We start from the raw sequence: 71,502 nt of genomic DNA on the forward strand, positions 1-71,502 counted from the left end.
TTAATCTTTAATATTTATTGTAGTCACACGTCTATAGTTCTGAGAGGGCTGCTGCCATTGTATGACAGGGACTTCAGTTTCACCCACATGGGTTTGAGGTTTGTTAGAAGCTGAGGAAGCTGGAGCAATTCATTTAATGAAGTGCAGGCATCTATAAAAACACTACAGTAAAACTCCATGTGTCTAAAGAAATAGAGTTACGGATACTTTAGATGATAGAAAGCAGAAGTGGCTTTGACATGGGCCTTGATACAACATATAATAAAGCTGCTGTAAATTCCCAGTTCCAGACACTGTTCAAATACACAAATGAGGAATTGAAGAATGTTTGTTTCACTGCTTTAACTGTAGCTTGTCATATAAAAATCTAAACAAAAACACAGGCTTCAAAAGGTCAATCCGAAACGTATGGGGTTTCCCTGTGATTGTAACACGAGTGATGTCTACACTAAATCTAAAGAGGCTGTAAACACCAGTTGGCTGCGACACTCCTGTCAACTGTTTACTATCAGACCTCAAAGCCACCTTCGTCTCTGGACTGACTTCACAGATATTGTCAATGTATGACCACGGCTGTGACCTTTTAATCTGGCACATTCCCAGGAATGTCCCTTTACTCATAAATTATAAACAGGAGGGCGACAGGAACATGTTGGTCTGTGCTAACACTAATCCGTCTCCATCTACTTACCACAGAACCGGTAAGGCTTGCAGCTCGCTTTGAAATCCCTGCGTCATATAGTACTTCATAGGATCAAGGCTGAAGAAATTATGTCCTAGTCTAGCATATGTTTGCATTTCTGAGTACTTCCAGAAGAAAATCCAACCTGTTTCAGACTGTGCAACATATTGCTTAAAGGCACTAGAGAAATTTTAATTAGAGCCTGGAGCTAGGAAGCTGGACACAGCAGGAGCTCCAGACAGGATCTACTGACTTTGAGTCTCAACCGCCTTTAGGAAACATTAACAAATTTGTTTGAATCCCTTACTAACATCTAACACCAGGCCACATGTACAGCAAAACCTTCTAGGAGAAAGCTCCCAGGGAGGAGCTGTTCAAAGCATCATCGTGTTTCATCCAAACCCCAGCCTTCAAAAAGCTGATAATGATTGATCATTTTGTGGGGATAATATATATATCATCATTTCTGCTGAGTCAACTTAGATGCTGAGTACTAGAAACGAAAAATCAAGATAAGACTCAAGGCCCCCCCTTTCACTTAACTTAGAGACATAAATTTATTTATTTCTAGACAGAAATCACATGAAGTAATTGCCCAAAACATTAAAAGCTATGACTGGATGAATAAAGGGTAAAACCAGTTTTCATCATTTTAATATATATGTTTATTGAAAACAGACAGGACAGGGACATTACTGAGATGTTTTTAGACGGAGGTGATGTAAAAAAAATAATGACAGCACGGAAGCAAGTGATCATATAGAGTTCTGAATTTTCTGTGATGAAGAGGCTGTAAAACAAGCGATACAAGAGAACAGGGGGTGACTTTTACAAAGTCAGAGGGATCAGCTGGATCAGAGTCGTCTCAAACGTTGTTCTTTTTTTGGGAGAGGTTGATCTTGTCTCCGAGGCTCAAGGCCATCCCCTGTGGAAGAAAGGTGGGGGGGATTTATATTTCAACAGATTGGATATGTACTGGTTATCACATCTAACAGGTTATGTCATATATCAACTTTCCTTATAAATTAAGCCCTATTCTTTGAAAGAGGGATCACTTTAAATTGTTATCCTTCCGTAAGACAAACTGGTCGCAATGCCTAAGTTGAGAGCAAATCAATTCAACCGAGCCTTTATTTTGCAGTGCAGCAGCTGTGACCCACCTGGCTTTTGGCTCTAATGCGTATGTGTCCGTTGACAGGTGCATCAGGCCCCAGGTGGATTGGCTTCTCGATGCTGACATTAGCCAGAGCATCTTCTCCAAAGATAGAACGAGCATAAAGGTTGGCAGCCATGAAGCCACAGAAGCCAGACAGCGCCTGGTTAGAAAGACAAAAAGAAAAGAATGACTTTTATTATCACAACCAAGTCTTTGCAGTAATTCAGCTGATATGATGAATTGAGGATGACTGTTTTAATTGCACCACTACAACGGCAACATTTGATATTTTCCCAACATGAACCTGCTCCAAACGTATTAATTGCTGGCCTTAAGTATTTTCATAAGTTCCACCAGCTTTAAAACATAGCTTGCCATCGTTGCTGTGGTAAATGTAAGATCTCACACCAACCTTCTCAGGCGTCAGACACTTCATGTTGGTGGATCTGAGGATATGCTGCAGGTATTCGTTCAGATCAGTGATATTGGTGTTCACCGTCACCTACAACAAACAAAGAACAATCATGTACCGTCATCAATGTTTTTTTTTGACTTCCCCCAAAGTAAATCAAGGTTTTCCCTTTTGTAAAGCCAGTTATTAGAGTAGATGAAATGAGTACACCGTACCTTGTTTTCCCATTCAAACTCTGCCCACATCTGTCTGAACTCTGCATCAGTGCAGGAGGCAGGCTGGATGTAGTCCATTATGTCAATGTGGATGTCACTGAGGACGACGCAGTTTCTGTCGCTAGCAGCTCCTGACACATCATAGACTGCAAAGAACAAATTAAATATATTAAAATAAGAAATGCTCTGTTTACACAATGCTAAACATGAACAACTTGAATGATGATCCTTAACAAACACAAAATATGTCTCTCACCAATGTTGCCGAATATAATTCCGTTCTCAGTAGAGGCCACTTTGACATTGGCCTTGATGTTCGCAAAATCGTGGGGAGCCAGAGTTAGAGGTGAGGGTTTCTCAACCAACTTGAGATCACCTATGGAAATATAAAGCATAGCTAAGTGGTGCAGATGCTTCTGTCTCCAATCAGCATTACAGAAGAGAACCAGTACATTTCTCCACAGCAGCAAAAACTAAACAACACTAACCTAAAGTCGCCAACTCAAGGGTGCAATTCTGGAGAGTGTCGCTGGTTTGGTTGACCACCAGCACGTCCAACACAATGTCATACTGGTTGACGTGCACATAGGCTTCAGCATACACTGGGTCTGAGAAGCCCGTCAACTGAGTCACCTAGATGGGACAAAAACGAAAAGACATTTAATAATTTGATTATAGTAACAAAACCAAATGCAAATGATTACTGTTGAAGAGTATGATCCAGTTGTCTTGTATACTGAGATCTGTGCAGAGCTGGGGCTGCACCTTGTTAAGCTTTGAAGCCAGGGGATCAGTAGCCTCCTTCCTCTGAGTGTTGCCCATAGCAGCCAGCAGACTCAGCTGGAACTGGTCCTCCTTAGAAGTCATCTCGTTTTTGGCGGTGAGCTGCATGAAGGAGATGGGGTCGTCTGCCTGCACCGTGACGTTACGTTTCTCAGACTCCTTCTGTGGTTAGAAAAAAAAACACAGGGTCAGTTTTAGCAGAATAATTTAAGTAACCATTAATTAACCAAACAGCAGAATTAACACAAAAAATGCACTGACAAAGCTTCTGTCAAGAGAAACCCTGCTTCTCATTTATTAATTCTGGATTGTAGGGTCATACATTTTATAAACTTAAGTTTCCCGGTTTATAAAAAATAATGAACTGTGATAATAAATAGCGATAATGTTTCAACTGTGCAAGATCGTCAAGATGTCATATATTGAATTCAAGCCACTAAGTCATTACCTTCTGTGACAGCTTCTCTTCCTCCAGTCTGACAGTCAGCATGTGTGACAGGGATTTGCGGCACTCCTTGTTGAAAATGTCATTCATAAGTGGTGAGCACTCTGAAAGGACCTTCAGGCAAAGCGAGATGCGGTCCACATCATCGTCGGTAATTGGTTTCTTGGGCAGAGAAGACTTGCCCAGGTGCAGCACAGTGACCATGATCAGCATGGCCTCCGCAACGAATGACTAAGGGGGACAGGTGGGTGAGAGCAGAGGTTAGAGGAATGTGGCACTTGAGTAAATAATTGGGAACGTGAAGAGGGGACATCTTACATTGTGTTTCTTTTTGTCTTGGACAATAATAACATAGCGCAAGGCCACTTTGGTTAGTGTGGTGGCCAGGGAAGCTGCCACATAGAAGTCTCCGTCCATCAGGAAGCCTCTGAGTGGCGGTCTGGAACAAAACAAATCAGTGTTGTTTACTGAGCTGGACGGTTTAACTCCATTTAGTCAATGGACTATTTTGGGCTACTTATGCTACTCCTCCACAATGTGTAATGTTTACCTGTCTTCCTCTTTCTTCGAAGGCCTGGAGGAGCTGAGGGCACTCTGTGTCACATAGGTGCCCATCTCTGTCACCAGCTTCTGGGCTGGAGCTGCACTCACTTCATCCTCTGTCTTCATCTCTCCCGTCTCTCTCTTTATCTCATTCTCTACAATTGGGATCTGTCCAAGTTCAGACACATATATCAGACATTTGTTACAATTCTAATGAAGTTAATGAAACTGACTGGTCACCTTTTTGTTACATGACAACAATGGACAAACATACCTCTCCTAAGGACCTGCGTATTTCTGTCATCACATTCTGGATGTCTTCTTTGGTGCTGCAGTATTCTCCCAAGATCCACAGCGCTCCCCTGTAAATCCTGAAATACCAAAATGGTGAAAAAATGTCACACACATACATACTAATGACAAAACTCAGACCAATTTATTAAACGCTTGACAAATGTGACAATTATCTATTACGACATGAGACTTAAATGACCAAAATCCAACCATCTCCATTACTCGAATAATGGAACCTACTGATCAAATTAAAGAGTTAGCATGTTTTGTACATTTCATATGTTTTTGCTTCATCATCAAGGTAGGCAAACAATTACCAATTGTAAATAGCAGTTTATAGGTAGAGCCTTAAGGAACTCCAAAATTAAAATGAGCAACAAAGGAGGCATACACTATTTATCCAAATTCAACAGGCAAACCAAAATGTGACATGTCACCTGGAAAGAAACAAAAATATTAACAGAGGCTTTGGATAGTATCCCCCTGCATGTACTCATAAAGGCTTACTTGACAGTTCTGATGGCGTGAAAGACTTCCAGCATCTTCTCGATGATGAGGGGTCTCAAGTTTTCAAATCTCTGAATTGCCTCCCGTACAAACTCCAGTACATCAGCAGCAGCTGCCTCATTTGTGTCGCTTAAAAATTCCATCAGCTGTAAATCAAATCAACACACAGAACAGTCAATATATATCGAAAACCAACATTTGGGTATCTCAAACCACGCACAGCTTTTTTTTCAATGTGAATAAATAATGGGAAGCTCACCACAGGTATCACATTGGCCGCCATATCAGGGAAACGCACACTGCAAGAGTGAAGAGTGCGCACCAACAGCTGCCTGTACTTATCAGTGTCTTCATGTTCCGTCACGTTGTTCGTCTTGATCACTTCTTTCTTCAAAACAATCACCAACTGGAAAACATAGAAATGTCATGACATTTGCTTGGATTTCCTATTTTCTCTGTGTATATTCTAGGATATGAAACAATAGCAAAAGTGTGGAGGCACTGTGCATGCTGCTGACCTCTTCTACATTGCGTGAGGAAACAAGGTCCAGTGCCAGCTGCAAGGTCTTCTTTCTGACTTCCAGGTCAGGAGTGCTGAGGACACGCAGGATGTCCATCACTAGGTCCTGGACACAACCAACGTAAGTCAACAGAGGTGATACACTGTAGGTGCAGAGAACTGGTAATTCTTAAATAAATTATATATATATTTCAAATACATTTTATTGTGGCTATATTAATTTAAATGATATTAGTTTTCAGTAGGGCTCAAATCTTGGTTGATGTTCTCAGGAATATGATTTTTTCTTGATATCAAGGGGAAATGGTCTTTGCAGTTAATCAGGCAGAAAAGTTTAGCAGTAACACAAACATAGCCATAATTCTAAATCTTCATAGTACCTGGAGTACACGCTCGTGAGTGGGATGCTCCTTCAGTTCAATCAGGCGGTCGAGAACAATCAGCTTCACATTGTTGTCGCTCTCCTTGATAATCAAATCAATGTAGCACTGGGCAGCGGCCTGGAGTCCATCAAAAGAATGTGTCAGAGACTGTACTTAAACAAAAACATTTCTACTATTGGGTCAAACATAGTACAATATCAGTGCTGAATAACTGAGGTCTATGACCTGCACAATACTATGAATACTTTGGTGGTGTACCTTAACGGCTGTGGGAGCACTGGAGAGGGTTACAAGAGTGCCAGCAGCCTCATACTTCACAGCCGGGCTGGAAGACTGCAACAGGTTATAGATGCAGCGGATGAACCGGGCACGCTCAGAGGGGTTGGCATGGCAAACCTAACAGACAGATGAAAAACAGCAGGAGTTCAGACAATAAAACAGCTATTCTTCTTCTTATAGTACTCTGTTGGGCTAAAGAATTTCAATCAGACTAATAAAGGTCTTGACTCACTTTGTAAATCAGCTCCACAATGACCAGCTGGAGAATGTCACCAAAAGTGTGCACTTGGTCAATACATGTGCTGAGGTAATCCAGAGCTCGGTCCTGTAAAAATGTGAATATTAAAGTAACATAGTTTAAGGAAAGCCTCTGAAATAAACATTGTGGTCCTAGTGACACAAAATAGTAGAAATAGTGAGAAAAGGATAATGTGCCACAAACCTGATCTGCATGAATCAGCATCATGAAAGCGTTTCTCTTGCAGCTGGCATCTTTCTCATTAACAAGAAAATCATGGATCAGCTCTGGGGCATCAGGGATGAGATGTTCAAAGTTCCTAAAACAAATGAATATCATCAGTTGGAGGCAGTTCGCTAATACATGAAGTACAAGATACCTCGTAGAAAAGGTGACTGAGCTGTTTTTACCTGTAAATGGTGTAAATGGCCAGGACAGCATTGCGGCGCACGTAGCTGTGACGGTGCTCCAGACAGGCCCGGATCGCCGGCATCAGAGGCTCAAGCAGTTCAGACTCCTTCAGCTTGCAAAGGAAGCGCAGAGTGGAGCCACGGATAAACTCATTGGGATGCTGCAAGTCCTGAAATTGAAAAAAAAAGATTTCACACGATGATTGCTGTGCCAAAATAGCCAAGTAAATATTTCAGCAGTTATACTATTATTACATTCTAGATAAAGGAAACACGGAATTCAGCTTTTGGACCATAAATCAGATGAGGTTTATTGGAATCCTTATTTTGGCTCCTTAACTTTTATATCCCTTCTTGAAACAATTTAAAATTCACTCTTAACTTTATATTGTTATTTTCATCCTTTTGTGAAGCACGTTTTTAACTTTTCTAAGAGAAATGCCACACAAAAAGTAATATTATCATTATAACATTATTATTATAAAGAAGAGATGTATAGATAGAGTTGATCACTCATTTCAGTTGATCGCAACTATTAGTTATCTTACCTTTCTGTAGGCGTCACAGACCAGGATCATCTCCTGAAGCAGCTTGCCGTCTGGAGTTGTTTTGGGGACAATCTCCCAGAAAACCAGCAGCAGCTTCTTAATGGTGTGGTCCTGAAGTGGCAGCACGAAGCGGATGATTGTCATCAGAAGCCCTGGCAACTTCTCACCATTCAAGATCATGATGATGACCTTCTTCAGGGCTTCAGTCTTTGCCTTGATCTCCCCCTTTTCTGTAGAGAGATGATAACTATTATTATGATGAACAAGGTCAGCTCAGCCATAAGCATGCATTATAGTTTTTACAGATTAGAACAGAGGGGAGTTGTAGTTTTGATTAGCGATCACAAATTTTTTGTCATTTAAAAGCAAAACTGGCTACAGCTTTTCTAAACACTGACCTCACAGTCAACAGTTTTCACCAAAACTATTTTCTACTGTTTATTAAAAGTGATGTTTTGGATTCTTTTAAGATTCCTGCTATGAGCACATCACTTCAAATTCCACCCACCTCCGTGATACTGAGGCGGAGCGAGATGTTTTAGAAATAAAAATCTCCCCTCTGCATGCTTTATTGAGGCTTATTAAAAAATCTGTTGAGCATAGCTTTGCATTAAAAATAGTTACCAAGATCCGCTTTGAGGCTGACCTCCGAAGGTGGCTCGGACTCGGATGCGACATTGATGAGAGTGTAACAAACGTTCTCTGCAGCCGTCATTTTGCTGCTGGGTTCTTATTTGTTTAGGATAATTCCAGTGAATGATCCTTACAGGATATAACCTATGAGAAACAGAAAAAGGAGATTTAAGAAATGGTGAAACAAATGTTTACTCATAAGCACAAACATAAATGCAGCAAAGAGATGACTCCAGTGTTCACCATCAAGTGCATTAATCAGAATAAAAACATGCAGGTTTCTTTAATAGCTTAATATTTTAACTCAAGTACACCCGTGTTAAATTTTATGCCTCTATTATGTGTGGTTGTGACACTAGTGTGGTGACAAAAATCAAACTCAGAGACACAAACTTCTGCGAAGGTACTCAAACCAGCTCTGTGGGTGACAACACTAAGTGACTTACGATGAGGCAATCACCTGCCTGCACACACACAAACAATACAGAAAGAAACAATACATACCAGGCTGGCTGCCATGGCTGTTTATAATGATAATAAGCTCTCAATAAAACACAGTCCACATCTTACATACTTCTTAGCTGGGGCTGACTGGCTGCGCAGCTGTGCAGACTCACTACAGATGTAGTTTTTCCTGTGTTACATGGTAATTCTCAGCTGCTACAGGGCAGACTTTGTTTAACTAATACGATACCGATGACACTTCAGTAGTCTGAGTTAGTCAAATCAAGAGAATTTACTAATTCTGTTAAGTAAATAATTTCCCCTTTGTGTCTCTCTTCTCTCCAGAAGAGGACACAACATCACGAAAGGAACTTTATACTTAAGACTGAAACTCACTTTATTTGCCAAAGTCAGCTCAAAACTCATTTTAACTTCAGATATATACTGATGTATACTTTTGATGAATACACCAATAAAAAACACCTCAAATTGCCATATGGGCACCTTGTTTGAGACAGATTCGACAATTTGTCAATCCATCCATTTAAACTAAATATGCTTCTCAAGCACTGGAGTGTAGAGAAACTTACACTTGAACCAAATAAGGCTGTTAAAGTAATGTACATTTTGTATTAATGCCACTGGAACACCTGTTTTAAAAGTATTTTGGTTTTTATGAAAACTTGTGAATACAATCAACAACTAAAAGGCTCATGTTGTATCAGATTACTTTATACCTTTTTTGGCATAAAAGTCAACCTGAATCTTACAATAAGAGGCAAGCTTAATACATGATTCATTTTCCTGAGGAAACAGTATAAAGTGTCACAGTAAAAAACGAGGAGCTTGATCATACTTGAATAGATTCACTATGTGTTTATATTAAGAGAAACTTGTGGAAAGAAAGTAAGTACATTTCAAAGTACTGTCCTTAAGTGCACATTTGACTTATTTAGGTATTTCCACACATCTATACTGCATACTTTTACCATAGAGAAATATTTAAAATGCATGGAGTAAAAGAGTACCCAACGACAACCGTGTATAACATTTGAGCTTATAACCATTAATCAATTGTAATAATTACATTTGTTATAGTGATCCGTTCATTAAATGTTTAATAAATTATCAATATAAGTGTTATGAAAACTGTTTAATTGTGTAAGTCCTTTCACTTTTGATACTACAAGTACATCTTTCTGCTAATACGTGATTTTGCTTCAGCAATACTTTGACATTGGAGTATTTCCAGTTTGGTAGCAATACTAGTTTTACTTTAATACAGACCGGCAGTCATGTTTACACGTCATCTGCATTTCTGTTGCTTCTGATCCGTGAAAACTGAGCTGCTGCCATCAGAGTAACATGTTGTCACTGTGACACCAAACGCAACGCTGGTTTAAAGTTGAATGTTATTTTATCAGGTGAGTAAATAGTGACACGAAGCGTTAAAACCACCGGACACCACAGCAGCTACTGTGAACGACAACGCGTTAATGGCGTCACCTGAGTTAGCAACAGCACCTGTACTGCGAAAAACGTCAATACAACCCAAAGTCCAGTTTGTCTGTCCACCATTCAAACGTTAGGTCAACAAGAATAGGAGATATGATGAGATGCTATCTTGCTAACAGCGGCTAGCTCCATGTTAGCTTCTGCCCAGGCTAGCACTGAAATGGAGGACAGATAACGTTAGCTAGCTGTGGTTATAACAGTTGATACGGCTCAGGAAACAACACGAGTAGATGAATACTAGGACACACAACCCACCTAAGAGCGCGACCTGTATCCTGCGAAGTGGCCTTCAGTGTCCGGGTTTGGATATTTACATCTGTAAAGAGTGAGCTCCTCTCGGCGAGCTGCCTGTCCAACACTTCCTAGTGACGTGGAAGATTACTTGCTGAGCCACATCACTGCTACGGTGCGCCGCGAGGATCACACGTCGGAGGAACGACACAAAACGCATATGATAAAATAATAATAATAATAATACGTTTTATTTACACAGGACCTTTCATAGATAAAATGCAGCTCCAAGTGCTTTACAATAAAATCAAAGACATGAAATATGATAGATTAAAAGAACACGTTAGCAATGAAACAAAGACTTGGGGGAAATGCATAAACCTAGTAAAAGGTATAAAAAGAAGAAAGACAATGTTGTTGTTTTTTTATGGTAAGATTATTATAAGCTGCTTCCACAAACGTTTTGTAGTTCCCTTTTATAAGACCTTAGAAAATGGAACATAACCCAATATACAATCAGATAATGATTTGGGTGCTGTAAGTTATGTGCAATGTGAACCTTACATCAATTAAAACACAAATAAATATTGTAATAGAAAATAATAGATTGTGTAAAATATAGAATATATGTGTAATTCTGTAGGATATATATGTTCATGTCCCATCCTGGGTCCCCACCAGAGAAAATTTGGTTCCCAAAAGATTAATCAAAATATAAATGCTCTTTGATATACACCATGAATAGTAAATCACTGCAGCTGTGTATTTATCTTAGGTATTTTAAGAAAGAGGATACAGAAAATGTGTGTGTTTAAAAATCTGTAAGCAGCCTTAAAGTACAATTCAAGACATGTCCCTAACAACCGCTGGTGGTCACTAACATCAACTGACCTCAATTGGTGGTAGGCATAAATTAGTGTGGTTGAGCATACAAGGGATATTCAGTGTTTAGTTTTAAAAGGAATAGAGGTTATGATGCCTGATCTACTGAGTGGGCCACATGGCTTTCATAGTACTACCATACCCAAAACACGTCATGACGCTAAGGTGGACAATTAAAGTCATGTCCCTAATGACTGACCATGTATTACCAGATTCAGTGTCAGTTGTAAGCAATTGAAGCTTCGGAGAGTGTCCATCATTTCCAAATTTCCACTTCAAAGTGTATTTGTTTATCGGGCCGTGCTGTTGCAGTCGTTTTCAGACTAGGCCCCAGTATCACAAACACAAACAAATCATTTCTTCTTAACTTTCTTTATATATGTATTTTAATTTATTTTATTGAGCATTTTACACGGCAATGGTATTTATACACTAATTTATTTGACCTGCTTTCTTCATGCCCTGATTATTTATTTCCTGTCTGTTTTTAACTTGCTGCCTGTAAAGCATGTTTTGAAAAGTGCCCTATAAATAAAGATTATTATTGTTATTATAATTTAAAATGCATTGTAAAAAAACATATTACTGATATAATTTAAGTTGAATTACATTTTTGCTTGAACAGTCAAACTGATTTGAATGGTATGCAGCACCCTCCAGTGGAAACTTAGCCTTAGTGACACAGTTGATGAATGAACCATGTTCCAAAGTCAATGTTCATTCACTCATGATCTCGCTGTGTACACCAATGCTCCTCTATACACTCATTGACAAAGCCCCCAAAGCAAACACTGTAAATATCACGGAAATACTTGTATTTGTCTACATACTTCACATATTTCACTTACAAAAATAAAAGTGATCATATATGGTAAACCTAAAAAACAGAAAATATATTTTATGTTGTATTATATGTTTTAAAATGCAAATAAAATAAGTCTGTTTTTTTTATCGTTTTATTATGGCTATTAATTAATCCAATAAAAAGACCAAAATACACAATTAATTCATAAAATTGCCCATATGTATCTTCCTGAAAGGATCATAATGAAAAGGCTGTGCACCAGTGTGGTCCTGTTATGTTTGTTATGTTTTCTGATGACCATGGAGAGACATTAGCTACAGGCATTGGCCGTGAAAACAATAAGCATTAGTAGGTTAAGAGATTCAGAAACGCCTGCTTTATTTCATGAATTGTTGATTCAGGGTGATAGTTATTTTTTTGAGTTTAAGAAACCCAACATATACAGTTAATTGTACTGTCTTCCATTGCTACAAAGACCACAACAGATTTGCTTAATCGTACACTGACAAACTTCTGCAAGCATCTCTTTGCATAACCTATTCAAACTGGAGTTGGTGTGATAAGGAGGGTTTATGGTCAGAGTGACGAGGAAATTGTTTGTTTACATCACAGAGAATTGTTAACCAAAGAACAATGGCCAACCTTGTGTTTCTATCTACGCCATATGCTATTAACACAACTGTTTACTGTAGGATTCTTATCTAACTTGGTAATAAGATCTGTTCTGTGGACAAGTGACCCAAGTCACGTGTTTTATATTTGCTTTTAAACTTAGATGCCAATGTCAAATACAAGAACACAATGAATGCTAGTATTAACAGTTGAACTGATGGGGTTTACTTTTGAGAAATATGTTAAACACAGTCTATGGCTGGCACTCATCTTCTGACTTTTTAATTTGAGATAGTACTTTACAAGCTAGCTTTTGCAAAGGAGGCCTTTCATCTGTATACACAGTGTTAATGAGTGAAGGCTGCTCTCAGAGTCCATACCTCCACCTGGCTCATGTCCTATCTCACCACCTGCTAAAAAGTAAGGTAAGGAAATGAATACCTCAAATATATCTAAACAAGTCTAAATACCTTTCCACAAGGATAGGAAGTATTTTTTATAACCAGGGTGAATGGACCGTTTAATGTTTCTTCTTTCATTAAACCGGGTTTTTAAGAGCAAACACCCATCAGCCCACCTGCCTCTGTGAGTCTCACTATCGCTTATCAGTCCACCTCCAGATCATAGAAGTGCTTGATGTCTTAATCATGAAACTCTCTCACACCCCTATATTCAGTAGCAAGCAGCAAAGTGTGCTCTTTAATTCCTCTTCCCCACAAAATAGCAGGGAGCAGAAGTGCAGCTCATTCAAATAATTCATCCAAGTTAAAAATGTAGATGCCTGGAATGAAAATGTATATCTTCATGTGTTACTGCAGAATTGGTTCAACTGAATAATGTTTGGATACATGATATGTACATGTTTGTCTGATCCGTTGACTCGACAATCGACCCTGTGCAGGAGAACTAAACGAACCCAGAGCAACGTGATGCAGAGACACGCAATGGAAACATAACAGAAGCAATTAATATTACGACGCTAAAGCATTACGGCACATACAGTAAACCAAGTTTATTTAGACTGTGTTCGTAGGAAGGAAACTGAGGCACAAGTGGAAAAGAAAACAATTCCAACACTGGAAGTTGAATTAACTTATAAATGTATCTCCACTTCAAGGAAAGTGATATTCAGATTATGTTCAGATAAAATCCTGTAATAAAAGGAAACATTTTTAAACAACAAGAACAACAACAATACTATGATTACTAAATAGGTAAATAAAAGACAATTTTGAATATAAATGTTAATAACAAAGAAGTAATAATTTAAACACGAAGCAATACAACTAAATGATAAAAGTAAAAAAAATATTAAACTATTAATATAATAATAACAATAATAATGAGCTTGAACTATATCTCTATAGCACTTATTTGAATAAGGTTACAAAGTGCGTGACACAATACATGGGAATAAAAACACAAAACATAACAAATATGGCCTATTACATAGAGGAATTTACCTGAAAAACATAGTGACCCTGCTTGTTGTGAGAGTAACTTTTAAACTTTTAAAAATCTACCCTGGTGACCTGCAGCCACATCAAGTATATTGATTGTGTTATAATGCATACAGTATATTTATTGTGATATATTTATATACAGTAAATTTATTGTTTTATATTTATATAATGATTCTTGTATTTACATACAGTATATTGATTGTTATATTATATATAGTATATGATTGTGTTATATGATTATACATTATATTGATTGTTATATTCATATATTGTATATGATTATGTTATATGTATACAGCATAGTGATTGTGTTGTATTTATGTACACTATATGATTGTGTTGTATGTATATACAGTATATGATTATTATATTTATATACAGTGTATAAGTGTGTTATAGTTATGCTGCAGCTCAGGTTCGGTCCCGCGCTCCACACATCATGACAGAGCCCCGGGCTTGTGAGTTGTGGCCTGTAGGCGGCGCCACGGAGGCCGCTCCTGTGTAAAAAAAACAACATCTCACCTTCTTCCTTTAGTCCAAGTGCTGGAGCACGTTAGAGTGACCGCGGAGTGCGTCGGCTGTCATGGAGTTCAGCGTTAATACGGCGTGAATTGCGAAGAAGAGGGGGACTTTCGAGTCGGAGGAGCGGAGCCACGAGTCGAGCCATGGCCGCCCGGGAGGAAGGAGAGGTCCCGCACGGCAAAACAAGGCACCGCGACGGGGCTGGAAGTGTAAACAGCTCGGAGGGCTTCAGGAACGGCTACGTGAAGAGCTGCGTCACCCCCCTCAAACAGGACCGCGAACGGGGCTTTTTGTTCAACGTGTGCAGGTTCTGCAACGAGGATGTGCTCCACTCCACGCTGTTAAAGGTCTCTGCCCTCTACGTGGGCGCCTTTGTGGTCGTCGCGGCGTCGCTCCTCGTCTCCCGGAGCCTGCAAAGTGACTCGCCGTGGGATTTGCGGACTTTCCTGTGGGGCTTCTCGCAGTCCGCCAGCCCGCTGTTCAGCATCGGATGTGCTTTCTTCTTCCTGACGCTGTACCTGCGGAGGAAGAAGCAGGGCAGCAGCAAGTGTTGGCTCGCCTCGCTGCCCGCGTCCTGCTACCTCGGGGATTTTCTGGTGCTGCGGTTCCTGCAATGGGGAGAGGAGCAGCACCAGATGCAAATGGTGGGCAGGTTGTTGTTCGTGCTGGGATGCGTGGGTCTGCTCACGCTCATCCCCACTCTCAAACTCAAACACAGCGTGCTGGTGCTGGTGTTCGCCAGCGTCGTGTGGCTCGTCTCCTTCACAAGTTTGAGCGGACTGCCCGCGCTGCTCCGGCCGCTCTTCGCCTGCCTCGCCGGGGTGTGCGGCTCCCTGACTGGGCTCTGCTTCGACCGTTACTACCCGTCGAGGGAGGCGCCGAGCGGGACCTCCGGTGCGGAGGAGAAGGTCCCAGTGATCCGACCCCGGAGACGGTCCAGCTGTGTGTCGCTGGGGGAGACGTCCACCAGCTATTATGGCAGCTGTAAAATGCCCCGCAGACCCTCTTTGCCCTGTATCTCCAGAGAACAGGTAGGTGTCTCCCCCCCCCCCCAATCCCCTCCTGCAGGACCACGGCTGTTGTTGTTTTTAAGGACAGCAGGCCCACCGACCATCCACAGCTACACATGTGCACGAGATGCGGAAAACACACAAACACACAGAAAGCACAGACCTGCAGGGACACACTGCCCCTTCAACCCAACAGGAGATATCCACAAAGAAACTGCTCAGTTGAGGAGGCATTAAAGACAAGTTTGTATTGTGACTGGCTTCACTTTGCCATTCCAGGCACACACACTTTATATTTTACACTAATATAATGTCCATATTTACTTTTTATTAGTTTAAACTTCACCCAATTATTTAAATATGAAATTTTACTTTCTTCCATTACATTGCTGATAATTGATTAGCGTGTTTATCAGCAAAAGATTGCTTGATATTTATAACACGTAGATTTCACCATACAAACATTTCTTGATGGATATTTGATGTAAAGCTGATGAAATCGCTTTTTCTCTCTTACTAAATATCAGCAATAAACTTTCCTGCATCACATTGCTGATATGACACCAGACCTGCGAATCCTCTCTCACCAGAGCGAAGACATTGCACAACATTATATGCAGTAGCTGATTTGATTACACATACTTTCCTGCAACACTTTCTTGCCATCAGTCGTGTTCCTCTTCGTTCTGCTGATGGAGTGTGAGTATATAAGTCGGACATTAGAATAACAACACCAGCAGCGAACCCAGTGATGTGGCCCGTACACTCCCACATCACTGTAGTCAACAGTCAACAAGACACGATGATGGTGAGCACAGGCAGCCATGATTCACTGTCTTGTTTCTTTTCCCTTTTTCTTTGCTTGTACACATGGACCCGTGCAAGCTTGGATGAAACCAGTGTGTTTACATACAGTAGCTCGCAGGGTCCACCGCAGGGAGATGCTCCTTTCTCCTCCGCATTAGTTTTTGTAAACCAATCCACCTATATCGAGTGATATCCACACCAAATGAAGACTATCGTGTTGCATACTAGTACGTATGCGGGACAAGAAAGAGCTGAAGCAAGCTGCTGCCTTCATTTGTGTGCAGACAAAGTGGACAATTGACAGAAGTTAGTATTTTAAACAATACATTTTAAAACACAAAACCTGCAGGTGCTTAGTGGATGCCAGTCAGCTCACACACATTGTTTGTGTGTCCTTCGTGCATAGTAAGAAATGATAAGAGATCTAAAAATGTAAGTCCAGTTTGTCTCAGTTGTCCTGTTTCCAGCAGTTGTTTTTCCACCTCATTGTTTTAAGGCTGTTAGCAGATTAGCAGTCACTCTGAGTAAGACAATAAACATTGCATTAAATATATATAAATGTAATATCTCTCCTTTTGTTATGCTTAATTAGTTTTTGATGATAGTTATGTAAAACACAAATTTTTTCATTCAACAAACTAAGCGTTTTTTCCATTGCTAATCGGTTTTTAATTGATTTGTTCAGATTCCTAATTATTTTCTTGTCCCAGGTCCCTGAACTGATTGCTAAACCACTTTGATCCTGTTTAAAATTGACAAAATGTTTGGAAAGGACAACAAACACTTGTGCTAGAGTGGTGGATAAGATGTTCTCGACAGTGTGAAGCCGTGAACATCTTATCAGCTAAATACCGTGACATGCATTGTAATCCGTATTGAGTCAAAAGATAAGCAAAGTTCATTGTTATCACCCACGTCGACTTCAAACTGTCCTTAAAAAACACTTGGCAGCCTCACAGTAAACATTTTAAAGTTGTCCTCAGTGACGAAAAGGGACTAACAACATAAATGCACTTTTTTTAAAGTACCTGTGTATCATATGAGAAATGCCAGTCAGGTGCACTGAAGTAAGTGAATTTCCTGATAGTTTGGGGTGAGCCCTATTTTGCAGCTTACTAGCAACCAGTCAGGTGTATTGTGACCACTGCATGCAGGCGATAGATCTTCCTCATCAGGATGGTATTATATCTTTCATAGCCCATAACGATAGGAAAAGCTTTGTTAGATGCTCTTTTAATAAGGTTATTTCTTTTTTTCCCTCTAGCTGATGGGAAACCATGCTTATCAAAGAATCTAGTGCGCGAATGAAGAACTTTAAACTGAGCATAAGAAAAAACAGTTTTTAATATTGCGTCTCCACATATTAATGTTTAATTCTGTACAAAAACAGTCAGTTCCTGCGTCAGAGAACGGCACAAGGAGGCACAAAGGAAGACTTTGAAAGGAGTCATTCAGGGTTCACTGGTGATGTCACGCATGTTCTTTCACTCGCAGAGAAGGGGGAGGACGTATTTTTGGTTGCAGGAGCACGTGGTTTGATATACAGCAAGTTCGTCATCACTGTCGACGCATTGGTTAGGCAACATGATGAAAGACAAGATGTTGGTTTAGGTCTTGATAACAGGCACAAGTGTGTGAATTAAGTCTTAAAACTAGAGGCAGAAAATGTGGTTTTCAAAACAATTTAAACGCTTCATCCTCAAACAGTTTTACCATCAGTCTTTAATTGTGTGGATTACATGTTTAAGTACAGAGATGGTACTTTTCTTGACGCCCTGTAACTCAAACAGATGGGTCTCGCTGCTGAGAAGAAACTCACCAAGACTCATGGCCAACAAACAAAAAAAATGTGTGGTCGTAAACACAGCTTTTCTTTTTAGCCACGGTAAATGACCATGGTATAACTATGAGGTGTCGCTATACATAAAATCCACTGTTCACTTGCACATCATTACAGATGTAGACTCATGTTAAAGTGAAGACACTCAATAATCACTATATCATTTTTTTTTTTTAAATAACTGGTAACTGGAAATAAGCAAATTTGAGATTTCAGGAGCTGTTAAATATTAAAGATGAGGCATTTCTTTTTCTATAATTCACCTTTTCACCACATCGTGAGAATCATTCTGACATTTTATATTCATGTTTGAACCATCTGATGTGTTCAAAACCACTCTGCTAATGTGGATACAGATTTACTGCAAGTCCAAGGCATCATGAATATTCAAGCTAAAAGTGCTGCTTCCGACAAATGTGCCCCATGGCCGGAAAGACTCCAGGGTGAGAGATGTGCCAACAGTGTACGCTTGTATGATCAGAACTTTTATATTTAAAATAGTTGGCTTGTTAGTATAGTATTTGCATGTTGTCTGGGTGTTAGGTTAATCATTTCTCATGTATATGAAGGGATTTAAGAGCGGCAGCAGCACAGATATGAAGTGGTAATACCTGAGTAATATTTGCATCTAAAAATACAATTGTACCAGAAAATACTTTCTAACCTCAGTCCCAGTTTTTCTAATTGGAAAATCCAGAGTTCAAATTGAGGACATGAGTATGAACCTATATGTTTTCAAATCAAAGGTTCCCAATATTTTTGGTGTTGACAGACACCTGAGTATTATTACACCAAAAACAGTTGTTCATTGTATATTTTTACGGGCTGCAGTGTGTAGACAATGTGATGAACTGAAACAAAGACCATGGATCTTAAGTTCAGTGGGAGGGTCCTGCATTTGTTCTTAAACTACACTGAAGAGATTTGGCCACTAGTGTTGCTAGAGAGCAACGCTTTGTCATGCGTACGAACAGCCGCACATGCGCTGCCAGAATATTTATTGAGGAAGCGAATAAGGCTTATAATTTTACAATGTGAAAACTTATTCTGTGACAACGGGCTATGTAGCTCATACTAAAAAAATGTTCAGGACATTGCTGTTGGTGGTTGGGTCTCGTCAAACTGCAATAAAAACGGGTTTCTTGCTGATATCAGGCCGCAATTCTAACATGAAAGATAAAAAGTTGAATGAGTTCTAAAATTTGGCCAGCAACTTCGGAGAATGGGACATTTGGAAACGCGCTTGCAATTATTTCATACAGTTCAATTCCCATATTTGTAATATGTATATTACGTTTTAGTGAGAGACTAAATGTAGATATAATCAAATTGGTGTTAATTTTACAATGTACTAAGTAAACAAGACACATGCAAAACTTCGTATACACGAATGGAAGGCATCAGATTAAAACACTTTAATTATGACGGTTAACTTAATTTTTAAAATGAAACGGCTGAAACATATGCAGAGTTAAATAGAAACTTGGCCTACATATGTATTGAGAACCGAACATTTGGATTTCCCGAGAAAATCACCTTTTTCCTTCAGGCCTTCAATTGAAAGTTTATTTCAACAGATCATTATTGTCTCCAAGTGCCTAAATAATACCTCAGGTGAGGTTGTCAACTGTCTAAATTTGAACTGAATGTGAACATCCAATGAGCTCTACATGTTAAAACAAATACCCAAACACTGTATAGCTCCATAGATTGCCTACAGATTTAGAACACCTAATTCAAATTCAGCCGTGTGATGGCACACATTTCAGCAGATACTTGTCTTTCTAGTTTCAACACGTTGATGTCAATCTCCTGTGTCTTTTTGAGTATTTTTAACACCAAGAGGATTTAAGTATGATATATCAGTCAATCAAATATTGACTAAGTTCAAGTTTTTTTAAACGCTCTTGAGTTTATTTTTAACTGGAGGGTGCTGTGGCATCGATAAAGATTCTTTGAAATGTGTGTTTAGAATCCTAAGTTAACTCTGATGAAAACGTATTGTCCTAAATTGAATTGTACAATGTCACATAAGTAATCCTTTCCACTATTGTCTGTTCATGATCTTGAAGCAACATTCAAACCAACCACAAGCATCATTTGCATGTCATGGTATGGTCCCGCTGTGAATCAAATGAACCAATCATAAGAATTAGGCCACTTTATTGTGTGTTTTTTCCCCTTGTGATGAGACTTTCTCTTAATGACTCGTACCGAACGTTCCGAGCCCTCGAGAAACTTCTTCTTACCTCAGAACAGAATGGGCGAATGTCACACATTCTCTTAAATGGCTTGTATGCTCCGCTTATGAACGAATCTGTTCATTCCACACCGGTGTAAAAGGCCCCGTGTATTAACACAGCATTAAGTCAGTAGATTACCAAATCTTGAAATGAGACAGGAGTTTCTGTAAAAGTGTGAACTTGGTTAAACGTACGACTAGAACAAATGATCAACAAAAAAAACTATAAAAACAGCCTTTTTATGTAGGAGATAGAATTGTCTCATTATCGGGTTCCTGTTTCAGTTATGTTATCCAAAACATCTTGCACAACAAAAGTGGATTGACTAGGTACCAGGAGTTGGGTTCACTGAATCCTGAAGTTATTCTGTTAACTAAGTTCAGTTGAGCTAGATTCTTCTTCAGTTGAATATCTGAATTAATAAATACCTAAAAAAGTCAGTAAATCGTGTAGGTGGGACAGTGAAGGAGCCCTGCTCAATTTTGTATGTGCAATTTTATAATTACATTTCTGTTTCACTTTGAGAGGGTCCAATAATCACAAGGGTCACAAATAGAGACCTAGTATTTGTTAGTGAGAAATATATAAAATAATTATGCTTCATATTTTGGTTGTGGGTCCCTAGAATCATGCTGTTCAAAAAGCTGTTTTCCAAAAAATTATTTTATTGTCCAACCTGAGCAATAACCTGTTCTTACCTAGAATTGTGTCAACATAGACGCATTATTGACCCTGTTACTTTTTTCAGATGAAGAGAATAAAGGGGAGATAATATCCTTTTAAAGTAGGATTGTTGCATTTTGGCTTTCATGGCAAAAAATCTAAAAGCTTTACATCATGAGAAACACCCAAGATGCAGCGCCGGCTGTGAATTCAGGGAGAAACTCCTTTTTTGTGTGGTTACCACTCCATGGGGGCAGGCAGGGGTAAATAATACACTTAACTACCCCCCCCCCATCCAGGCAAGAACAAGAGGAGCAGGCTGCAGAGAGAACGGTTGGAAAGGAGAGCAGCGAAAAACGCAGAGCAGCTCTCAGCTGTCACGTTCACTTGCTGTAAAGCCATGTGGAATGATATAACATTGACGTCACAACCCAGTGACGTACCACAGGGTGATTGCATAGAAGAAAAAAAAAAAAGCCAAGTCTTATTAATCGCCCTGTAGAATATAGTGTCTGCCTCCAGCGGTAATGAGAAAGGAAGAAATTGTCCGTCTTTAGACAGTGTGCAATAGAAAGAGTGTTTAGGGGGGAAAAGGTGTCACGGACAATTGTACTTTAAAGCTCACTTAGCTTTTTTATCCAGAAAATTATTATAATAATTTTGATATTAAATATAACAAATGTATGGTATAAAACCATTTATTTATTTATTTTGTCAGTGGTCTAATGAGACTGTTTGCACCCTCTGCATCTTTATCTGATTTGTCTGTGGAGAAACATCCACACATTCTGTTTGCTCTTTTGCCTTTGGCTCATTATTATCAAAACAAAACCAGCGTCTGAACAACATCAGTTATATTCAAGATGAGTTATATGTGTGTGTTTGTGTGTGTGTGTCTTTCTCTCTCTTTACGCTTGTGTGTGTCTATGTGCAGGTTTTTATTTTATTTTCCAGTATACAGTTAATTACACATTTACTATTTATTGCACCATTTTCAAAGCGATTACAAATACCTGAAATAAGTCTGACTTGCTTTAAACAATTAAATGTATAAAGATTACCAAATTAAAGCTTATTGTATCCCCATCACACACTCTGGGCCTCTGTCATGCTGAGGAACAACACAATCTAATTTTATATTGTTGCACTTATTCTTTTTTTGTTTATTGAATCTATCTGTAATTAACTATAGCTTATGTCTAATGTCATCCACAGTTTAAGGTTAGGTTTATTTTTATGAAACATTTTGTCAGCCTATGTAAAAATAAATAAATGTAAAAGTACACTATTATATATTTTTTTAATAACACATGTCTTCATTTTGTTTGACTTTGAATTATATTGCACATATGGCCATCTTCAGTCAAATTGTGGTTCATGTGACTTTGAGCTGAACATTATCATAAACTGTAAACCTATTAGATAAAATGAAGTCTCAGCTGTGCTGTTGTTGCGCTGAAGGAGAATGACGTGTGGCGCTAACATAAGTGTTTCGGAGCTTGTGTAACAGTTGCAATATCAAGACCAAGATGTTCTAATTCATTGCTTAGCAACTACCTATCAATGCCACAGGTAGCTTTCATAGTAATGGTAAACATTTTGTGAAATGCCAAACCAAGAGCTCAATCAGCATTTATGAATGCTGTGTGTTGATATAGAAACCTTTTATCTGGTGTATTTCTACAAATGTACATAAGCATTTAATTCTGTTATTTTGGAAACTGCACTGGTCAAAATGTGGCTTGTTGTTATTGAACCCAGATGTCCCGCTGGTGACAGCTTCTGTTGGATTACACTCTCATCCCACTTCCTTTTAAGAACTAGTTTGCGTAGCTGCTTTTAATTTTTCGTTGTCGGCCGCAGCAGGACCAGTAGAAAGGGTTAAGTCGAGCGGGGTGCTGTGTGTTTGGCTGACTGCGGAGTGAAACAGGATGCAGCGACTGCATTGTCAGCCTGCTGGTGTGAGTGCAAACAGATGAGGAAACGCTGGAGCGGGTACTCCAAAACTCGGGTTACCCTGGAAACGGTTTGCGTCATGATCTCCAGCAATTAGCTTGCAGCTCTTTAGTTTTCATGATAGGACTACCAGAGCTTAGCCTGATGACTCTGGTGTCTGAGCAGTCGCCATCAAAAGAGGACTCACTAAATATTCAGACCGTCTTGGGTTTGCTTTTTCCCTTTTAAGTAGAATATGTGGTCCACGAATTATAATTATTTAAAAAAAAGAGTTTGAGTTATGAGTTTTTGAAGCTCTTGTTATGAACTGTTCAGCATGACCTCTCTTTCTAGTTTTCTCTAATTTGTCTTGATCCTTGATCCGTCCCTATCTTGTCTATCTTCTTGTGCTGTTATCAGTATACAAAGCGTGTTTGAGTTGTGTACTGTTGAGGCCCAGGCTGGAGAGGGGGGGTACCAATCCGTTGCCATCAACTAAGTTTGGGCTAATTAGACCCTTTTTTACTTTCTCCTTTTCTCCTGCAACTGTTGTATCAGCTTCCCATACTTTGCCTGTTTTCACTACATGAAAAATTGGCAAATGTGAAGTGGCTAGATAAGATAAGTAATGACAAAATGTTCCCCTCAGCCGCCCGCTCCATTTGCAACACAATTGAGCGTTTTAGTTTGAGGAAGCGGAGTAGATTTTATGTGCAGCTCGTCGTCTCGCAGGCTTTTGATAACACTATGAGGTTTCCAACAATGCAAACATTTCAGGTGGCTTAGCTTTTAAGTTCAGGATGAGGTTGTTGAACCTTGCATGTGTTGACTGTTTGCTCAGTCCAATGACAGGGTGAGAGTAGAGGGAGGGAGCATGGTTAGGTTTTGACGAGGGGCGGTGTGGTTAAATCAGACCGCTATGACATAGATGCTGGGAGCCCTTGTTTGAAATTCTGCTTGAGAAAATAGGTTGAGGGTGTAGTAATTTTTTTTATTGAACTGAATACGTGCTGCTAGTAAAACATGAGGTTTTACTGACTCTAAATAGTCACCAAATGACTTTGCTGGTGTAAAATCATCTTCTTCCTTGCTTCAATATTTGCTAGATTTTTTACATGATGATCTAAGGGATGTTTGGACAAGAGTGATTTATTTTTTGTGGCATTGAGAATTATTACAGCTCTTATATTTATTTTACATTTTCACCAAAACATTAAACAGCCATTCTATGAAGTATTTCCTCACTTTCTCCCTCCACTTTCCTGTCTTTATTTTATTCCCTCTCACTCTGTTTCTCATTTTCTCTGAATTTCTCTCTGTCTTTCTCTGTGCGCCTCTTTTGAAAATGGTGTCAGCACTGCTGCTTTTACACCAAAAGGCTGTTGCTAAGTGACGGTTGACGTCAGCCGCAGCTACAGAGGAGGGCTTGTGTGTGTTTAGCAGCTGAGGGCAGATCCCACTGAAAAGGGCAAAACTGTGAAGCACTATTAGTCACTGCAATGAAAACCCGAACTTCAACCAACGCCATCGCCATTTCCAATAACTGTGCACAATTTATTTGTAGTACTTATTGTAAAAAAGTAAATCTGTGAAAGTGCAACGATGAGGTTTTAGATAAATTGTTTTTAGAGAAACTGCACCCGGCCAATCCCCACCCCCTTTTCTTCACTTTTTCTTTAGTCTGTCGCTGTCTTCCTTTCTTTCTCACTTTAACCCTCATCCGCCCCTCCCCCAACACACACACACACACACACACACACACACACACACACACACACACACACACACACGCACAAGCTCAAATGCCAGACACCCCCCCTCTTCCCCTCACATAATGTAAGTGAGATTTTGTAGATAGACTTTGTGTCTGACGAAGGTCTCTGACTCCGAGCTTCAGTGTGATATCTCCCCCATCTGGCCAAGGTTGCTCTCGATCTGCTCGCCATTGTTCAGTGTAATCAATTCCCAGGGACCTGTATCATCCTTTCTATCCCTACCCCACTTGTGCTCCCCCCCCCTTGCCTCTCTCGTCTGTGACTGCACACGAAATTTGACCTGTCAGAGTGAAATAAACTTCCTCCGCTCACCTCTCCTGAGCAGCTTTTTGTTATTATCTTGTAAGAATTCCGGACAATTCGGTTGCAGCATGATGCATGTATTATCTGCGTCATCGGGAGGTTCAAAACGGAACATGATTTGCTCCTGCTTGGCTGACACACGTGAGGCAGAATCCTTGTTTTTCTTTATGCAAGAAAAGTTGTAGAGCCATGACACAGAAATTCGCACAGTCTCTTTACACAGCAGAGGACACGGGCCGAGTCATATGGAGCTTACTGATGGCAGCTCAGGGTTTAATCGCACACCCCCATTGCCGCTAATGCACACTGTGCTGATCAGATACAGTCTGAGCCGTGGCCCGCCCCAAACTGTCAGCGATCCATGTGAACGCCTTGAAATGATGTGCTCATAAGAATATTAGAAAAGTGATATTTAGGGGTTCGAGGTCTGATCAGCAGTGGTGTCGTGCCCTAAGAGACTTTGCTTCAAGACTAAGTGCAGTTTAGAGAAAATGGGATTAAACCAAAGACACTGACTACAGCCACACTACTACACTTTAGTTTAAAACAAAAACTGCTGCTACGTTTACACCTGCCGTCCACATTAATCCGAGCACCTAAAACGAAGAATGGAAATGCTGCTTGCCCGGTTTTAGTTTGAAAACTCAAAGTTATAGTCTGGCAAAAACAGAGATGATCACCCAAATTCCCTTACATAAAGTCAAGACTCGAAATGAAGGACACAAAATTATGACTGATATGGAGCCAAAAGGCTCATGTGGATGGAGAGGATTTTAGTTTTAAAACACTGTTTATAAAAAAACAAGAAATATTAGTTCTCATGTAGCCTAAATCCCTTTTACCTTCTTGGGCACATCTAACTCAGAAGGGTTAAGCAAGCGAAACATTTATTTATTTATTCAGTCACAGATGCCATATTAATGTTTTAACATATTATTAAAGCTTCTGTCTACTATTTATTTATACAATACAATGCTTGTGGATTGCAGCAGTCGAATCTGCCTTTGTCCTGACGCTGTATCGTGGGATCAGGTTGGTACCATAGACTTTGGGCTTAAGGAATTGGGTGCTCTGCTACAGACAGCAGTTGTTTGCAGAGTTTAGGCATAGAATAAACATATTCTTTTAATACAGATAATATATAAAGTTACTGTTGTGTCCGGTGTGTTATAGTTGCTAAGTCGTCAAAAAATGTTGATGCATCAGGTTTGGTGTTTGTAGAAGTAGCAAAAACGATGCAAATTACATTTGAATCATTAAGTAAGCCAACTAGTCAACTTTAATTGTCTTTCATTTGGTCCTTAATTATATTTTTTAAACATGCAAAATTTAAGATGTAGTTGAAAAGTGTTGAGGAACCACAATACACCAATTAACCTATTCCTGACGTCAGTGTATCGTATTTGCATTATATCTTATGTCAGCTGCTTTCAGCGCTTCATCTGTTTGCACTTCGGCGGAATCAGACATCACAAACTTTGTACCAGGGAGCAAGCAGAATGATGTCTGGTTAATGTCCGGTTCAACTGATTCGGACATTTGCTTTCTGGCATACAGCTCCTCCGAGTTACGTTAAATTCAGCGTTGTAGTGAACGTATCAAAGCAGCTCTTGTCTGTCGCACACAGCCTCTGACAAAGTGCCTATGCCGCTATCCAAAATGTCACTCTATTGGACAGGTGGTATTTTTTTAAACAAATATAATCACCAAATGGGTCCAATAATACCCACGCAGCTTTTTATAGAAATAACATAGTACATTTTGGAATAGATTCTGAAATTTTTTCCTTTCTTTAACATTGCAATATCTTGACATTGTCACAGGAAATAATCCATAGATCTTGATGACAAAAATTAGACATATTTATGAGGGACCTGCATAGAGCCATTGTAGTTCAAATTGGTCATGCTATACCATTTTGAAAAAGCAAAGCCAATTGGGGAAATTCCTGGGGACTTTCTGTGTACATGTGCAAACAGTAACCTCTGGAGAACGTACAGACCCAATTCTCCTGCGATTCTCCGGGGGTCATCTCAGAAAACGGCTTCACAGACGCACTCACTCACTTACTGACATTCGGAGACGAAGCTAAGACCGCAGCCGGTCCAGTCAAAACTTATTTGAGCAGCTCTACCAAAGACTAAACGTATCATGGAGGTGTCGATCATTTGTCATGTTTTTGGCACATGATAAGCTGTCCATGCAGATAATGTGTTGAAGTTAACTGTTAGCCTGTCTTTGAGCCACAGAGCAGGGAAAATAGTGAAGCAGTGAAAGTAAAGGTCAAGTTCAGGCAACACTAGTCTCCATAACAAACCTTTATTTGTTGTTTCCCTAAGACAACATTTATATATCATGATACTGTAGTTAATTGATTTGTCCATCTAGGGGTTACAACCTACAGGTAAATACTGTCACATAAAAAAAAACATATAATATAATTAGAAAGCATTAAAACAAACATTTAAATGGGATTATATCAATTATTTCACATATTCTGAGTTAAAAAAAGTTGCATATGTTATGTAAGGTGTGCAAATTCGTGTGCCACCAGTGACTTGACTTGAGGATCATGATTTCAACCATTTAAGCAAATTTACATTTTCTAGCTCTCCCTTACTTTACTTTATCCTTCCCAACTATCTTTGCTGATAATTGCTTTGGAAGTTTTGCCCTTTTTGCAACTTTATTTTTCTGTATTTATGACCAGCGGTGCCCTTTTAGAGCAACCCCACAGTGCCTTAATACCAAGAAATGTAAAGGTCTTCCCGCAAAAATAAAAAAAGGATTGTATACTACACAAATCCTGTTACATGTAAACCAAAGCGAACTTGGTACATGTAGGCCTCACCTTTGCTCTCCTTAGCTCTGTTTAGTAAACCTACCTCTGGTCTGTGTGACTCTGACTCATCTGACAGTCAGCCAGTGTTCCAGTATTTATGTCATGTGGCATCTGTCTCAGGTGATGCAGGCAGAATTTGCCGAGCTCTGGAGTTTGTACTTACAGATGTAAAACGCTGATCTCTGGTGGTTCCAGCATTGTGTTGTGATCCACTCTCTGTCAGTGATGCCTGTCGAGTCTGCTCGTTCTGAAGACGGGATATCGAGGGGAAGGTCACTCAGAAAGCCAACTCTTCTGACTGTTCAGCCTGTGTTCAAACTGCAGGATGGACGTATAGCCTAAGGAAGTGTTGATTTGCAACACTTTTGGATGCATTGAGTTTATTAAACAGTGCAGGCTCAGCGATTTGTGTTTGTTGAATGCATCTATAGCAGAAGAGAATTAAATACAAATATACTGGATATCTGGTGCTCAGTTGTTGTCGGAGTAGGAGAAATAGGAGTGACTGATGTATCCTGTAATGAAGGTCACCCCCAAGTAGCCCCCCTGTTTTATTTAAATTCAAAATTGTTGATGCAATCATTTTTAAAGGCAGGAAGGAAAGAGTGTTTCTTTGTGGTGGGGAACTTTTTGCTTAAGCTTTCAGTATTGTTTTTTCGGTTGAATGTTAGTGGTGGTTATTATGACTGATTCATGTGTCTGTTCTCACTGATCTATGAAGAATGCAGACTTATAATTACATTAAAATCACTTCTTGCCTTCGACACACTTCTTTTGCTCTCGATCTCAACTGATCTTCCTCACTTTTCTTCTTTGATTCATTGAATAGGTGGACTCAATATCTTCAGCCATTTTCAGACTTGAACTCTGGATATTTTCTGGAGATATGTAGATTAGAGGATGCAGGAGGCAAGACATAAAGTATAAATCTTGTTGTCTTTCCAAGTTGACATCGTCCTCTGCATCAAGTGTTGCACCGCTTTTTTATCCTGTGATATTTGAATGCTTTCTTTTTGTAATGTCAGTTTTGCGTCAGTCCCGTTTAAGAAATGTCAACATGCCCAGTGGCTTAAACATTTTCTTGCTATATTCACACATGGTCTCAATCGGACATTTTCCAGACATTTTACTAGGGGTCTGGCAGGAAAAGTTCTGGTAAATGTCCAGAGCAACTGACTAGGACATTTGGGTTCTCACATACAGACCCAACATGTACAGTGTTCAGTGCATGTCTGAAAGAAGCTTTAGCCTCTTTCTCTCTGTTCTGTATTGCTGTGTCAGTCAGCGAGTGCATAACGACCTCTTGGCAGGTTAACAGTCTTCATTATGCGTGCACTAAACACCGGGGACTACACAATGCGAAATACCCCACCTTTGTACCAAGCCAGATTGGATTATTCACATTAGACATCAAGTTATTTCGGCTGGACATTGCAACAAAATCCCTTTTTTTGGCCTGACACTGATGCAGGGTTTGTCCCTGACCTGTGGTACCTAGTAGCTAGTGCTGCAAACTTTCAGAAAGTTTGTTGTAAAAGTGTGCCCACAGAGAAAGCATAGTGGAAAACAGTTATCCATTGTCTGGCCATAGGAAGCAGATTGTTGCACACTCATAGGTAATTGCCTCACAATGAAAATGGGCGTTTTGCCTGAAACATCTGTGCCAAGCAGAATGAGACAACTACAGTACGGTCTTTGGCCTAACCCTAACCCTGACCCTGACCCTTCTTGGATTCTGGAAGCTTGATTGCAGAATATCTCTCAAACTAGGTAACAAACACACAGCTTTAACATGGTCTTATAATGTAGAAATGGTTCAATTAGCAAAGTTGGCGGCTAACAGACAGACAGATAACACTATTATTATATTTTCATGTTTCTAGCAGTCCAACGTGCGCTTTACTTTTACCTCTGGTTTGGTCTCCACCGACTCCCGAGAAAATATTTGTTTCACTTTCTTCACCCCATTGTCTGGGCAGGTATTGAACAGCCAATCTAGCCAGATCGTTTTGGCTGATGCTAGAAACAGGGCTTGATGAGAGCTGTGAACTGTGCGGACTGAACTTCACACTACATATGCAGCAGCAGTGCCAAAATGACCCAGAATAGTCTAAAAGGCTCTAATTATTTTGTGTTTTTATAAAGACAGTTACTTGAGAGTTTCTCCTGACTACCACACCATGTAAAAAATAATATTCAGCTAAAACTTCCAGACAAAAATTCTGGTTGTTGTAGTTGTGAAGACTTTTGAGTACACGTCTATATGATGCTGACCTTTAACTCTATGATACACACACCCTGATCAGAAGAGTAGAAAAGACCGCCTGCAGCAAATCCTCTGTTGCTGTGAGTTGCACAAACAAACTACTACTACGAATTTTGTTAAATTACTCTCATACTGTTAAGGCAATGAGTTATTTCAGTATGTTCACAAATGACTTTTACAACAACTACACTGACAGATGCTGAGGCACTTCTTTAAAGTCGGTTCCATATTGATATGACCCTAAAGTCGACACATGTACAAGTGCTTCTTGAGTATTTTGTTGTTTTTGTAATTGAGAAGCTGCGTATAGCCAGTAGTGGTCACTGGCTTGTAAATGATTTACTCAACACACAATTTCTGTCGTGGTCTCTTCTTCTCTCACTGTTCTTTGTGTCTGTCTCACTCGCTCTACTTCCCTGTGAACTCCTCCCCCCTTTGCTCGGCTCTGATGGATGGCGTTTGTGTTCACATGCTTGTTATTGGCCAGAGTTCCAGGGCTCAGGCGTTAGGTTGTGTTTATGAGAGGAGCCTGCCCTGATTCCATGATAAAACCAGATGTTCCCTTAAAAGGCTTTGAGCATCCCTCATCTAGCGCTCATGTCCATATCAGGTATAACCTTCCTGTTGTACTCAGGCATCCCAGCCGCCAAACTATAGCATTGCTCTTGGGCTCCACAGTGGTCAAAAAAGGTTGCGTGCGAAGGACATGCATCACGTTTGCACTTTGATAATGGAATCTGTGGACTATTTGTTATCAGATTATCAGAATCTTGGGCAGAATTGAACTAACCTAATTGCAGTCGATAACATTTTGACACGCTGAGCTTAGAGAGTTTTCAATAACATCAAAATTTTCCTTCGCCAAAATGTTTATTATATTTTAATTTTCGGTTGATAATTAATGTAACTATTGAGTCAATTATCACAATTTTTGATTTCAAAAGTGTTTTGAAATCAACATCAACAGTTTCATTTGTAGACGTGTCTATATAAACATGTCAAAAATTACCATATCAGTTTTTAAAGTACTAAAAAGGCATGCAGCTGAAAGTTTTCAAAGATTGGAACATAAAGTCACGACTAACCCTTACTAAGCTGTCAACACATAACAAGTTGATCCATCTAGAATGCGCATTTGCATATGCAGTATTTGATTAACGATTTATCAGGCTGCTGTATGAAATCATATTGCAGATTGATTAGTGTCACAGAAATTAACAAGGAGGCTGCAGTTTTTGGCATTTTGCAGTTCAATCAGGTTAATTTCTAGACAGTAAAATCCTCCAGTTCCCAGGCTGCCTAGTCAAACTTTCAGCAGAAAATATTTGCACTGAGATCACCTTTGTCCTCTGGGTCGTTGATAACTTCACCCAGCTTGCTAGAAACCAAATACCGGGCTGATATAAGGAGAGGAAATACAGCTGTAAGAAAAGGAAAACAAAACAGAGACCAGTCCGTTAGAGGCAGATTTGGATACTTGTTGTACCTTTTTGGAAATAGCTTCTTTAATTTTTCTGATGACACACAAAGGTCTCATCAGGCTCTGATTGTACATTCTGTGTGTCACAAGGTCAATACTCCTTTTAATAATTACTGGCATTAATGCTGGGTAAACCACATGAACCTGCAGATCAGCAAATCAATGTCAGCAGAAAGGACTTTGAGAAGCACTATTCAAAGTATTTACACTTGGGCTCGCTGCCACTCTCCAAAGGTCATGCATGCTGTTATTCTTGCCTGGCTCCTGTGATAAGATAAATGGCCATCACTGTTTATTTTTACCTAAATGGACGTCCACAAAAGAATAAACTTCAATACATGTGCAGTAGGTACATTTATGGTAGGTAGAAAGTAAAATAAACTACTTAAATTTCAATTTTGCATATGTAGCCACAATCATAGTGTACAGTATTATCTTTGATATTTTTGTTAACTTTTAAATTTGGAATTGCCACAGTCTGCGCAGTAGAGATCAGGAATAGAACTGCAGTAGTAAAGTCCCACCAGTACAATCCCTTGACCAATCTCGAGTCAGTCTCAGCTGTCAATCATCACATTTAAAAAAAAATGTATAGAATCAAATAACAAACCTGGAGTTTGGATAAAATTAGCTCACATAAGCAAATTAACATACATCCATATGATAAGATCTACGGAAACTGACGTAAACCATATTTGTGAGAAAAATTTGTACTTTGACTTTTCAGTTTGGCTCAAATCCATCCACTAACATGGAGGAGGTGGTGTTTATGACATGTACCGCAGCCAGCCACCAGGTGGTGATTGAGACACTGGCTTCACCTTTGGGAAGATGTCACGTCGCTCTTTCTAGTCTTTGACCCCAGCCTGCTGCCTTGCTTTAAGTTCTTCAAGGCTGATTTTTTTTTGGGTGAAAATGTTGTGGTTGCTGACAAATGAAGCAGATCCGCCTGTAAAATACCCTGAATGTGGCGTGACTTTGATTCTCAAGACTGTTTCGCACTCGTCATTAGCCTGAGTGTCTTCCCATCGAACACCTTAGCTTCTATAAATACACATTCAGTTTTTTCCACTGTGGCATTCTTGGGTGCCATTTACAAACTCGAGCTTTGTTGAATGAGATGAACAAGTAATGTGCTCTGTGGTGGTGTTTGTGTAACCAACCCATACGTTTGTGATAAGAAACTGAAAACGTATGATGCACCCTATTGCATCTCACAGTGTGGGGCATCTTTTTGCAACACATAGAAAACAACCACTGCTGCGAATTGTGTTTTATTGTTGAGGAGAAAACTGTGTACCAACTTCATTGGAAATGTTCCAATACCAAAATAAGTATAACTAAAATGCTAGGGGGCGAGCTGATACCACGTTTTAATAAGCATATTAGTTTCACCCAGATAAAACTGCAATTACCTTCTCCCTGATATCACTTCTTAATTTGCCGCTCAAAAACAGCAGTTGCACTTTACTGCCACTGTCAAGCACTGTTTTCAGAGAGGTGAAGAAAAAGAGATTTCGGGGATGCTAGTTTAGTGTTAGCCATGCAGCGCTAGCTAAAATGCCACTTATTTCGCAATATTTCAGGTTGGAAAGTCCCGCAAAAGTGGGAAAAGTGTTGTGTATTCCTAGATCTATTTATTTGTGGTCCTTTTCAGTTATGACTGTCCAACTAGATAATAAAATAATATTTTATTCATTCACTGTATGTATTTGTTTTTGCAAAGAGGTTAGCCTGAGCCAGGTCATACAACAATGATAGCAATCATCACTTCCATACAGGGTTAGTGGCATGTGGCTGTTAAATTGTTAAATAAACTGGTATATTTTTGGATGCACTTTTATTGGATCGGTACTCTGTATCAGCCATTAAGAAAAGTCTAGTTACTGGAATAAGTTTCTGGAAGAGGAAAATGTTATTGTAACTTCTCTACTGTTTGGTGTTTTTTTTAATTGAGATTTGCGCCAAGTAGGACAAACACCACACGGATACCAAGAAACCAATGTTGTTATAGAAATACTTAAAAATACTCCAAAGGACACGAACAGATGCTGGCTTTTTGCACGGCAGACGCTGAACAACACCAGTCCAGTGAAGTGGTAGATGAGTGTGAAAGAGAGGGATGACATTTTGCACGAGCTCCTTCCCCTCGTCAAAGAATTTTCCATGGTCCTGTCAGGTTGCCCCGACGATACTGGTGACAGCCTTATAGGCGGACCGGCCATCTGGAGCACCGAGAGTTTTCCAGTTTGGGCCCGTTGACCTGTGGGCTGGTGGCGAGCCATACAACTCAGAATGCAAAAAGGTTTTGAACAAGTCTTTGGTCCTGTTGATTGTCTGTCCTGTTGGACGATCTGTATCGCCTCCTTTATTTCACACACAGCTGCTCAGTCAGTTCATACTTTGATCGTCTGCCGTACAAAGTTGAATCCATCAGAGAGTTCCAGATTGTGTTGTGCATTTATTTAGACTTTGTAGAGCAAATGGAAAAATATATTGAGACAGTGGTTGAGTTCGTTTGACACATATCAAGCAATGCATGGAGTGAATGCTTGTTGTTTAGGTCGAGCCCCAGTCACGCTGCTGAATGTCACATTAGAAGCTGCTTGTTGGATGACAAATAAACACTGGCCCATAACTCTCTGTCCATTCTGAGGTTTTGTGACTTCTTATCTGTGCTTCCTGTTTTCATTTGCACTTGATACATTTTGCACATAGTATTTCTGAGAGCCTTCTTGTCACCTTTAACCACGTAACTTCATCTTTGTTCTGGGGTCATTATAAGTTCACTGCTCTAGACTTTCCTTTTTATTTGTAACCATTTAGCTTTTATCATTATCTACATTATCCATTTAATTATGAAGACTACATACTGAGGGAGCAATATCCCAAACGGTTAAGTTTTGAAAAAATTCTGTTTCATTCCACAACCTTAAAACACTCGATCAAAGTTGTAGAATTTACTATTGATAATCAATCAAAGTGCATTTTGTGGATGAAATGAAAATGTTGCATCTCTAGGATATATTTTGTCATAGGAGTCAGGTTTTTGTACGGGTTTGATAGCAGGACACATCTTTTTTAGTGAGTCAGTCTGGGTCAAAAGTTCAGAGACAGTTTTTTTTAATCCCTGCTCCTTCCTTCAGCTGCAGGCCTACACTCAGCTCCACTGTCTAAGCTGTGCCACTGAGATACAGGCCCAGCCTTATCCCAGTACTTCAAGCTATGTCAGACCAACAGGACACACACACACACACACACACACACACACACACACACACACACACACACACACTGCAGACCTCTCATCTGGTTAACTCTCTTTCCTGAACAGGGGTTTTAAAAGAATCAGGCCGGCCTGTTCTCTCTTTTCCTCTCTGTCCATATCATCTTTTCCCTTCCCCGTCCTCGCCTCGACAGCCAGAGCCAATCATTATCAGCTTGTGCATGTGCGGAGGGGCTGCTGACGCTGTGTGTGTCGCTGCACACTGACGTCAGCAGTGCCCTGCTCCTCTCCATACAAATACACCGCCTGTCTGCCATTGATACCTTTTTCTCTGCACCCCACCCCACCCAACCCCACTCCCCCCCCCCCCCCCCCACACTCTTATTAGCGTCTTTTTATCAGTTCCAGCACCTCTCACACTCCAGTGTCAGAGCCGCGCTCATATGACATGCAGGTGTGACCAACCAGCAGTCTAATAGATCGCACAGGTTTATTGACTCCTGTGAGGAAATATTTACGACTTGTCTCTTGCTGAATAATTGTGTGTATGTGAAGAGCTACTTTGACGTGTTTCTTTTTTTTTGCCTGTACATTTAAGTGGGTTCACTCGTGTTTCACTGTCCTCGTTTGCTTTGTGTCTCTTCATACATGCAGGTGTGGACACATAAAGTGCAGTTATTTCCCCCATGCAATACCGGCACCATAAATTAATACAGATAAATAAAATAAATATGTCTCTATATTCTCTATTATTCTTATTCTTATTATTATTATTATTATTATTATCTCTATATATCTTATTACATGTGCAAATTAGGTTACCTCTGCCTTTTTCTGTTTATTGGTGAGCAGGATTATGAAAAAAAAACTACACAATTGAATTCCAAGGAAGAACTCATAACATTTTGGTGCCGATTCAGATCAGGTGATGGATCCAGGAATTTTTTCTTGATTTTCTTAATTCATGGATCTCGATGAAAAAGAACAATCATTTATGTTAACAGGACTTACATTTATGAGCATGTGCAATTTAGTGCAGATCCAAATATAAAACTTGACACTCTACTGAGTGACGTTCTAGTTACAAAATTGTTTTCATTATTAGTAGAAATAGTTAAATGTGTTGCATAATGCATAATTTTTTATAAGTTGGTCTCATACTTAATTTAACATAGCTTCAAGAAACAGAAAGTTGGAGAAATGGATGTCATTCAGAAACAGAAATAGCCACAAAGACTATGGAGAAGGATACCCCCCAAAACTGTTGATTGGTTTGTTCTATATGAATGGTTAAGTTTTGAAAATATCAATAAAAACTTAGGTTTAAAAAAAAATATGATCTTACCTTGCACAGTCAAGAGAAACTTGAGTTGAGTCGCAGTATACAAACAGAATGCAAAAAAACCTCAACCTCAACTTACTTACAACAAAAATGCATATTGTGAACAACCTAAATGTCGTAGAGGTGAGAAATCGTACAATGTGTCTTGTGACGTGCTTGTGGGTTTGTGTGTATCCATGCGTGAACAGGTGTCTGGGTGTCAGCTGCTGAGTTGTGTGTCTCTGTCTATGTGTCCGCCCTCATGTCATGTTTTCATAACACCACTAAACAAAATATCTCTCCTTTTCATTGAAAGATTTTAATCTTGTCACATGCAGAAGGCCCTCACTGTAAATTATTTGTTGCTTTGCACATGCTTTAATGGGGACTGTGGTGGTGGTGGTGGTGGTGTAGGTGGTGGTGGCGGTGGTGGTGGCGCCTCTTCATCCAGCTTTTCCTGTTTCCGAGCAGAGTAGCACTGAGAGAGGCGTCAGGGTTTTTGTGCATTGTGCGCAGATAATTAGAGGTAAAGAGGAGTGCGCACTGTCAGGGTTAGGCGCTGACAGCATGTACACATACTAGGCTGTAAAGCGTGTGACACGCTGCAGACATTTGAGTGTGTCACTGGGCGTGTGTTGCGTATGTGATCACGAGCGTCAGTAGAAAATGGAACTGCCAACAGAACACGATCCTTTGGTTGAGTTAAAGGAAGGACGAGTGGACATTGTGTCGAGACGTGTCTCCGTTTCTTTTATCTGCGTCTGTCCTTTACTCTCCGTCCCTTCCTTCACAGTGTCGTCTCTGTTTTAGCCCCTCGTGTGTGTCTCCGTAAATAAGCAGAAGGCCAACAACTCTGTCCTCCAGCCGTCTCCCGCCATCCTGTTGCCATGGTGTATGGAGCATTGTTTGCTGGCCTCTATGTCAGGTTGCCATGGCAGGGCCTATTTGCCATATTAAATGTTTGGCAGCATTGTACAGATGCTGATGACAAACACCCAACATCCCACTTTGATCAATGAAACGGTTACTGATTAGAGGAGATGGGAGGGAGCCGCTGATCTCTTTAGCAACCACAGTTATAGATTTCATGATGATTTCTGTATGTTGCACATGCTCGCATACAAAACACAAATGGATAAAATCAGAACAGCATGGTATAAAAAACAGAGGTTAAATGTTGGATGTTTTTTCTTTTATTTGACACTTTTCCACTTATCATATTTGTTGTGATAGATTATTGATAGATTATTACTGTCGGTATGATCTGTGGCTGAGATAAAAAAAATGAAAGCCTATATGAAGGTGGTGTGTGTTTACAGGTTAGGTTGTGGTTAGTGTTAGTGGAGCTCCTTCTAACATAAGGCTTCTGAGTCTGTCCCCCTTCTGGCAAGGGGTGAGACTGCACAGTGGCCTTGATTTGTTCACTCTCTTGATTTTTACATGAGAAACTGCTTTACCCCCCCGCCCCCCTCACATTATATTATAATATGTATATTAAATTACTATTATACGTAATTACATTACAATAGCAGGTGTTGTGTCAGAAGTTATAGATTCCAGTGTGCATGGCATTTCTTTTTATAATGCAGGCAGCTATTTAAAATATTCAAATAGTCCAAAGTATAATCAGATCATATTACAAATAAGAGAAATGATTTTGTGGCTTATTTCTCTCAGGATCTGGTTGTATTTTGATAGTGAACCCACACCAGGTTATTTCAGGTCCAGCCTGCACCAGCTTTGACTGCACACTGCTGTAATGTGTGAGAGCTGTTTGGTTACCAACAGATAGCATGAAAATGCTGCCAATTGACGTAGCTGCGGCCTGATAAAATCTCATTGCTCCATTGTAGACGCACCGTGGTGGTTTTAGTGGTTTGCTTTTCTTCTGCTGCCGCTCTCAGTGCGGTGTGCTGTTGCTAAAGTGACGTGCATTAACGTACCTGTAGTAGGAGAGTGCATCATGTGGCGCAGGAAATCCTTAATGTAAACTGTTACTACACTGTGTGTTTAGATAACAGGCAGAATAGAACAGCATAAGCTCTGACGCTCTCCTGCTTACCCGCCAGCGCCCTCACTGAAAGAAAATCCTAATATGCTCAAAGTGCAGCGCAGGTCAAAGCCTGGGCTCTTTCTATATTAATACATTTCCTACTCTCTGTTATGTAGCAGGACGTATACAGTGATGACGATTTTACTGACTGTTTCTGTGTCTCTCTTGTGTTTTTCAGATGATCCTATGGGACTGGGATTTGAAACACTGGTACAAACCCCAGTATCAGGTCAGTATTTCAGCTCCATGTTGTGATAGTTCATGTGTGTGGTTCATTCGGTCAGCATTCAGCTAATAAAGAACTTTTCAGACTGAACGGTCTCTGTGGCCCAGGAGTAGCAGCTGTCCATAAGTCATCTTTAGGACATTCAGTTCTCTCCCTGATATTTGACTTGTGGCTAGGCAAAATACACATTGTGTAAAATCTGGCATACAATGACCTTGGCATTGTTGTCATCCCACACTTTTATCTTACTCTGACATTCTTTTGATTGTTTGAACTATTTGCGTAAAAAGAATTTAGCTCATACAGACTGAAAGTCAGTATTTGTTCTTGTTAGACAGGACACAGCCAGTCAGAATATTTTCCCTCACAGAAGGAATTTCACCTATTTTGAGGCAAACTGTTCCTACAGTTTATGAAATTTCATTTTCATACTAGCGTAGCACTACACCTCTCTGCATTAAGTTTATTTTCCTCCCAATATACAGTAGTGGTGATAGATGAATAGAGGAGCAGGAGAGGAATGAGGTGAGAGAGGAAGTTAGAAGTAGAAACTATCAGCAGAGTCAGTCGTGGGAAATTAGGATCGCTACAAGAAATGAAAATGGAGCAGAATAAAGTTGAGAGAAAGGTGAGAGGTCATCAACAGCACCATGGACCTGATGTCATCGCTCCTACCACAACACCACTATTCCAAACACAGTACACTCTAGCAGGAAGCCAGGAGACAACACTGTCTCAAGCCATTTAGCCAACATGTTCACATGGGAAGAAAACTGGAAGGCAAAACTTTCCCACAAAGACACTCGTACTGCTTTCAGACATGCACTGAATTCCAGACATTTTCCGTAAATTATCAGGAGGGGCTGTATGTGAGAACACAAATGTCTGAGTCAGTTGCTCCAGTGATTCTCCAGAACTTTTCTTGCCAGCCTCTTGTAAAATGTCCGCAAAACGTCCCAGAGTGAGCCAATGTGAGAATACAGAAATGAAGTTTCCTTGCTTCCCTCTTCACCTAACCTGTGTGCCGTTCGTGTGCATGCCGCAGGGCGCGGTGAGTGGCAACGGCGTTGATCTCTCAGTCATCAACGAGGCTCGGAACTTGGTGTCGGACCTGCTGATGGACTCGTCTCTGTCGCCCCACACCATCTCAGCTCTGCGCAGCATCTCCAGCCTCATGGGGACGTTCTCCGGCTCATGCCGTCCCAGGGTCAACCCCTTCACCCCCTTCCCAGGTTTCTACCCCTGCGACGAGGTGGAGGATGCTGTAGAGAGGCCGGACAGGAAAACCATTAAGGTGAGCAAGCATTACAACTGCACCAGCATGAATACATAAACTGATGAGTAAGGAACTCTAGTATCTTTACTTAGAATGATTGTGCGATAGATAATAGAACTATGTAAGTCTGAGGGGCCGGAATCAAGAACCAGATCCAAACTTTTTACCATCTGACAGTTGTACATTCCACACAATGACGGTGCACGGTGTGCGTCTACGCTGCTGGCAAGAAGGAGTCCTGGCAGAGAGGAAGTAACAGACCAAAGCTTGGCTTCATTCAGCGGAGAAAAAAATATAATCATGAGTGGTGGATTATAATCTCTATAAAATTGCACTGGGAGCACAACAATGGGAACACAATCAATTTGCTAAAACAACGTTCTTCTCAACATGGGTGTAAATTCCAGGAATGCCATGTGTTTTACGCATGAGGGCCACTGCTTCACAACCAAGAAGCACACCCATCACCAAGGGTAAATGTCCTTTGTTATAATAACATTAGCAGGGTTGAGTTTCAGGTTGAGTTCGCAGAATCTAAATAAAGTACTTCTCCGAATCATTATTCTCCTACCAAGATGGAATACATCACAAGGTTATGGAAAGATGTGAAAGGCAATGTCCTGTATGTGCAAATATACTTGGCAAATAAAAGAATTCTAATTCTGATTCTGAGAAGCCGTAAGGAGTTAGTAAAGGAGAACCACGGCGTAGAGAAAAAACAACTCCATTTACACTCTGCGTTTATGTGTTAAACCAACTTTATTTTTAACAGAAGATATGCACAAGATGTATCATATGATAAAGGAGATAAGTTAGGAAGCATTGAAGCTCCTTTCCTGATCATTTAGAGAATTCAAACAGCTCTTATTATTACTGAAATACTTCCGGGTCATTTCACTCAGTTAGGAAGGTTCTTATCTAAATGGACTATTCGAATGCACCCTCAGATTCTTTCTATGACTAAGAAAACCTGAATTTAAATGTAGGCCTACCTTTTCCCACCCACTCAGAAAATTGATCAGTCATTGTTAATCAATACAAACCAGACCAAGATGAACGGTCAACAGTGGCAGAGGTGTAAAAAAGATCTTATCAATTCCCATCCCAAGCTTGTTACAGAGTGATTGACTATATTGGCCATATATTGCGTTGTATAGACAGATGGCCCTGCCTTGCATTGTGGTAAAGACTCTTAAAATGACTTAATATTTACAATTGTTTTTATACTGCACAATTATGAATCTGAACATGGCTTTTAACAAATGCTCACAGCCACATAAGCAGTATCTTCAATTTGTGTATAAATACTTGTTCTTTCCCGATCAGGGTTGGAGCAGCAGAAACAGCCTCCCCACCCCTCAGCCCAGGAGGAGCTCCACCTCCTCCTCCTCTGCGCTCTCTCCTCTGGAATCCACCTCCATACGCTGGGAGCGCAACAATGGCAAGAGACCTCACCCCGACCTCAACCTGACCAGGTACTGACACAGAAATACATACAGTTTTCAAAATGGCTCCCATACATTATCTGCTTTAAATTGTATATACTACCCTGAATGTGCCAATTTTGTGATGTCTCTTCTCTGATTGAAAATGAAGAAACAGATCTTCAATTTAACCAATCAAGGACAAAATTGAAATACTGAAATACGATGATGATACTGTTTACATGTACTGACATAAAATCTGATTTCTTTAGTGACTGTAAACAACTCTTTTGCACAGTTTTAATTTATTTGGACAACATACTTGTGTTGTGGACACTGAGGTGCAGTGTATATGCTTCTCCACACGATGGCAGCACAGGACTGGTACTCTTGTCTAAAGAGCCTCTTTGGACTTTTACATCATCATACACTTTTTGTTTAGGAGGTGTTGTAGGACTGATTTGTCCAACAATAATACAGCCGTGGACAGAAGTGTGTAATGCACCAAATGATATAAAACATCTGATTGCAAGACAGCTTTTAGAGAATAGAAACTGTGTAAAGTTAAGTTATTTGAATATGTGTGTTTTGTGATCCAGCTCAAGTCTTTGCAATGGGCCCAGTGCAAACCTGCTTACCATTCCCAAGCAGAGGTCTTCCTCTGTTACCCTCACATACCACGCAGGGTCGAGGAGAGCCGGTGAGACATGACCTTAAAGCTTCCCACAGATGTTACATGTTGGTTAATTGTTCAAATTTTGACTGAAAATGTCCCTCTCTCTCTTTTCCTGAACTCCCTCCATCCTCTCCAGGTGCATCTCCAAGCCTGAGCCCAGTCACCTCACCAAGCCACAGTCCCCCTGCAGTAGGTATGGGCTCTTCATCGTCCCTCGTCACACGGTCGCCCGTGGAGTTCCCCGACACTGCCGACTTCCTGACAAAGCCGAGTGTCAGTCTGAACCTGCACAAACCCCTGAGCTACACCTTCAGCTCCCCTGATTTCCAGCACGCTTTCCGTGGCTCCCCCTTCCCCCTCTGCACCAGGCAAGAGTTGCTGATTTGAAGTGTCATTTTACTGATTCTTATTTTATCCACTCCTTTAGTTACCGGTTGTTCTACATGGATAGATTCAGCAGCTGATCTTGTCTGTGTTTGTCGCGTCTGTCCATTGCAGCTGCGGTCGTCAGATGCTCAAAGGAGTTTCCAGCAGTGATGCAGGGGAATCTCATCAATCATTCAGCAGTGAGGCCCAGCGAAGGCGCTCAGGTACATTTGATGCACATTATACAGTGGAGAAGAGTTGGTGGCTTTGGTATTCTATAAGCAGTTTAGGGGGTTAATGCTGCTTTGTGCTGCAATCCAACTATAAAGAAAGTTGAAACACACAAACAGGGCAGAGGTGCAGTAGAATGTGGCTGTTCGAACTAAAATTCAAAAATCGTATGGGTGCAGTCATGTTAGCTGGCAAATCTACTTGATTTCTTTACTCTGCACCTTCCTGTAATCAGGGAAACCATGGAGCTTGGGTTGGAATAGCTAGACTTGCACATCTTTACCAGATACAAGGAATTCTAGTACCAAAAGCTCATTTAAAAAGTAAATGAACGGAGCATTATATCAACATTTTTTTTTTTCACACGTTGGTTTGTGTGTGCATGTATCCATATACTCTCCCCTTCACTGTGCAGGATGTGATCTGGAGTTTGGCGGCGAGGCCTTGATCAGGGAGGAGAGCCTGGAGGTGGACACGTCTGGAGACGGGAGGCCAGATGCTGCAGGGAACCAGGGGCAGACCGACCAGAAGGAGAAGAGCCCAAGCACAGACCAGCAGACTCAGGAATCAGAGGTATGCTTTATCAGACAGCTTCTGCTTAGGCGATGACCGTCTGTTGCTGCACAACACATGGGGCAGATATTCTATTTAGATGTAAAATTACCAAATCAGACCCACCTGCCACTGTGGCATCTCCGACAATTCAGCTCAAACTTTTATCTTGACTTGCTTATCATGATTTGGAGAACAGGGGTTCAGTATGGTATTCACGGACAATATGACTTGTGGTCACTTTGAGAGTTGAACCCACAATCCTTCCGCCTCCGTGGAAGTTATATTTATATTAATCTCCAAAATTCGTGCATGTTCTGATCGTTTTCAGGGTGAGCGGGAGTTCAGGTTGGATCCTATGCTGGAAGACCACGAGGCTCTCATGGAGAGGATGAACACTTGGAACTTCCAGATCTTTGACCTAGTGGACAGAACGGGAGGGAAGGCCGGAAGCATACTTAGCTATGTTAGTATGAAACCATCATCTCCTGTAGCTGTAGTATTAAGACTCTATAAAAGTGCCGTGCTGATAAAGTGTTAGAACAAGAAGAATGCACTGGATTGTAACAGAATGCAAGTAGAGATGGTTTGGACTCAATAATGAGCTCATCAGCAGGAGAACAGTTTCCTTAAGGCTCCCGACAGATACTTTGTCTAAATAAGAGTCGAGCCACAGATAAACAACATTGAAAATATAAATATACAATACTTCTGTTATGATGTTTTTTACAAATTTTGTTTATTAAATATATGTACGATATACATTTAATAGTTATTTTAATGTTCCACTGAATAACAGGGATGGAGCTGTCCTCTATTCTGATTGGAGTAACAGTAAAGCTCTCTTGTGTTTCCTCAGGTGACGTACACTCTTTTCCAGGATACATGTCTGTTTGAAATTTTCAAGATCCCAGTGAGGGAGTTCATGTCGTACTTCTTTGCTCTGGAGAACGGCTACAGGGACATTCCCTGTGAGTGATCATGTGGATTTTAGAAGGAATTGAATACATTTTTATGACCAATAATTTAAAATCTTAATCATTAGTGGTTTGCATGGTATAATAAACTAATTCAAACTTGTTGTGGTTAAAATCATACAGATCATAACCGCGTTCATGCTACTGATGTGCTACATGCTGTCTGGTACCTGACCACTCGACCAATCCCTGGGTTCCAGCAGATCCACAGTGAGCATGTGACAGGAAGCGACACAGGTAAACAACAGTGATATAGAATTGTTGTTTCAGTTATCAATATTATCAATCTCTGTTTGCCATCTCTTCCGTGATGTTGGCCCATGTTGGGCAATATTCACAAAATAATATTTTGTGAATTTTTTTAATAATTTTTGCTCCGAAGAATAAAACAATATCACTTCCTATCATTATCATTATGTTAACTGAGATGTAAAAAAGAGAAAAAGTAGATAGAACTTGCATGTACGTGTGCACTCATTATCCTTTCCGGCTAATTGCTCTTTTTGGAAAGTGCATAAGCTACAACTCCATTATCCGCCCACTTCCTGATGTCAGAAATCTCTTAATTCTAACTGATTGTGTTTCTGACTTATACTATTATCCTCTTTTTTACGGGACGAGGCCTTTTTTCTAGAGAACACAGACGGCTGGGTTTAGAAAGCCGAGATTGTCGTGCTTGTCTCTGCTGATATTTTATCTCTATTAGAAATGATCTGAGGCTTATCCACTGACGTCTCCCACTGAGGCAGCTGTCATTCTATAAGGGGCCGTAGAGAGAAGGAGATGAGAACATGGCAGGGATATGAGAGATTGAGTGTGACAGTGACAGTGAGTAAATCACTGTGTGTGTGTGTGTGTGTGTGTGTGTGTGTGTGTGTGTGTGTGTGTGTGTGTGTGTGTGTGTGTGTGTGTGTGTGTGTGTGTGTGTGTGTGTGTGTGTGTGTGTGTGTGTGTGTGTGTGTGTGTGTGTGTGTGTGTGTGTGATTTCTCTGCTTAATTATGGGAAAAAAAACTGCTCTTCTAACCTGCTTTTACAAAGGCACCATAGGTCTTCTCTTAATTTTCAGTCAGTGAGACATTCAGTGACGTCCATCTTGTTTGCTGTCATATTCCAGATTCAGATAGTGGGATCTCTCCTGGCAGGATATCCTATGCCTCCTCCAAGAGCTCCTCCATTTCAGACGACAGCTATGGCTGCCTGGCCTGGAACATACCTGCCCTGGAGCTCATGGCCCTTTATGTAGCAGCTGCAATGCACGACTATGACCACCCTGGTCGCACAAATGCCTTTCTAGTAGCCACTAATGCACATCAGGTAACCCACAGTATTTATTAGTATTTTAAAATCCTGTTCGATTGATTCAACAAACTTATTTGAGCTCACAGGGACCAATGGGCCCTGTTTAGACCTGACATTAACATCCACAAGTGGACAGCTCTTGTCAGGTCCGACCTGACATTAGAATGTGTCTCCTCATGAGCTGTAATCGGATCTCACATCTCTGCTCTACAGGCAAATTAGAGTGTGGTTACCCACGTGGATACCTGGCAAAAATGTTGAAATGATATTGGGGTTGGGTTCAGTCACTTTGTCTGGCCTATCGTCTAGATCTTTTTAACACCAAACGCGCCTGTAATGTTCGACCACAAAAAAAACAACAGAAGACCTCTCAGGTACAGGTGGAGTTCATTTGTTTCCTCTGGGGCTTCGACAGGTTCAGACAGAAACATGTGGCCAGAGCCGCTCACTACTGCAAATACACAGACATAGGTCATTTATGTAGGAGACCACATACTGGTCCGCTGTGTTTACTCATTTGAAATAGTCAGTGTTGATATTGTGCCAGTGGCCACAAATAAAAGTTATATTATCCTTTCCTAATAACACTGTAGCAGTTCAGGGGATGTCAGGTAAATAGACTGTCTGTCATTGTGCCCCAGGACACATGTGTGTTCACAGAGCTAAACAAATGTTGCGTTTCAGGCCACATTAACATTGAGGTCTGAGACCACAGTGAAATATACATCGATATAAAAGCACGGTGAGGAGGTACAACTCACTATTGATCCAACTCAGTTGTGTAAAATGTTCAGCTGTTTATCAAGAGTCAATCTCTGCTCATTTACAAGAGTTTAAAACCTAAATTCAATTAAGTCTCGAAACTGAAAATAGTAATAATCTGACTATTATCTTGATTTCTATGATATAAACAGATATGAAAATATTTTTTTTATTGATATCAGAATTTTTGCCTTAATCCAATCCCCAATGTGTCCTCAAAGAACCTTCACACCTGTACTTGGAGGTGTCTGCTGGTGATCCCAGGACAGATGTTAATGCCACAATCATTCATGTTTTCAGAAACACAGGATCACGTTCTAAATGAAGGTTTACATGCTTTATAATGATAAGCCAGGCCATAAACAAATAATAATAATACAAAACTAGTGGACTTTTCAGCACGCAGTGATTCTCCTCAGTCGACCACCATAGTCCGTTATCCCCTCCCTCTCTCCCTCTCTCATTGTGGTTGGCCATGTTAATGGGGGTGAAAAGGTTAACTGGGTGCCTCTGTTTAAATATTGTATTTTCACAACATGTCCAGTGATAACACTCACACTGTCTGGGTTTTGTAAGTCCCAGGAAAGTGGGTTAAGAGAAAGGATAGGGAACCCTGAACCTATTGATCGCTTATGATGTTGATAACCACCATGTGTCTGCTGGAAGGATCGTTGAAGTCTGTCTTGGTGTCTCTGTAACCAGCAAAAGAGCCTGTTGCATTTCTACTTTCATAACCAATACCCTCATGCCCCCTTTTGTCTCATTTGCTTAGTGCTAGCTATTTTTGAAACCATCACAAATTGTGTAACACGTACGCAGTCCCATTATGTAAGCAAGTCCATTACTGGCATTTTAGAGGAGGTTGAAGAAATCTTCCTAGTGTGTCATCTTTCCCTCTGTCACCACTCTGCTCTTTTCCCTCTCGTGCGCTGCAGGCAGTGCTGTACAACGACCGCTCGGTGCTGGAGAACCACCACGCTGCTTCTGCCTGGAGCCTCTACCTCTCCCAGCCCGAGTTCAACTTCCTGGTCAACCTGGATCACGTGGAGTTCAAGCGATTCCGCTTCCTCGTCATCGAGGCCATACTGGCCACAGACCTCAAGAAGCACTTTGACTTCCTGGCTGAGTTCAATGCCAAGGTCTGAGATGAAGAAATCTTTACTGTTTGCAGAGTTTTATGATCAGAATAGATAATTATCTATTTATTGATCCTCTAATTTCTGGCAAAGTTTTTTTGATTGAATTATTAGCAGGATGGTACGTTGACATTTAGTTGGACACGCAGCATTCTGAAGGCAGATAAAAGAAAAACTACAACATTGACCTGTTGCAATAAAGCGTCATCTTTGTTTGTTCACAGGTGAACGATGTGAACAGTCCAGGAATCGACTGGACCAATGAGAATGACCGACTGCTGGTGTGCCAAGTGTGTATTAAGCTGGCAGACATCAATGGACCCGCCAAAGTCCGTGACCTGCATCTCAAGTGGACAGAGGGAATTGTCAATGAGTTTTATGAGCAGGTACAGACTGCATGCTATCACTGCTGAGTGGATTACATTAACTAAGATAATTTCTTTATGTCCTTGTATTGTATTCAATATTTTTTAAAGACACTTGAGTTAAAAGGGCATCATAATTAATACCCTAAAATAATCCATTCCAACCACAATCACCTTCAGACAGGACACATTTACAGTATATATATATAATCAACGTCACAAATACAATACACAAGGTCAAACATTAATAATATTGGTGACGTTTGCTAATCCCTCTGTAGTATATTCCTATAGAGTCACATATTTAAAAGGCAAAACAATAATAACTAATTATTGGGAAACGTCTGTAGAAGATGTTGGTCTTTATTGTTTCTTATTTGAAAATAGTTTTTCCTCAAAACAGAAGTGGAAAATAACACAAAACAAATATCAGGTCAATGAGGAGAAACTTCACTTGAAAACTAAATTTCATGTGTGCACGTGAGAAGTGACTATGTAAAGCCCCCGGTGTCTGGACACTGGTCGTGGTTGGAGGGATGTAGAGTGTTGAGGATCTGAATGAGTTGAGATGAGGTGACCAGGACAGAGAGACAGTTACAGAACAGATTTGAAGTTTTGGCATGAATGGGTTATTGAGATCACGGCCTTATCTGATTGGATTACCGACAGTCAGCTGATCGGAAGAAGTAGAGCGAGTGAGAGAGAATTGAGAATGTGATTCACTACTACTGATGTCATTCTGAATCACTGAAGATTTCTGTCTCTGTGGAAAAGGTTCTCATCCGTAATCCTCGTTATTGATCCGCAGGGCGACGAGGAGGCTCAGCTGGGATTACCCGTCAGCCCCTTCATGGACCGCTCCTCCCCACAGCTGGCCAAGCTGCAGGAGTCCTTCATCACCCATATTGTTGGACCACTTTGTAACTCCTACGACGCTGCTGGCCTTCTCCCCGGCCACTGGATCAATGAGGCGGGATCAGACGAAGACGAAGAAGAGGGGCAGGTGGACACTGACACCGATGAAGACGAGGAAGATGAGCTGGAAGATGAGCTTGCACCAAGTAAGATTTAAACCCTTATTTTGAAATCAGTGTTTACGATCTAGAGTTTGCTAAATCATTTCTTCTCTGCCACGTGCTCGTTGTAGAAAGGAAGAAGAGCCACCGCAGGTTGTTCTGCAGCATCATGCAGCACTTGACGGAGAACCACAAGGTGTGGAAGAAGATCATCGACGAGGAGGAGAAGAGCAAAGAGCTCGGCAAACAGCAGCCGCCGGACAGCCTGCCCGCCAGCCTGCCTGCCTCCCCGTCAGACGACATCCAGGTCATCCAGGAGGAGGAGGAGGGAGACGAGCGTCAGTAGCAGGAGGAAGAAGTAAAGAAACAGAGACGCCTGAAAAAAGAAGATGGCTAGAGTCACGAGTCCCTCGACCACCTGCCTTTCACCGACATGAACACAGACATGAGGAACACACACAGACATTCGACAAATGCACATAAAACACACTTTTCTCTCTCTCTCACACACACACACATTTAAAGATTCACTGTGCAGACTTAAGCAGTCACATTGATCTTGGAGAAACAAAAAGGCCTTACTACTGTGAGCGGATCCTTGCTGCAACGGTGGGAGCCAAACTCCTATGCACTTTCACCCCCATGGAGAGTCGAGTGAATCCAGACAGAAAGAGAGGGGGGGGGAAAGCACCAGAACTGAGGAGGACGGTGCGGAGGAAGAGAGCGGACGGGGTCCAGCGTCGACCCCATGGTCACCTGGCTGTGATGCTGCCTTGAATGCAAAGCGCTTACACCTCCCTTAGGTACAAAACAATTCCCGTCTATTTAAGAAACGAAAGGTAGAGGAAAAATAATGACACGAGCGACATCATCGAGTGATGGATACCCTTTACCAAAGTGAACCGTTCAAACACGGAGAAAGACGAGAGACTGAGACTGTTTCAGCCTCAGTGTCAGGTTTATTTTTGAATTATATATATATACATACATGAATATATATATATATATATATATATATATATATCAAATGTGCCTGTCTGAACCTTTACTGAGTCCATTTTGGCCCAGAGCCGAGGCTTGTGTAGTTCTCTCTTCTTGCTGGCGACACGAAACACTGTATAAGACTCAGTCACAGAGACATTATTGAAATGTTGACTGATTATTAGCATTATATCTGCATCATTTTTGATGCTTTTACTCATGTGTACCACCTGTCTTTTATTTTGTTGTTCCTTTTTTGACCCTTTAACTCCCCTCGCTTCATTTTGTCTTTGTGTGCGTGAAAATGTTTTCGGTGGGAATGTGATGGAGCGAATGAGACGGGAGAAAGAGAGCACCTTTTTAATTATTTTAGTATTTGTAATTTGTGTGTGTGTCTTTGTGTCCTTTCAATAATGGTTGGTTTCTAACCAGTGAGATGTCCACTGGTGTTTTAACATGTTGTATTCAGACCAGGAGTGCTGTCTCAATGAATGGATTCTTCACTTTCCTCTTTTTGATTTTAAGTATTTTTTTAAAGGTTACTCAGGATTCATGCAAAGTTGAATAATTATTTTGCAAGAATTTGTGTCATTAAAATGAAAACTTCACAAAGAGAATTAAAAAAATCTGGGTGACTAAAGTAGTTTGTAATATCTCGATGAGCAACTTGATTACAAACCAATCCAAGCGATTCAAATCCTCTGTGACAGAGGAGCGTTCAGTCTGTGCCGTCTCCTGGCCAATCGTGCACTGTCTGCGTGAACTTTTTACCACCTAACTGGAGAGAGAAAAAACAAAGCTTATCTCGATCGTCGGCAGACCGCAAATGTCTCTCTCCTGCAGCAACACAACACATCTGCACAACGTTGCTCTACGACAGTACGGAGCAAGTCAAGTTTCCTTAGTTCAACGCTCCCGGCGTTGTTTTTAAACAAACACAACGTCTGGGTGTCTGTGTTTCGCTGAGCCACCACACGCTGACGTTTAGACAAACTTTAGATCTCACCCATCTCCTCATTTCCTGATTTACTCTTTATTTTGAGTTTTGTTACCGAACCCATAACTCGGCCAGTGTGTAAAGAAGGGATCCAGGGTTTCATGTCACTTTGGTTTTGTTTATACATATCTATATTTTATGATAAAGGTTTAAAAAAAACTACTAGTTCTCTATTGTATTCTCTCAGAACTCTTGGCATTCCACTAGAAAAATGATTTTATGAAAGGGAAGGCGGAGTTGTCGCCTTCCCCCCCCCCCCACCTTATTAAATCATAATCTCTGGACAGAACGTTAAGTAAAGCAGTGTAAATCAGGGTAGGCATATTTAAAGACGAAAAAGTAGATAACGGTGTGCACATTTTAATACCAAACAAGTGTTTAGCCGCTGTACAAAAGAGTAGGTGCATATAAATTATATATATTTTTTAAAATAATCAAATGAATGCATCTGTTTTCTACATGCAGCTGACATATTGTACATGGAGATCCTGTAACTGCCGTTGTGTCCCCAGAGTTTAGAACCTGCGTCTCTTCACAGGTGTGGAACTGTCGGGTTTTTGAGTTCTGATTCGTCACTCGCTCTCAGCCTCTCCCTGTTCTGTATCATAACCACTCTTGTATTCTCCATCATCTCCCTCCCTCTATCGCGGTCGACCCAACTAGTGCCAAACTTTACCTACATGCAGTAGTTTCCCGGGCTGTGATTGGCTGATTCGGCGGACGTTTCTCTCCGGGCTCTGGTGCCGTTCACACAAGAGAAGCACATTGATTCAAATGGTCCACTGGGTTTAAAGGGACAATGGCAGGAGTCGGAGTTGAACTCAGGTCAGAGCCGTACACATTCTGTTTGTTCACACGGAACCACGCTGGATCATAAAGCCCGGGTAGCCCCCGGCCCGACATGTTTCAGGGTCATTAAGTTGTAGAACTCTGTTGGCTTCTCACTGTGCAGTCTGTCAAACCACGGTGTCCTCTAATGATTGTGCCATAAATACATCTATGAATGGTTGTTTCCCTTATGTAGCATCGATATATGTACGTTTGTCTAATGTAACCATTCACCCTTTATCTACATTGTGGGGGCAACTGATTTCTGTTGTTATTTATAGCTGTCATAAAACACCATCCCTAAAGCAGCTCTCATTGGTTCTTTTTATTGGTCTTTGGGTGTTTGTTTTATTTAACACCGCTTTGTGTTGTTCTTCCATTCCACTCGAAGTAAACAGGAGAAGAAATACAAACACACACAGGTTTCAGTTATTAGCTTATATGACGTCTGCTCAGATGTTGCTGTGCTGCCGACACGTAAAAGCTGCTGTTATATATATATTTATATATATATATTTTTGTATCAACAAGAGCGTATCTATATGTCCAATGTGAACTCTACACTTTCCCTTCAGCAGCAGCAGACAGCGTTTTAGAGTCTTTGAGCACTTTGTTTTGGTTTTATGTGTAGGCCGTGTATATAAAGATGGACAGCATGACTGCTCCTCAAAAGTGAAGCCAAGTGTCTTCATCGCCGCCTGGTGGCTGGCTGCTGTACAGGTCATAAATCCCGCCTCTTCCGTGTAAGTGGATGGAACCGTCAGACAGCTGAGACTGACTCGTGATTGGCTGAGGGCATGTATCGGGAGAACCTCATCACAGCTCCACAGAATCTAACTCCCATTGCCGTCATTGGTTCAAAATGGCAGCGGTTGTGTCCGGGATATTTTTACCTAATTTCTGGACATTGGGCTGAAGTGGAGATGTGTTGTCCATCTTTATGAACAGTCTATGGTTTTATGGCCCAGGTTCAGTCTGAATGCTCCCATCAACAGAATCCTGCTTTCCAGAAATGTATCAAAAAATCCATTTAAAATAAACTCCGCCCAGAACAGCAGTGATATATATATATACATAAATAAATATTACAGTAATGTTTGTTCATTTCAGGGTGTTTTATCAATTAAGCTGTAGTTAAAAAAAAGACATCAGTATCTTAACAAAGACTTTATGAATTGACACAAAAAGTAAACACCAACATTACAAAAACAGACAGACAAAAGTTAACCTTAACACATACAAACGTACTTTGTTTGTACTGCTCAGCACCATTTAGTAGAAATCAGGGTTGCATCGTCAGTTATTAGAAATCCCCCAACGTTGCATTTGTTGCATTTCTCAGAGAAAGACTTTCCACCGAAATCTCTCCCTGGAGACGGGGTCAGAGTCAGTCCAGGTGACGTAAATCTTGGCTCTCGTCCAGCCCCAGTACAGTGTCCAGAACTTTCCTGGAAAGCGTGTTCGTCCTGTTGCGCCCCTGAAGTACAAATTCGTGGTTTCATCTGTCTGACCTGAAGCTGTCCCAAGAAGGCAGGCCTTTGAACCACAGTGGGTGTACTTACTGTCAATCATTGACACCAAACCCACCGCTGCAGCACCAAGGTTCATAGACATTTCATTTCCCCAGCTGTAGAGCCCTGTATCAATAGCACACTTGCGTTCCTCGGATGTCCTCTCAGCACAGAGTCTCGTCAGCTCCCCTGCTGCTGCAGAGGCATTGTGCAAACATGCATCCTGCTCAGTAAGAGAATTTAACAGTACCTGAATAAACTGGATCCCGTGCTCGGCTGTAGAGCCACCTTAGTCGCTTTGGAAAGATGCACCGGATCTGGATACACTCCAGCGATACAGTTTGATGCACCCGTATCATGCGGTTGCATTGCTGTGCAAAATAGTAAACGTGTCTTGAACAGCCTGACAAGCTGTTACGGATGCCTGCCTGCCGACTTGTGGTAAGGAGTGTCTCCAGGGGACGGGACTCTCTGTTGTCGGCGGACGGCACAGATGGAGTAGGGTTTGGGCTGCAGGGTCATGCCCAGTTTGGGAGTGAGGCTGGGGACGCTTCCTGGAGGGAACTGGAGGTGAAACCTCTGCAGCAAAGTGGTGAAAAAGAGGAACATCTCCATCCGGGCCAGTTGCTCACCTAAGCAACAACGCTTCCCTGAATAAAAAGAGAGAGACTTTTATATTGACCCATGGAAAATGCACAGTCACACAATAGAAGGCTCATTGGATTGTCTAAATATAAATGACAACTGGAAACACACACAAGAACCTATCTGAAATTTACATTTAGACTGAGTGGAAAAATGTTTAAGAGACAAGACGAAACAATCCTTTATCAAATCTTCTTCAAAGAAACGTAAAGAGACTAACCCAAGGAGAAGGGAAGGAAGGCCTCGCGCCTCACAAAGTTGCCATTGCTGTCCAGAAACCTCTCCGGTAAGAAAACGCCGGGGTCGTTCCAGTACTTCTCATCAAAGTGCACCGAGTAGAGGTTCGTAATCACCATGGTGCCTTTAGGTATCGAGTACCCCTTGACCTTTGCATCCTGGGAGGTGGCGCGGAAAATACCAAGTGGCACGATGTTGCAGAAGCGAAGGATCTCGTGCAGAACGGCCTCCACGAAGGGCATCTTCTGCTTGTCCTCCAGCGTTGGTGCCCTCCCATTGGAGAGAACGCTGTCGATCTCTCTGTGCACCCTCTCTTATCGGAGAAAAACAGGCACCATCAGGCATTTATTCACATGACGTTACCATTAAACAAAACACATATCTTTTGTACTCCATGACATTTTCTCATACTGGGACGATGCTTCCACTACAACTGACCTTGGATGTTGGGGTAGAGGGCCATGTACAGCATGGCCCAGCGCAGGGTGTTGGTTGTGGTCTCTGTTCCAGCAATGATGAGCTCGCCAACTGAATAGATGAGGTTCTCCTGGGAAAAAGAGGAAGTGGGGTCTCCGGCATTCTGTTCCAAATCATCCAAATAAGCGTCAACATAGTGTCGAGGTGCATGTGGCACCCTGCCCTGAGAGAAAGTCTGTATCACCTGCAGTAAGAAATCATAAACCTCCGCAGCGTTGCGGAACAGCTTCTGGTGTTTTCCAAACGGCAAGTACTCAATGCACGGGAAGGCGTTGTAGAGAAGGGCCCAGCCGCTCACCGCCAACTCCACGTTCTCGCTGAAGAGCTCGATCATGTGCTGGAAGTTGCTGTCGTCGTAGGTGAAGCGTTGTCCGAAGATGATCAGGTTGGTGATGTTGGACACGGCGTTGGTCACGAGGTGCTTGGGGTTGAAGGGCTTCCCCTTGTGCTTGTCGATGGCGTCGACGAAGAACATGCACTCCTCGGAGATCCTCCTCTCGAACTGCCTCTGGCCACTGCCGAAGTAACGGAAAGAGTTGCACGCCAGTTTGCGGTGCTCGATCCAGCCTTTGCCATATTTACAGTTCAGAAGGCCTGTGAGTGGCGGAGAAGGAAAACAAACACATGAAATACAGATAAAACTCCTGACAATTAAATGTTTTCAACTGTCGTGTAATTGCGCTGTGATCACATCGTGAAGTCTTACCGCCCATTTTGGTCATTTTCATGAATAAAGGCAGCGACGGGCGATCAGCGAACACCTCACTCTGATGGTAGAGACACTCCCTCACACAATCATATCCATTCAACACCACCGTCAGGATGCCTCCCAGGTCAAGACTGAAAATCTGAAAAGAACACAGTGATGTAAGCGCTGCTGCTTTTGTTCCTCACACACACACACACACACACACACACACACACACACACACACACACACACACACACACACATCTATATATTTCAAAGTTACAGACAACGCTGCAACATTAAGGAGTTTCATGAGCCAGGAGGAGGGTGTGGATTATTTAAACTTTCAGGACATTTAACAGGACAGTCTCCATCTTTGCTTAAATTCTAAAAGATACAATGTAATCAAACTGAACTCTTTGTCCCTAGATGTGTGTTTATTTTGAAGAGGGGGCTCTACTTTTTTGGGAGGAACATATTCTCCTGCAAAAAAGTAGACCTCCTGATTTAAGGGCGAGTCTCCATTGTTCCTTCCCTGCAATGTGTGCGTGCGTGCGAGCGTCTGGGTGTGTGTGCATGTGCGTGTGTGTGCTCGGGTGTTACCTGTCCATGAACTTCACTCTGCTTCTTGAGGAAGACGTGCGGCTCGGTGGCCAGGGACAGTATGTTTCCTATGACAGGGATGGGAGAGGGTCCGGGGGGGAAGCCCGGGGGTCTCCTCTGCTTGAAGAGCTGCCGGACCAGCAGGAAGGCGAGCAGGGCGACTGCCAGGCAGACCCCCGCGAGCAGAGCCTGAGCCCCGGACACCGGCACCAGAGACGCCGACTTGATCGAAACCATCTTTCCCCCACAGAGCCGTGCAGCGTGTGTGCCCCTGCAGACTACAGCCCTGCTGACTGCAGCTCTCCCTCACACCGACCCCTGCACATATGTATCATCTTGCACATTTTCTATCCCCCGCCTCTAAAGCCAAGATTGGCCAGTAAGTCGGAGTTAACTGTTGCTGAACTTTGTTCTGCACTCGATCAATGATGGGGATCATTTGTAGGTGCTGGTTGAGTTTTTGGTTCTTTTAACCCAAATAAAAAGTCTCAGAGGGGGCTGGGGCACAACAGCTCTGCAGGAGCCGGTCGCGCGCGCGCACACACACACACACACACACACACACACACATGGTTTGTCGTGAAACTCTTATTAAAGTTGACTCAAACGTGCAGGATAATGTGTAGATGCAACAAGTCAGATAATAACTGGCAGACGCGCTAATTGGCCTCACAGACTTGCTGCAGAGTGATTTAAATATATCATATTACTGTGTGTCTTTGTGTGTGTGTGCGTGTGTGTGTGTGGGGGGGGGGGTTGTGTTACATTGCACACACAGTCTGGAAGCGTGTTTCCTATAAGAGCAGTACATGGAAAATCCTGCAGCACGTTAAAGTTCAAAAGTGCTTGTGTGGGTTTCAGGTGGATTTTAACACTTGACCCAGGTTTCTGATCATTCACAGTGAAATACTGTGTATTGCTTGAAATCTTGATCACTTGTACATGTGTTTCCAGGGAACCTTGCCAGGTAAATTTTTGGGACTTTCATATTAAATGCTATTTTGAATCTAATTTAATGACTTGCCTGTGCACCCTAAATGTTACATATGCTGCAGGAACCATGAACTTTGAGTTAAACAAGGATTTCTGGGAAGCAGAGTTCGGATAATGTCAGAGACTAGATTAAATCTCAGTTGACCAAACATAAAGCAGATTTCAGGATGCAGATTAGCTTTGAATGAGGGGGACAGAGCAGAGATTCATTTAACTGTTACAGGCTCAGGTGACGACTGAGCTGAGAACATCAATATGATCATTTTGAAAAAAGGTAAGAATCCACCTAACATCCTACCAGGCTATTAAACTCAAATTGTTTGACACTAAAATTATGGACTTCTAAATATCATTAACCTTCAAAATGCCCCGGGACATAAGTGTGATTTGTGTTGACCATGTTGAGTCAGTGCAGCAGTGAAAGCAACTTTTGTTAACGGCAGCACAAAGAGAGAAGGTCACACACTATCAGTTATCAAACGACTTCCAGCTTGGAGACAACTTCTCCTGCAGATAAAATGAATAAGAAAGTACAAAAGTGTCAAAGTCAGACTGGAGAGAGACTGCCAGTCACCAGCTGACGGTGGGACGGTGGCTTGGAGCGACAGATGAGCCGAGTATCATGTGGGGTCACTGAACAGGTAATCAGCGCCTCTCTGATAACATGGCTGCGGCTTGTCACCATACATGCAGGCTGCAAGGACATCTTACAATCATGTGTCTGTACACATACACCTCACTGTCAAAGGTAGTGTGTCTTTAAACAATTGGGATTTTGGCAGCAAGACCTTTAAGAAAGAGTTTATATTGTGAGTGCAATTTTAAACTTTAACAATTTCTGAATAATCCAACACCAAGCAGAAGAGAACACGATGGAAAGGGTTTTAAACAGATTTAGTTTTTATGTGTGTACATGCAAAGCAATGATGAAGCCTGTTGTGATACAATGATAGTTCGGAACATGCCGATTTTATAAACCACATCTGGTTGTATTTATTAAAATATGTAACGTGGATATTGGCAAAGGATTTCTAAAATTGCTACTTGAAATATATATTTGTACGTTCTGTAATATTTCAACATTGAATTGCATTTGTTTATAATGATACATTTGCTTATAGGCTCTCTTTTGAACAATGCTTTTGTCTACTTTAATTACTATTCATTATTTTTTCATTATATCACAACAATATTTGTATCAATATATGTTTTACTTAAATGTTATTGCTAGATTGTGTAACTGTTTTTTTTCTAAAGGAATTAAATGGATAACAACAAAATAACCAAAAAAACAGGGAACGTGGTATAATTATCTGAGGATTCCCCATAAAGCCCCTTTGTGTTTTCCCCCGTTTTAGTTTTTAAGCAAATAAACTTTGCCCCAGTAAGCGGCTGTAGGTTCCTTCACCTCCATAGTTAATGCAATGCATTCAGATGTCAGAGGTTAAGGTCAAAGGTTAAGGCATGAGCCACATTCCAGACGTTTTGGTCTTGCAGTCCAAAAACCTGAGCTCGTCCAGACGCCCCAGGATTGAGGACCGTTGGGGGAAAAAATGGTATCAAGCTTGAATAATCTGACAAATCAATAAAGATGCACATGAGAAACTAATTTATAAATATTTAAAAAATGATCCCTTTCCCAGACAAAGCAGCAGTTTATTCCCTCCCTTTTTTTTCAGCCTACACAGTTTCTTTCTTGTCTATAATGGAAGTAGAGAACGCACAGAGTTTAACTCAGGTAACAATTACCGTCTCACTGAGGTGGTTTTTAAACTTTAAACAATTTGCACTTTAGTTAAACCGTGCTCTCCACTTCTCCGTGTCATCAGTTGCTCCTCATCAGACTTGAAGTTGTTTATCCAGCTGTTCCTTCCTGCTGAGGCAGCTGGAAGATTTTTTTTTCTGTCTCCGAAGCCTCAAATGGCCTAGACAGACCTCCCCCCCCCCCCCCCCCCCGCCCCCATCATTCAGATTTGTCAGGGCTACCTAATGAGGACATTCTTGCAAATGACTCTCTTCGCTTCCTGCCGGCTCCCCAGACTCATCAGCTGTTCTGGAAGCATTAAACCAATCTGTCAATTTTAATCAAATGAACAACTCACTGTTGCATCATCTTGTTAGTGGTCATGTTAATCACAAAACCAGCAACAGGAGTGTTTCCTGTCTGTGGAACTGCATGCATTCAGAACAAATCGGAATCAGATCTATTTCCAGAATATTTAATGTAGTAACTTCTGCCAGTATTTGAAATACAAACAGGGTATTCATTTGAACTTATATTAACTTATTTATCCTACTTAAAGTCCCGAAGATGAAAACAGTTAGCGTAAGTCTGCATTCTCCTTGTTCTCCTGTGTTTCCCTTTCCTGATTGGTTCTGCTGTGTGGTTTGTCCCCTGTTGGTACGCAGTCCTGTCTGTGTGTGTGTGTTCATCCAGGTGGGTGTGGCCTCCAGTTACCTGCTCCCCTCGAACTCTCCTGCACACTCATCAGCTGCAATATTTAAACTCCACATCTTTCCTGCAGATCCCTCCATCTCCTGGAGTGGTACAAACCATTGACTGTGTGTAAAGATGGACTCCGCTTCCTCCCATTGTACAAATATCCTGTATAGGGGCGTCGCCATCTTGCACTTTTGGCGTCAGACCCTGAAGCTGTGGTATCGAGGTTCTTAAGATACCTGCCCTCGAAAAATCACAATTCAGTTTTATTCCATTTTTAAAAAAAAGCATTAAGACAAATTAAAACCAACAGAACCACCAACACTTCAGTGTGTTGAGAACTACCTAAAATTAAAGACACAGTCTATAGGAAAAATTTATTTAATGTGTATTTGTGACGTTTTAGTTCAGGCCACAACCCGTCCAATAACATTCAGCCACCAGAGGGCAATCAAGACTATTGGCTCCACATTTAGGGAGCGGTCATGCCGTCCATCTTTCGATTCAATCAGGGGAGAAACACTTCAGACTTTGCTTGGATGCTTTGTTTTATAGGAGACAGGAGGAGACCAATGAAATACAAATTGAAATGTGGGCTCCTGGGTTTTTCTCATTCTCTAATGTCATATGCAAGTTCCACAAAAAATACTGGAGGAACTACTTAATTAAAACTGTGGCCAGAGCAGTCCAGGAACATATATCAAACTATGTTTATTCAACAAATATTGCTGGAGTTTTTTTTTATTTAACCGATTACAAAGATGTAATATTAGTAAAGATATTGGAAGAGAAGCCATCACCATATATAAATGTTGTGGCAAAACTAATCAATACTGTCTCACAGGATGCAGTATGTCGTGTAGTAGAAAAATCAACTAAACATGCTTAACAAACTATTTTGTATTTGGATAGTAAGTTTCTGCAGCCTTGTAAGAGACTTTTATGACTTTTATTTACATACACCAAATGTTTATGACTTCTGCTGTTTTATGGTCTGCACTGTTAGTGTTGAAATACGTTGAGACCATTTCTTACTTAATTACCCATCAAAGGAAATAGTGGATGTCTTCTTATCACCTAAGGAAACACACGTGAATCAGCTGCTAATGTTTAGATTCCTCTCCTTCCCCCACCCATGTATCCTTCCTGGATTGGTTCAGAGGGACAGCCCTAAATCCTCCTATATAAGACCTGTGTTTTTGACTTTTGTTCATCCTCACCCTGAGACCCTTGTGGTTTCCCTGTGTTGATCCTTTCTGCAGAAAGCCCCTTATTAAATACACGTAGATAACTTTGTTGTTTCCAGCCTCTTTTATCTCCAGATTTCCATCACAGTCGTCATATAGCAAAACTCTATTCTGGGTTCATTTTATTTGGTCCTGATCAGTGCATCGGGGGTTTAATGCTGTTACTGTGCAAGAACAGAACCAGCCTCTACATTATAAAGAGGGTTTTTCCGGTCTGTCCATACTGGGGGGCATGTGCATACACTATTTGTTTTGTGTGGGTCCCTTGACGACCCTGGATCTACAGTAAATTATTTACCATCTGAATAAGCGGAATCATCAAGTGCATGTGGAAAATCGAATAAGAGACCTTCCCTAATGATGTCCAGAACCTCTGTTTTTCCAACTGCATAATGACACTAAAAGGTGCAGCAAGAAGTCCCGTAATCCCTGTGCAACCACTGGCCAGCTGTTTAAATGTTAGGTTAGGTTTAGTTGGCTCCCTAATGGAGAGCTGGAGGATTTACTGTCTATAAATCCACAAGCCTGAATATAATGTTCTGTTTGAAGATGCAGAAACGTCCACATCAGACCGGAGGCTTCACAAAACTCTGTCCCTTTTCCATTGCTTCAGCTGGTGCTAGATTCCTGCTGCCTGTCCAAATAACGCAAGGTGACGATTTAGATTTGAGGGAAATTATCTTTCTGACGTTTTCTTTTCGCTGAATTCTGCGCTCAAGAAATATGCTGGAACTCTGACAAGACAGATGAGGTCACACTGACTCAGCGGAGTCTGTCCCTGATGAGCGACGCACTGAGCGTAGCGCTGCCCTCTCTGTCATGAATGCTCTCCTGTGTTGTAATTATTTTTCCAGACCAATTCATGCCTAAAATTTGGGGACGCGAACAGCGTGAGCTAATTGCGTTCCTGACAATACGCTCTCCCCCTTGGAATGTCAATTCTCTGCATCAAACTCATGTCGCCGGGTCAGAGCAGGCAGTGGTGATTTGAGGCGTGGGAGCAGCTCCGAGTCCAAAACTTTAGCTTTAGACTAAAACTAAGGTGCATCTGAACTTCTTGACTTGTGAGGTGGGCACTTGACACACTCCTTTCCTGCAAATTTGCACCATTATTTCCAAACTTCAGATTGTTACCTTAAAGATAAATATATAGAATTAAAATATCTCTGCAAGTTCCACAAATGAGAAAAGACTATTAATATTGAGCATTGTGTGTTTGTGTATTTGAAACCTTTCTCCAGATACACATGTGCGTATCTGTCTGGGACCTGCGACTCTAATGAGTTTCCTTGTGACGCGAAATTACAAAACAGGAGGCAGGATGCTTTATGATACATCATCCAATATGGTTACATAATGGGAATTAGAAGATGGCCAGAGACCAGTAGCCCAGTAACTAGCTCAGAAACACCGGATGAACACCAGTGAATCCATGGAGTCCTCACAGTGATGTCATCCGCATACAAAACTAGAATGACACTCCTTAGTCTCCCTCAGTTCAATCAGGCTGCACCAAATTGCTCACACTCAAACTATTCTACAGAATGGACTGGATCCTAAACTCCTCTAAACTCTTAGTTGTGTTGAAACCCATCTCAGAAATGACCATAAATAAATATAAAACTGTAAAATATAAAACAAAGTTCATTTGTTCAGCACTGTCAGATAGGGCGGTAGTGCCCCGAAACATGTGAGGGAGCCGACACTTTCTGAAGTGTTTCCCAGTGGATCAACTGTTCCCTGTTTGATTATGAGCCTGAACAAGGGGAATCCTGCTGTTCCTGAAATAAAAAAGCATCTGGAATAATGGCATCTAAAGGTATCGACAGATTTCTTCCCAGTCTGAATATGTTCTGGCCACCTGTAGAATACATGCCCCTCATTGTCCCTGTACATCATAAACATGTAATGATGAAATGAAGCCACATTTAAATTCAGTGATTCCCTTGAAGAACAGATGCAGTGATGACTCGTCTTCATGTTCTCGGAGCAGCATCAATGATCCACGCTGGGACTCAGGTGGATTAAGACCCTCAGTCACTGTGTGGAAGTGTCAGTGACGGTTTTCTGTCTCATTGTGTTGAAACAGATTCTCTTCCTTATTCTACAGATTTTTGTGAATGGACATTATTTACATGTAACTAATACACAAGCTCTTTTATTAGCTCGCTGGGAGTGTCTTAGACCTTCTGATTGGCTCGCAGCTTGTGGTGAAGTATCTGACTGGCCAATGGACGATCATCAAGTGCTCACTGGGTGAATAGGGAAACCCATGGGGAACATATATAAAACCCTGTACTGTGGAGGCGCTCAGCAGATACAGTCTCATCATTTAATTCTTCATCAGCAGAAGATTTGTTATCTTATGGTGAGTATTGATAAAACGCTGCTTTAGATCATAGACTGTTGATGTTAGAAATACTAAATACGATGCTCTGGTTTTTGAGGAAGGTAAAAGCTTAATATCTTGTTACTGTACTGGTGCTACTGGTTATAAACACAGCCTAGAGTCTTCTCAGTTGGTTTGATGATATTTTACTATCTGAGGTATATACTGTTCTATCAGCCAATTCTGCTAATGGGCTAGTTGCAGATCTAGCATCTAATATCAGTTTTTCACTAAAAACTTCTCTCCCTGCATGTAATGGGACAGAGACAGAGGATTTAACAATGTTAATGAATGTCGATAGAAAATCTGTGTAATGGTACAACATGTTGTGGACAAGCAATAATGCAAATGACCATGTTTGATACCGTGTGTGTTTTCCACAGGGAGGCATGATAATGCTGAAGCTGTGGACTCTCCTTCTTGGCAACGCGCTGATCATTTGTCAGATATATGTCTCACAGGCAGCTCCATCCAGGTAGAACCTTGTAAAACTCATATAATTATTAGTATAACCAATGATTTGAAAAAACGTTTTTTACCATTACTAATCATAGGTATTATATGAACTTCGTTTCCTCAGTTTCCCAAGCATGACTTCATATGATTTGTTCTTCATCACCAGCAGAAATGCAACGTCCTGATAATGCAAAATAATTAATTTACCTTCCTATGAACTTTATAAAGTGAACAAATGTTTTTAACTTTCCATTACTGCTGTATTTATATATATTTTTCCAAACAATACTTTTCATCTTCCCAGATCAAGCAAGGAGTTGATGTCAGATGGAGTCACACTAACAAACGAAGACGCTCAAAGTTTTCTCAGAGCCTTCAAGGAGTTGATGCAGATAACTTCAGATGAGCAAGACCCCCGAGCAGCTGATGGGAACAGGTATGGCTCTTACCTATCTCTCTATATTCTCTTTATATACCATATAATATCTTTATCTCTATTAACGCACTCCTGTTTATGAGTCCAACAGCTTCAACTTTGGTGTATATTGATTATGAAGGTACACAATGCAATTCATGCAAATCTATTCTCTGCCACAATCCCTCAATACATGGACTTCATTCATTGATTCATTGAGTCATTCAGTATTAACTCATGTGTCTGTAGTAGATTGTCCTAAAGTCAGCATGATATCAGAGAACACAAGAGAATATGCATGATAAACATTAGACTCATACATTAGTAATGTACAGCATGTAAACTACAAATTCTGGATTTGTTAGCATGACTTTGAAATGTTAAAGCATGACATTTTTTGAGAAAAGAGATCATACATGTACGTATCATATTTATCGGCATGCCACATCCACTGTAAGTCTGTATCTGCATGTTTGTCTCCGTCTCTGGCAGCCTGGACAGAGCCATGTCTAAGCGCTGCACCGGCCTGAGCACTTGTGTGCTGGGCAAACTCTCCCAGGATATTCACAAACTGCAAACATATCCCCGCACCAACGTGGGAGCGGGGACACCTGGCAAGAAGAGAAGTCTGTCGGAGCAGTATGAGAACCCCGGCAGCTCCTTCAACTGAGGCTGCCCCCCCGTCTGCTCCTCGTCTGCCTGAGCTGCTTTTTCATCCAGCTCTATCCATCCTCAAGACTGTTGATGCATGCGGGTCCTGTTCGTCAGACTTACTTACAAAACATCATTGCTTTATTTGCTGTTGGCTGACATCCGATTCTGACAGAGAATTCAGATCTAAGAATTAGCAACTAAAGTGGAATTGGCATTTCTGTACAATACAATAAAGAAAATAAATGCATCTTTACATGAAACGTGCATATAATTCATTCAACAATTAAAACATGCATGAATGTGAAAATTAAGAAAATGGCCTGTCTATAAGGCTCACACTGTTTAATTTGTTATTGTCTACAGAATATATTTTAAAAAACAGATATCTGCACTGATCTTAACAAACTTTGTTTGACCATCTTTCTGATAAGCAATGTCACAGCACAGAAACGAGGATGTAACACATCCACCTGTGTGACCCATCGCTTGGCCGACTTGCTGAGTAGGACGGGGGGACTTGGATACAACAACTTTGTTCCCACCAACGTGGGCGCCAAGGCGTTTGGCAGACGGAAGCGGCACGGCATTGCTTGAGCACCAGAGGGAAGACAAAGGTACGTTAGCACACCAAACTTTCAAGTCACTGTACCTGCCTTGTGTTCTAAAGCCAAGCTTAGAATCATGGTTCTTTCAAATCCAAAATACTATATTTTATTTGATGTTCCAAAAATGTAAGGTACCATTTTATATTTCATTATATCCATCAACGGGAATCTCTCGGTTTGTATGGCCCCAAAGAATTGCCGTGTTTTCTGTACCATGTAAATTGACCAAGTTCCTTTATGCATATAAAAACAAATATTGGAAAACCAGATTGGTCTACATAAACAGAAATTTAACTATAGTGGCTGTTGCACTATACTGTCATTTTAGGAAATAAAGCCGGGTGACCCACAAGAAGCTAAAACGAATCTGAATCTTTACTGAATTTACTGTGGCCTTTGAGCTAATGTTTGATAACTGTTTCTTCTGTCTCCTCTTGTTTATTTTCTAGGACTGAGATCTCCCACTCAGTGACAAACTGCATCATCATCCATCGTCAAACTCTAGATTTGTAGAAAAAATACCTGTTGCAAACAAGGACTGATGTTTTGCTTTCAGGCGACCACACAGATGCCAGTTTTAATTTCTAGTCTGTGCTTAAAAACAGAGAAATGACTAGTATGTGTGTCATTGTCGTTAACTGTAACTTGGAATATATTTCCTTCTGTTTAGAGAGATGAGAATGTACTTCTTTGTCTTTTCTTGTGCACTTCTGACCTGTCTCTGCTGTACAGTGTGTCTATGAAGTATGTTTCTGTACATCTGCCAGTTAAATCCTTGACAACTGAGGCTGACCCGGGCCTTGATGTATATCTCTTCGTTCATCATAGTGCACAATGCAAGAGTTTCAAATGTAGTAAGACCTGTGAATTGAAAGCAAGAATAAATTGTATTTTAGCTACATGAGGCTTTCAATGTCCGACCGTGTTTTTGTTTGATTACGATCATTTAGAAAATGTACAGATAATGTGATATGCTTATAAAATAAAACCATGTTGTATATGATATTCACTTTATATACTTACTATCCAGGCACATAATTAGATCATCTCCAAACTGGTTGAAAGTATATCAATTTGATAAAAACTGTGGCCACACCTGGCTCACTTCAGCCTCCGGTGGTGCTAACACGTCACTGCTTTTTCATTGGCTATGGAGATCCACTGAAGACGAAGTGTCTTAAATGAGGATAATGTATTTCTAGAACAGACTAAACTGTTGGACGAACATAATATGAACAAATGCAGGATGTTGTCTTGTCTCCCAAGAGGCACCACAGTGGAAACAAATGTTACAGTATTAGTTATTACATTAATTATCAAAAGGAGCTCACAACAAATAAATTTGTGTGATTTGGTTGAAGAGATGAGAGAAGGGAGATATGTTTTTGCTTCTGATTGAACCAGTTAGAGAATCAGCCTGGATCATATTCACTGTGGGGAACTACAAGCCTTTTCAATCCTGACAAGCTAGAAAAAAGCTTTTGAAATCGTACAAAAAAAGAATAAATGAAGGAACAGAAGAAATGGTGCATTCAAATGCTTCTTGGAGAAGTCCCATATACCGGGTAATGATCACTGGCTCTGAAGTCGGTGTGTGGGAAAAACATGGACGCTGTAAAGCAAATGTGTTTTATTGATTTATCAACAGCATTTACACAATACCCTGACACCTCTTTCCGATATTCTCATCATAATGAAGAGCAGAGACAAAGGATCAGGTGTGACAGGCATGTAAATAGTGCAAAAACCATCTTAAAAACCTGTGTATTGCCTGAAAAAGCCATTTTTTGGTGCTTGTGGAAGATGGACATGCGGCTTGAAAATGACACAATTGAAACATTTGACAAGTTTACATTAAAAGCTATTCAATCCAACAACATAATCCTCCATACTGCTCCTTCGGTGTCATCCAAGTGTCCGTAGCCCTGACATTCAAATTCGACTCTATGTTTTTTAGCCTAAATATCTGTTAAGTCCCAATTGATTTGTGGACTCAAACCCTTCAGCCACCCTCCATCGGCCGAGTGGCGAGTGGATAATGAGTATATTGTCATTCTTTTGGGTGAACTATCCCTTTAAGGTTGCATTGAGGTGAACGTTCCTCCAGTCGAGATTTGCTTTTTCCGATTATCCCGACATCACCTGAACGCGCAGACAATCAACACCTGCTGCTTACAGCTCGAGGGAGTTAGCATTGTGACCGTTAGCCGTTAGCTAAGATGCTAACCCCAGTTATTAACTCTTGTAACTAACGCTTCGGGAAACAAAACTTTTTTGGACAGGGAAAACGGAGGTTCACCGCGCTTTTCAAAATTGGGAACCACGGACACGTTTGGACGCTAAGCTCTCTCCTCCCTGGCAGAGGAATGGCGCACTTTTGAGCTAACTGTTGCTAGGCTAATGGACTAATATGCACAACTGCAACTTGAAGGATGTTGTAGAAAGTGCGTCACATAACCTCAACCCAGGAATTCATCAGCCACCAAGTTAGGGAGGAAAGATTCACCTGAGAGTAAGTGACTTTTTCTTCTCATTGACTTATATTGTCCCATGGACATGAACACACCAGCTGTCATTGTGCCCCCTGTCTGACAAGCGTTCATTTAAAGTCATAATGACCTTTTGGTTTGTGAGTGTGTGTAGACAAACCTGCAGGTGTGTGGGTATCGATGGTTTGTCTCTGATTATTGAAAGCTGATCAGGAGTATTGTCTTTTGGCAACTGACAGGTAATCAACTATTTGTGTAATTATTCATCTGAGCAAATATTTATATCAAAGTATCCCAAGCAGCTACAACAAAAACCATAGCACCATCCAAATGGAGGCATACATTACTGGGCCAAACGAATATGGCTGGAGTGCATGTTATCAAAGAGCCAAATTGTGTCAATATGATATTAAAAGTGAATGGGGTGATCTTGCTAGTATTTATGTGCTAAAGGAGTAAATCACATGACATGGTCAAGCTTTGATTTAGTTAAAACAAAAGGTTAGAAATGCAGCTGAAGAACAATAATCATCGAAATGTCGCGGTCAAAGAAAGTCTGACAAGACCAATCCATTGTGATTGGTTTGGGATCAGGTTGTCTATGTGCAGAGAACTAGCATCAGCCTCATGCTGCCACCAAACTATAGACACACGACCAGAAACTCACTAAAAAAGGATCAGAGCCCTGAACAATCACTTCAGGCTCATGATTCTGTAGTTGCGCCGACATGTAGAAGACTATGGGCCTGCATACTTTTCTATCTACAGGTGTAGTTGATGATCTCGTGTCTTGGTTGGTGGAAATAGGATTCACATGTGGAATAGAACTAGTAGATTGTGAGCCTGGATGGATATTTCCGGGTTTATGCCATTTTATTGGTCTTGGTTGGTGGCGGGAGAAGCAGACATCTGAGGACTCTTGAGGGAAAAGGAGGAAATGCCCCCTGATGATATAATAGACATTTTTGGATGTTGTGTTTGATGGTTGTCTGTCAAGCCTTGAACTTACAGACCAACAGTAAAGTTTCCACAGCAAGTGGAAATGAGTGCAAGTATTTTGCAATGGACAACGATTCCAGTTGGTGAGTGGACCCTGACATAACACCACCTGAGTAAAACACTGGTGCTTTGTCTGTGGTGGTAGTTAATAACCTGCACCTATATTCTCATGACACAAATTTACATTACTAAATGTACAGATTTTTTTTTTCTCGGTTACAACTCCATTTTACACATGTTCCTTTATAACAGCAGTTAGTGTGGCCTTCCTTTGTAGAATGAAGGATGTCCCCAGGAACCACTTGTTATAGGCTTAACACTCCCCTTGAGCATTGTCACTATTTCTCTGGAGTTCTTGTCTAACAGACCCTGAGCTTCACGCCTGCTGGTCTTCCCTAATTAACATCCTTATTCTACCAGTTGTTTGACTCATCCATTCTGTCGTCTCTTCAGAGAGCGGAGGCTTTTTGAAACTTGGAGTATCAGCAACAAGGGATTACTACAATATAACTCAAATACGCAGAGGTGTATTCATTGTAGCACAGATCAAAGCATTGTGTCAGATAAATAAATATAGTAATTATAATTGGATTGGCCGCCAGGCTTTTCTCCCCCCCCGCCAGGCTAAGCGTCGCTTGTTTATTTATAAAAAAAAAGAAAAAGTTATGCACCAGAAACATGATACCAAAGACGGCATTGCGCTTTTAACTGCATCTGGTGATACGGTTGAAACCACAATGGCGACATCTTATGGTCAGTATGTGAACCCATAAGGTAAGAGGTCAGGTGTATTTTCCATCACCTGAACCTCCAAAACCACGAACTGTATCTACCACGCAACAACTTTCGCAACAACTTTCACGCGACATGTCAAGGAGAAAGGGTCAAAAAACCTTGGACTCCTTCTTTTTCCGGAGTCGGGGGAGCACTGGAGGAGACGATGAGGCCGCTCGTTCACCCCCAGGCCAAACGGAGAGCATCGCCAGCGAGCCGCGGCTCGATGATGAGGCAGAGCCACAGCTAGTTAGCACGTATGTTAGCGCGTCGGATGTTAGCATTTCGGATATTAGCACGTCGGATGTTAGCGCTTCGGAGCAGCCTGCTGCGAGCCGCGATGGGAAACATCGAAGTAGTGGATTTAACCCAAAGTTTAACCCAAAGACCTCAGGAACAGGCTGCGGGGGAAAAGCCTAACTGCCTGCCTCCGTATAAAAATAAATGGTCCCTCTGTGGCTGATCTTGACTACAGTAAGGCTCTGGAGGAGTTCTTTCAGAAGCCGAGACGGATCACTTGCAAGAAGTAAAAGAGGTCACACAGCATACCTCTTCAGGCCCTGAGTTCCCTGTTCCCCCTTGGCCATGTTTGCACTTTTTTATTTATGTTAATTTATTTTACTTTTAAATGTGACCAGAAATGGCTTGTTTTTTTAGATTCAGTTAGATTTTACTTGAAAACGAATTGATTATATTTATTTTTATTTTATTTATTAATTTTTGTGTTTGTAAACTGTTTTATGTATATTAAAAGTATTGTTAATAAATGTCTTACAATAGCAATCGTCATAATTTCAAAATTCCTGTCAACTTTAAAATTTTTCAAAGTTGGTCTCTAGCGGCCCTACCACCAGGCTTAGCAAGTTTTATGGGGGAAACCCTGTATATGGTAGGGGAAACCCCTCCAGTCACATGTCCGGTGTGTCCCCTAGACCTATGGTGGTGAATAATATTTGAATAAGTGTTATTGATGTGGGCCTGCAAGTATAATTCAACTGCGGAAACATATCTGAGCGTTGTTTCTCTGGCAGACGCTGTAGGTATCCATGTGTAGCTTGGATAGTTTCTGCCATTTTTGTAGCTTATTAGCTGATTTTCATTTTACATCTTGTTATCCAGCTAAGTACTTAAAGTTATCATATAGTAATGTTCCTGGTGAAGAATTTTTTTTTTAGGAAGTTTAACAAACGACAAATACTATAATGATGATGGAAGTTCATGTTGAAAAACAGACTTCAACATGGCTTTATTGGATGTTTCGAGGAAGGGTGATTGCAGCTCTCCCGAGTGTTGACCGACAACACATATCTCAGTTGATTAGACAGCAGAGAATGAGGCGACTGTTGGATGTGAGTAGCCATGTGCAAACTCCCAAACACAGCTAATGAAGGAGACAAGGGCTGGTGTTCGAGTTCCTCAGAGTCTCAGAGGAACTGTTTGAGTTGCCAAATCTCTTGAGTATTTAGGGACGAGCATCTGTCACTTTCGTCTCTTCACCATCTGGAGGAAAAAGTGAGAGCTGCATTATCTTACTTTTATTTTATCTGTTAAACAAAAGATCAAGAACTTTTGGTGGGTGCCAGCTGGTTGCTACAAGTTTTCTGTACATGTGGGACAACAGGGAACTTCTGGTAACATAGGGGAGACGGCAACTTCGTTTTCTGTGGCATGGAACCCAGATCCTGACTTTTTCTTATCCTATCTTTTTATTTATATATTCCTTTAAAATAAACTGTTGTTGAACTGCAAAAACTTAAATGATAAATTTTTTAAAAGGACTTTTGGAAATACTTTTTTAGATGCAGAACTTGAAGATGGGCACCTGTTCCTTAGTCCTTGCTTCTTTCTGGAGGAGACTTGATGCTGTTTTTATTTTTATTTTCAAGTCCAAGTGTTTTATTTTGGATTCAATGTTGGATGTTTGGATTAAGACTGTCTCTAAACAGCTACAGTTGGGCCTCATTGGAATCTTTGTAGTGTTAAGGAGGAAGTGAACAGCTCTACTCTTTCCCTTTTTTCTTTCAGATTTATTTTGTCACTATATAGATCAACTGAGGTAGCTTTTCCTTTCTAACCACACTACCAAAATGTACCTATCACTTAAAATCACATGATTTCTTGTGTTCTATTATCTATTTGGTGATATTGCATTTGTATGAATTTCAGTAATTTTGTTTGTTTCTGTGCATCTCATAAAGCGACACCAGTAATGATCTGCTTTCACTCTAACTGCAACGAGAGGTGGCCTTATTCTTGCACTGACACAAATTTGTATCCCTGTGTAATGTATGGCTGAGTACATTGCAATTCTGATAAAAATACACCAGTGCTCAGAACCTTTTTTTTTGCACTACAATGCCACCATGTGGCAAAGCAGGTGCATTGTTCCTGCAGCAGTGTTGCATTTACCTGTGGAATTCTTAGTGATCAGTAAACAAAGATAAATTAATGTAAAGGGCTCAGAGGTAGAATTCTGAAG

General features: G+C 41.0%; 4 protein-coding genes across 6 annotated transcripts; 2 read left to right on the forward strand and 2 right to left on the reverse strand.

Moving 5' to 3' along the window:
* Positions 1-1,323: 1,323 nt before the first annotated feature.
* On the reverse strand, positions 1,324-10,421 carry copb1 (COPI coat complex subunit beta 1). Its single transcript, XM_053423595.1, has 22 exons — positions 10,263-10,421; positions 8,040-8,192; positions 7,416-7,645; positions 6,868-7,037; positions 6,662-6,776; positions 6,452-6,544; positions 6,199-6,336; positions 5,938-6,057; positions 5,556-5,663; positions 5,297-5,443; positions 5,038-5,183; positions 4,511-4,607; positions 4,244-4,404; positions 4,012-4,132; positions 3,697-3,924; positions 3,231-3,410; positions 2,954-3,098; positions 2,722-2,841; positions 2,466-2,611; positions 2,251-2,340; positions 1,843-1,998; positions 1,324-1,607 (listed from the first exon to the last, which is right to left on the reverse strand). Exons 2-22 carry the CDS (start codon positions 8,128-8,130, stop codon positions 1,548-1,550), a joined length of 2,862 nt encoding a protein of 953 aa, XP_053279570.1. The 5' UTR covers positions 8,131-8,192; positions 10,263-10,421; the 3' UTR covers positions 1,324-1,547.
* Positions 10,422-14,520: 4,099 nt separating this feature from the next.
* On the forward strand, positions 14,521-51,704 carry pde3b (phosphodiesterase 3B). Its single transcript, XM_053432016.1, has 16 exons — positions 14,521-15,553; positions 38,465-38,515; positions 39,558-39,806; positions 41,115-41,263; positions 41,812-41,912; positions 42,025-42,256; positions 42,387-42,478; positions 42,901-43,058; positions 43,369-43,503; positions 43,897-44,008; positions 44,138-44,251; positions 45,130-45,329; positions 47,012-47,215; positions 47,437-47,598; positions 48,386-48,638; positions 48,725-51,704. The coding sequence occupies exons 1-16, from the start codon at positions 14,666-14,668 to the stop codon at positions 48,937-48,939; spliced, it is 3,315 nt and encodes a 1,104-aa protein (XP_053287991.1). The 5' UTR covers positions 14,521-14,665; the 3' UTR covers positions 48,940-51,704.
* A 791-nt stretch (positions 51,705-52,495) lies between these two features.
* On the reverse strand, positions 52,496-55,799 carry LOC128449085 (vitamin D 25-hydroxylase). 3 transcript variants are annotated; one of them, XM_053432147.1, is made up of 5 exons: positions 55,563-55,799; positions 54,976-55,117; positions 54,231-54,863; positions 53,776-54,105; positions 52,496-53,560 (listed from the first exon to the last, which is right to left on the reverse strand). In XM_053432147.1, exons 1-5 carry the CDS (start codon positions 55,797-55,799, stop codon positions 53,325-53,327), a joined length of 1,578 nt encoding a protein of 525 aa, XP_053288122.1. In that variant the 3' UTR covers positions 52,496-53,324. The 3 variants fall into 3 exon arrangements, with proteins under 3 accessions (XP_053288122.1, XP_053288200.1, XP_053288271.1); XM_053432225.1 differs by lacking the exon at positions 55,563-55,799 and having other exon boundaries at positions 53,776-54,101; positions 54,227-54,863; positions 54,976-55,012; XM_053432296.1 differs by lacking the exons at positions 54,231-54,863; positions 55,563-55,799 and having other exon boundaries at positions 54,976-54,997.
* Positions 55,800-63,019: 7,220 nt separating this feature from the next.
* LOC128441139 (calcitonin-1) lies at positions 63,020-64,172 on the forward strand. Its single transcript, XM_053423748.1, has 3 exons — positions 63,020-63,106; positions 63,392-63,523; positions 63,995-64,172. The coding sequence occupies exons 1-3, from the start codon at positions 63,021-63,023 to the stop codon at positions 64,170-64,172; spliced, it is 396 nt and encodes a 131-aa protein (XP_053279723.1). The 5' UTR covers position 63,020.
* Positions 64,173-71,502: the final 7,330 nt, after the last annotated feature.

This window comes from Pleuronectes platessa, chromosome 1 (assembly GCF_947347685.1).
Source record: "Pleuronectes platessa chromosome 1, fPlePla1.1, whole genome shotgun sequence".
Classification (NCBI taxonomy): Eukaryota; Metazoa; Chordata; class Actinopteri; order Pleuronectiformes; family Pleuronectidae; genus Pleuronectes; species Pleuronectes platessa.

Excerpts from the sequence above, each read along its gene's own strand:
- copb1 (XM_053423595.1), bottom strand. The coding sequence starts at position 8,130 with ATGACGGCTGCAGAGAACGTTTGTTACACTCTCATCAATGTCGCATCC. Across the intron at positions 4,405-4,510 it reads TACGCAGGTCCTTAGGAGAG|ATCCCAATTGTAGAGAATGA; the intron begins GTATGTTTGTCC and ends GAACTTGGACAG. Across the intron at positions 3,099-3,230 it reads TGGCTTCAAAGCTTAACAAG|GTGACTCAGTTGACGGGCTT; the intron begins GTGCAGCCCCAG and ends TGTCCCATCTAG.
- pde3b (XM_053432016.1), top strand. The coding sequence starts at position 14,666 with ATGGCCGCCCGGGAGGAAGGAGAGGTCCCGCACGGCAAAACAAGGCAC. Across the intron at positions 38,516-39,557 it reads GGTACAAACCCCAGTATCAG|GGCGCGGTGAGTGGCAACGG; the intron begins GTCAGTATTTCA and ends TGCATGCCGCAG. Across the intron at positions 43,504-43,896 it reads CCGGAAGCATACTTAGCTAT|GTGACGTACACTCTTTTCCA; the intron begins GTTAGTATGAAA and ends GTGTTTCCTCAG.
- LOC128449085 (XM_053432147.1), bottom strand. The coding sequence starts at position 55,799 with ATGGTTTCGATCAAGTCGGCGTCTCTGGTGCCGGTGTCCGGGGCTCAG. Across the intron at positions 55,118-55,562 it reads AGAGTGAAGTTCATGGACAG|ATTTTCAGTCTTGACCTGGG; the intron begins GTAACACCCGAG and ends TGTTCTTTTCAG. Across the intron at positions 54,864-54,975 it reads GAAAATGACCAAAATGGGCG|GCCTTCTGAACTGTAAATAT; the intron begins GTAAGACTTCAC and ends CGCCACTCACAG.
- LOC128441139 (XM_053423748.1), top strand. The coding sequence starts at position 63,021 with ATGATAATGCTGAAGCTGTGGACTCTCCTTCTTGGCAACGCGCTGATC. Across the intron at positions 63,107-63,391 it reads TCACAGGCAGCTCCATCCAG|ATCAAGCAAGGAGTTGATGT; the intron begins GTAGAACCTTGT and ends TCATCTTCCCAG. Across the intron at positions 63,524-63,994 it reads CGAGCAGCTGATGGGAACAG|CCTGGACAGAGCCATGTCTA; the intron begins GTATGGCTCTTA and ends CGTCTCTGGCAG.